Here is a 72,089-nt window from a genome sequence, read left to right as displayed (position 1 = left end):
TCCTTCTCCTTTCCTAGGGGCTGGACAGCACACTTGGCAGAATTCACTAGGAAGAGGAGTGGAGGCTGCTTGCAAATTAAACCAGAGACTAAAGTGCCCAACAATCCATTAAAAGGGCCCTTGAATCTCTCACCTGAGATGTCTGTTATACCCTACTTCTCCAGCTTTGCTCAAGGCTAGTGTTTTAAGCAGTGCTTCCTCCTAAAGAAGTTATCTGTTTAGGTTTAAATTACCTCTTGGGAGGTAAATTCTCAACCAGAGGAAACCCTGAGTCATTGTAACATATCAGGGTCTGACAGTCAAACAAGTATCAGTGAAATGACAGGAAACATTGTTTTTTTTAACAACAAAATTGAAATTCAGAGCAAGAGACACAAAACACCAGGAAAAGACTAAAGAAACCTGGTTTAGTTTCTGCTTTTCTGAGAAAGTGACTGCTTTTCTGAGAAACTGTTTTTCCTGCCTAATCACACTGACTGATTCAGTCATTTATCTGGCCACGTGTTCAACGGTGCTCCTAATTCACTGTAGGGAACGTTTTGTATTTAACTCAAGTCAAAAATGTAGAGATAGAGTAGGATTTTCTTATTTTCCATATTTGGGGATGAAATATTATCTTAGATAAGGTTAATCATTTTATCAGTTTGGGGGTGTGTGGGAGCAGAGGCAACCAACAGAATGTAATGGAGCTCCCAGAATTTTGTTTTCCAGACAACATTACAAGAATCTTCTTCACCTAACTTGTCACTGATTGAGAGGAAAGTGAACATGTGCTCAGATTTCTTCAGGTATGCCTAACAGTTGAGCAACCTGATTCCACAACAGTCCCTTTAACTTTAAATATGTAAATATTCTATACATGCATATAATACACATATAAATGGGATAGAAGCAGAGTTTGGAAATGTTCAGTTCTTTTAATGAGAAAGAAAACCTCTAATTTATAGTCTCACTTGTCAGACCCAGGTAGGATGGATAGTTCGTTATTCTCAATCTAAAAATATTTTCTTTGTAAAATAATATGGAAAATACAGGAATATATAAATAAGCTATGGTCTTAAGGATACTTATTTTCATATGACATTTGGTCTCTCATGATTATAATACGGATATGATGAATAGGAGATTGAGGTGAGCTATTGAAAGTGCAGGGATACATCTCATTTGTATCACTGTAAATTACAACCACAAAGAGAACCCGGATCATACTGGCTTGGAAAGAACAATTGTCCTCTATCCTTTAGTTTCCTCTTCTTTGCAGCCTCAGATTGTTTCCTGTACCAAGAGTCATGCACTGGGAATCATACCATTTCTGCCTTTAACAAGGGAAAAACCAGACTGTGAAGTGGTTCAAAAGGACATAGACAGGAGGAGCTGGCTGTTAGTTTCTTACTTGATATGAGTTCAAACAGGGCAATACGGTTTCCAGGGGAGATGTAATTCACCAGCTTCTGGTAAATCATGGACTTCTGAAAACTCCACTACCCAAAACCCATGTCTGTGAAGCCTTAGAAGGTAGAGGAATTATCAATTGATTTTAGAATTTTTAGTTGCCTCCAATCCCTCTGAAAAGGCACTTTTGCAGTTTAACATTACCTTTCTTCCTTCATTGCCACTATATGATGCCTCAGCCAGCTAATTTTCAGACAACAGAGGGAGGCTGCGAAACTTGTCTAATCTTAGGCATCTAGGGGTGGGGATTCCCAGGATGGTGAGAACTCTAACTTCTTACCAACTAAGGAATCCATGGGGACTCTGGGGCCCAATTCTGCACAGATGTGGTAACAGCACATCATTGCATATAAAGAAGACAAAAGCCAAAATATCTACCAAAAATCCAAATTAATTCTCTTTAAATTGACCCTTACCCCTATGAACATAGCTATCTATGGCTGGTTTAACAGGGCTCTTCCTTCCCATAACCTCATGACTTATTGAAGACTTCCCTTCATCCTCTTTCTAGGAGGTCTTCACCAAGACCTCCTCGCTTCCCACGTCTCTTTGCACAGTAAGGCTTTGAGCCCTCTTATTGTCTCAGGGAAGTCCGCTGTGCTGCATCATCCGGCCGTCGTCCTCCTGCCTTAGAACTTGTTTTAGACTCATGTTTTGCTCAGAAATGCCCTAGTCTACAAGTCACTACCTCTTTTTCTTTCTGCACATGGTTACAGTTGCAGAACTCCTTCCTTGTCTGTAAAGCTTTCCCTAACTGATTGGAATATAAGTCACCTGGGTCCATCCCATGTACAGCTGCAACAAACTCAGGACTCCTTCATTCTGAGTGCAGTAGGATAGAGTGGAAAGAACATGGACTTGAGAATTGAGCAATCCTTGATGTGGAAAGAGAGAACTGAATGTTGGTTGTCACATTAATTGTGTAAAATTATTTTTCACCTCAGTCCCTTAGACCATCATCTAGAGCTAATACCGCCTACCACACTTGATTAATGTGAGTGTTAAATGCATGAATAACATCTGCTAGTTGGCAGTGCATAAACGTAGTCCCTACTCCATTCTACAGACATACATCCAATGTTATGTTCAATTTGTTTTAGTTTATCGTAGCAGTCAGCTAGGACTAAGTTTTGTTTACAAAACACACAAGCCCAACATCTCAGTGTCTAAGCTACAAAGGTTTGTTTCTTATTGATGTGCCATATCCCTGCAGCCTGCACTATTTCATTTTCATCCTGAGACCTAGGCAGAAGGAACAATCCCCTATATAGGACATTTCAGAGGAGAAAGAGAACATACCATGGCTGTTAAAGCTTCTGATTGAAAAGGATCTATATCACTTCTTGCATTTAATTGGCTAAAGCAAAGTCACATGATCAAGCTTAATACCAACTGGGCAGGAGGGAAGGTGGATATTTTGAATAATAATACAATCTACTACGTTTGTGTTCTTCTTAAATGTTTAATTTATGACCACATATTATACATGCTTACAATGTTGATTATTCCTTTAAACTTTCCGAAGAAATATCACAATGTGATATTTGATACCATAAAGTATACTTTATACCATAGTCTTCAGAAGAGTAGGAACTATGCCTGTTCCCATTACTTTGAACAGTACCTGTGCCACATGCTCTTGGTGACATTTGGGAGAATGGTCAACTTCCAAATTTACAGGCAGGTAGGAGGGCATCTGAAGACACCATGAGCAACGATCATCAGGCCACAGTGTTTAACCGCTTAGTGTGAGGTTATTCCTATGGAGACTCTTCTGCCATGACTCATCTGTAGGTGATAAAAAACCTCTGCAAGGACCAATTGCATTCTCATTTACTTTATTACTGATTATTCCAGGAAGTCCACTTATGTGGATATCAGAATAATGGAAGGACAAACAACAGTTATTTGAAGTGTCAGATTATAAGTTTCTCAGTCCAACTTCCAGATAAATCCACAGCATAGCCTCACATATTACCTGACAGGTAAACACACAATCACACAAAACCTGTTTTTAACTTAGGACCATAATTTATTTAACCAATTCTCAATATTTATATAATTGTATTACACATAGTATAATTTTTACTGTTATGTAAAATACTGAAATGAACATTCTTTCAGGCATTGTGCATCTACCTCAGTATTTCTCAAGGGTAAATTCCTAATATGGATCATTTACCGAAGTGGTATGCACATCTTTAAGGCTTTTTATTCCAAGCCATTGGTCCTACCACCCTTCACTATCGCCCAGTTCCTTGATGCCCTCACTTCCCTCCTTACCCTACCATGAACAATCATTATAATCATTCCTTTGAACATACCCTCAACCCCTTGACCTTCTCTCATTTCATTGTACACGAGGCAAAACTATAACTCTTGTTAAATCTAACTCTCCTTCTAGTCTGCACCTGTACCCAGGCAGCACAGTATGGCTGTAGGAAAACACACAACCACATTGACTGGTCTGACTTTAAATTTATGACCATTAACCTCAAATGAGCCCTTAATGTTGCCAGGCCATCATGCTAGATGTCTCTAGACCATTCATCCTCCCATTATCCTCCTTGACTGTTTCATATCATTTTGTTTCTCTTCAACTTCCCACCTCCTCCCTCGTCCTTACGCTCAGGTTCCTGCTTCACTGTGAAAATTGAAGTATCCAGAAGAGAGATCATCCATAGATGTCTGCCACGACATCATTGCCTTGAAAGCAAGTGCTCTCTTATGCTTTGTCTTCCCTACTGTTACCATAGATGAGCGGCCCCTGCTTTGATCTTCTCAAGAATATCACGCCAGTGATTTTGCTCTCTTGCTTCTACATTATCAATTTTTTTCTCTCTCCTGCATCATTCCCATCAGCATACAAACATACTGCTATCTCCCCCATGTTAACAATGAAAGTATTTTCTCTTGACCCTCCTTCCCTTGCCAACTATTATCCGTTTTAGCAAAACTCTTAGGATACTTGCCTAGACTCACAATCTTCAGTTTCTCTCCTTCCATTCTCTCTTGTTATAATCATCATTGAGATAGAATTTGCATACAATAACATTTATCTATTTGACATCAAGTTTTGACAAATGTAAACAGTCATGTAACAACCACCACAATTAAGACAGAGAACATTTCCATCACTCCAAAAGTGTTCTCCCTGCCTCTCTGTAGTCAGTTCCCCACCCTCACCTCCAACCTCTGGGAACCACGGATCAGCTTTCTGTAATGATTATTTTGCTTTTCTATAATTTTATATAAATGTAATCCTAACGTATGCAGCCTTTTTGTAAGACTTCATTCAATTAGCATAATACTTTGTGATTGATCTATGTATTTTTTTTCTTTCAATTGCTTAGTATTATTCCACTGTATTGATATATCACACTATTTGTTTACCAATTTATCAGTTGATGGGCATATGATTTGCTACCAAGTTTTTACTATTATGAATAAAACTGTTATGACCATTCATGAACAAGTCCTTTTAAGGCTCTATTCATTTTAAAAATGGCTTCTTTTTTAATATATTTTATTGAAGTATAGTTGATTTACAATGTTATGTTAATTTCTGCTGTACAGCGAAGTGATTCAGTTATACATGTATGTATTCTCTTTCATATTCTTTTCCATTATGGTTTATCACAGGATATTGACTATAGTTCCCTGTGCTACACAGTAGGACCTTGTAGTTCAGGAACAAGTCTTTGATTTTACATTTACAAGTCTTCATTTCCCTTGGGAAAATACTTACAAATTCAATTGTTGAGTCATATAAAAGTATATATTGAACCGTAAAAGAAACTGCCAAACTATTTTCCAAATGGGCTGTAGCACTTTTCATTCTCAATAACAACTAGAATGAGGGTTCTAATTGCTCCACATGTTCAACAGCACCAGGTTTGTCAGTCTTTTTACATTTTAGTCATTCTAGTGAGTTGTGGAGGTATCTCATGATGCTTTTATTTGCATTCACTTAAGGACTCGTGGTGTTGAACATCTTTTCATGTGCTTATTTGCCATCATAAATATCTTCTTTGGTGAAGTGCCTCTTCAAATTCTTTGCCCACTTAAAAAAATAAACCAGGTTGTTTGTCTTTTTGTTGTGTTATAAGAGTTCTTTATGTATTCTGGACAGAAGTCTCTATTCTATCAGATGTGGGTTTTGCAAATGTTTTCTTTCGGTCAGTGACTTGCACTTTTATTTTTTAATGATATTTTTTGAAGAATGAAAGTTTAGACTTGATGAAGTCCAATCTATTGATTCTTTTTTTTGATTCAAGCTTATTTGCTCTAAGAAATCTTTATTAACCCAAGGTCATGAAGATTTTTTTTCTAGAAGCTTTTCTTCTAGAAGCTTCATACTTTTAGCCTTAAGTTTAAGTCTGTGATTCATTTAAAGTTAGTTTTTGTTGACAGGTAAGCGTCAAGGTTCATTTTTTTCCATCTAGATGTTTAGTTGCTTTATCAGTATGTTTCCTTATACTCTGTATTCCCAACTGTTACCATAGATGAATGGTCCCAGCACCATTGTTAAAGACTATCCTTTCCTTTTGAATTACTTTGATACCTTTGTTAAACATCAATTGATTTATATCTATACTTAGATCAATACCACACTCTTTTGATTACTGTAGTTTTATAGTAAGTCATGAAGTCTGGTAGTGTGAATCCTAAAACTTTGCTTTTGTTTTTGTTTGCTTAAAATTGTTTTGGCTATTCTAGGTAATTTGCATTTTCAAGTACATTTTAGAATCAGCTTATCAACTTGTATTTTTTTTTCAAAAGCCTGCTAGGATTTTGTTTGGGATTACTTTGAACTTATAGATCACCTTTTTGTTTGGAAGATATTTTCACTGGATCTAGGGTTCTGGGTTCAAGGTTTTTTTCTTTCAGCACTTTAAAGATGTTGTTATGTTGTCTTCTGGCCTGTGTGGTTTCTGATATTAAGTCTGCTGTCATTCTTTATCTTTATTCCTCTTTATGTAATGTCTCTTTCCCTTGGCTGCTTTAAAGATTTTTCTCCTTATCACTGGATTTCAACAATTTGATTATGATGTGCCTACAGTGGTTTAAATATGTTTATTCTTTTGGGGTTTCTTGATCTTTTTTGGTTATATGGGTTTATAATTTTCAACAAATTTGGATTTTTTTGGTTCTTATTTCTTCAATTATATTTTATGTCCCCTTCTCTTCCCTAAGTCTCCTCTCCTGGGACTTCAGTTACAGATATATTAGATCCTTTGATTAGTCCCACAGCTCATTAAGATTGTGTTTCTCTTTTTTCCAATGTTCTTTTTTTTTTCTCTCTGTGCTTCATGTTGGTTTGTTTCTTTTGCAGTGTCTTCAAATTCACTTATCTTTCCTAGTATTATATTTTTTAATCTCTAGAAGTTTTATTTGGGTCTTTAAAACATATATATATCTTCCTTCTTTCCTCATCAAGTTTATATTTCTCTTGAAATCCTTGAGCATATTTGTAAGATTTATAATCCTTGTTTATGAATTCCATGATCTCTGTCATTTTTGGTTCCATCTCTATTAATTGCTTTTTATTCTGCTTATGGGTCATATTTATTTGCTTCTTTGAAGTCCTGGTAATTTTTAATTGGATTCAGAATTGTGAATTTGTTTTATTTGCTACTGGATTTTGTTGTATTCATTTAAAGATTATTGATTTTTTTCCTGCCATCCATTTAAGGTACTTGTTTTGATCCTTTTGAGGCTTGATTTTAAGCTTTGTTAGGTTGAGTCCAGAACAGCCTTTTTTTGGTGGAGGGGACTAATTTAGTTCCATCACTAAGGCATGATCCTTCTGAGAACTCTAACCAATGTGTTATGGGATCTCTCCATTTTGGTTCAGGACAAGAACTCCTTCTAGCATTGTGTGATCTCTGGGAATTGTTCTCGCTACTCTTCCCAGCCTTGGGGAATTTTCTCTCATTTATGTGCAAATCAGTACTCAGCCAAAGACTCAAGAGGACTCCTCTAATGATCTTCAGAGCTTTTTCTCTGTGAAGCACTCTTCTTTTCAGTACTTTGCCTTATAAATTCTAGCCATCTTGGTATCCTCAAACTTTGATTTTATTCTCTTCAACTCAGTAGGAGTGTTAGGTTCTTTGGGCTCCCCTCCCCTGCAGTGTGGCCGGACACTGGCTCTAAACGGTGAGCTAGGAAATCCTAAAGCTCATCTCATTTGTTTCCCTTCTCTCAGTGAACACAGTCCTACGCTGCCTACTGTCCAATGTCTGAAAACTATTGTTTCATCTATTTTATCAAGTTTATAGTTGTTTACAGTTGAAAGGTAATTCCTATTGCCGCTAATTCTTCATGGCCAAAGGAGAAATCCTCCAGTCTCCTGTAAACTTAATCTAATAAGCTTTTGCTGCACCATTCTGCTGAAACTCTTTGCATTAAGGCCTCCAATGATTTCCAGGTTGCTAAATCTAATATTACTTGTATTTAAGATTCACAAAAGACTGTTAACTCTCCTCCAGAACTTACAAAACTACCATAGATGACATAAGTAGGGTGACATGTAAGAACACTAAGTAAAACTAAGTATAGCACTTTAGGTCTAAAGAAAATTAGTCATAGATTCTTAAGACTTTCTTAGCAATGGGCTCACCTAGGTGAAATGCAACTTGTTTTAAAATGTACCTGGGATTTTGTTTTTATTCAGGTTTGGTGAGGACAACAGAACAGGAGACAATTGCTATTGAAAATATAGTTTGTTAATTACTGTTTCCAAGGAGGCGGGGCATGCCACACCACACAGGGCCACATGGGGAAGCACCAGGGTTAGTCAGGAGGCAGAAGGAGTGAGGGGAAAGCATGAGAAAAGGCCTTTATTTTTTACTTTTTTTTTTTGTGGGAAGAAATGAGCAAGGCAGGGTAGGCAGCTGATCATAGGGCTGCACAGTTTGAATAATTTCAGTGGGCTCTGGGCTATAGGGGTGGTCCCTAGTCATCCAGTACCTGGCTGTGGGGTGATTAGAGCAGAGGAATATTGCCTCCTAGAGTGTAAAAGTCAGATAGGGAAGGTGGCTTGGAGTATGGGCACTGGATTGGTTAGTTTGCATATGGAAGGCATGCTCATAGGCAAGTTGCTTGCTATCTCTAGGAATTCACTAACCCTGGGAGGGACTGTCCTTCCTCTGTCCACAAGGCCCCAAGATATCAAAGCATCATAAAATACAAAGGTTATTAATATTAACGTTATTAATACACAACAATAACAAACCAACCCGCCTCACAGTGATTTTTCTTCATCAGGGAATGAGAAAGGGGAGATAGAGTGATTCACGGAGACTCTGATCCAGTCCTGGGTCCAGGGGCCAGGCAGCAGAGCCATTGCAATGTATGGACCACCGTCTTCTCTCACCTGAGTTCCTGCAGTCTCCTCCTTGCATCTTGCTTTACATTTTTTTCTCCACACTGTATTCACAGGGATGTTTATGTGCTGCATGTGTGATCATGTTTGCTCATCTGCTTAACACCCTGCAGTGGCTACGCACCACTTGTGGAATCAAGCCTGAACTTCTTAACATGGGATATAAGCTGTTATTAAGTCTCACTTCTTGCTGTGAACCACTCCCGCCTTCTAATGCCCTATACTCGCTCACCAAATCCTCCCACCTCACCTCACCCCACACACAGTATAGGCAATTATACTTAATTCATCCAGTTCTTTAAAGACATCAAGCTCTTCTTTCTTGTTCTTCACACTTATTCCTTCTTGTTCTGTCATCAGAGGACCCTTCCGACTTTGATTCAAGCATATCCTCCTCAGAGAGGTTTTTCCTGTCTGTCCTCCAATATAGGTCAGCTTCAGGGACCTGCTCCGTCTTCACATGGCACTCTCTACTTCCCCATCACAGCCCTGACCACACTTCTATAACTGCCTACTTACTTCTTCACTTGGCATGAAGACGGGGACCATATAAATTGTGTTCACCTCTGTAGTACCAGCACTTAGTATGGTGCTTGGTACATGATAGTCTTTCAGGAAATCCATGTAAATGTATATGGATGAATGAATCAGCAGCGCTCTAGGACCAGGCCTGGGTGGGGCAAGGAGGAACTCTAAGTATTGAGCTCCTCCTCAGTTGAGGGGTCTGAGCTGAGACATTGGTTTGAGAAGTGCCCCAGGCTTCTAACACTTTTTCTGCTGAGATGACTGGTTGGGGAGATCGGAAACCTTCATTCCTTACCCTGAATTGGAACCAAACTGGTCTCCAGGGGAAGAGGGAAGAGGAAGTACAGCATTTTCTTGGGAAATTTCTTCTCAGTAAGTTCACTCTGGGTCATTTAGTTCTTTTTGCCCAAACAAGTTAATCCATCCATCAGTAACAGTGAGTGCTGTGGTCTTAAGCTGGTTTAAAATGAGGACAGGGGTGACTATACTTGACAGAAGAAGGTGAGTCATAAGCAACCCATTATTGTTAAGAAACAATAAAAATGTTAAACTTTGTGATAGTCCTCTTTAATTTCAGCATTAGAGAGAGGTGATGAATATTACATCTCTGTTTTTCTGAACCTATAACTTAAGCCACATTTTCCAGAGAAAGATAATTAAGCTCATGAAAGATTTGAGAAAGAAATCCCCAAAGGCTAAAGAAATCTCTCTATAGAAAAAGAAGTTACTCAAATGCCTACAAAGGAAAAAGCGATGAGGAGGAGGGTGGGGTGGGGAGGTGTTGAGTAGCTGTGGTCCATTTGATTGAGGTCTGGACCACAGGAGCTGGCTGCAATTGTAGCAGGAAGCATTAAGTTAGACAGCAGGGAAAGTGAGCAATTGAGTCTCTCTCTTTCTCTACACACACACACACACACTAGCAGATCAATTTATACCTAGTTTGTTTAAAAGAAGCTCCTTTTAAAAAAGAAAAGGTTATGCCAGACTGCTTTCTAAGGCAACTTCAAGCATTAATTAACAGATTTTTTCCCCTCCCTCTGTAGTAGTTCCTTTTGTGAAAGAAGAGGACCCTATACAGTTTGATTTCTTTTGTTTAGAGCCTTGTCAGCGTTGATTTTTTCCACTTCAAGGAGTCATTTTCAGAAGTTATGAAAAAAGAGTGAAATTCACTGATAACATCAACACCATCATTAGAAAAGCAACCACGCTGGTATGTATGCGCTCTGTACAATATATTAGGAATAGATGGTGGGAATGGGGCAGGGTGTGGTCACCAAGAGTGGGAGTGGGGTGGGGTTCTTCCTTGCTATTATGTATATTGAGACAGAACTTTGGAAAGATGTAACTGACATCTTTCCAAAAATAGTAAATATTTGCTATGAAATCCACCAGCACCACCAGAGCTAGGACTAGTGGATTTCAAGATAAAGGCAGATTTAAATGAATGTAATTTAAAAGGACCTGCTAAAACTTAGAGGATTAGCAGGGAAGCTCAGATGAGGATTTGTGCATTTTAGGTAATTGGGTTAGAAAACCAATTGGTAAAGTCCTTTTCAAATTTATGATGTGATGCTATTATTTATTCGTGTGTGTGTGTGTGTGTGTGTGTATACAGGGCATACTGTGTGTAAAGTGCCATCTGCAGCTGTTTATAACTCTGAGAATTACCCTTCTCTGTGCTGTGGCTTTCCACTCCACAAACTCCCCCTCCGCTAACACAGAATCTGTAGCAGCAAGAACGGTTTTACAGCCTGCCCTGACCTTTTTGTTGTTGGTGGTGTTTAGTTTGGGAGGGGTGGTGAGGCAGGGGAAAGGGAGAGAAGTGTCCAGTTGGGAGCAACCCCCAGGGAGGGAGCGCATATCCCACCAGGAAAGGCCTGTGATTCTCTGAGTGGTCCTCCTGTGATGTATGAAGCACCCCAGCTATAGGAGGTCAGAATTCTACTGTTTAACTATTTTATGCCATTTTTCTTATCATTTACCCTGTGCCTCTAGTTTTGTTTTCTATTGTTATTTTAAGTTTTTCTGGCCCACTCCCTAAGTCTTTAGGACCTGCCTTTCTCTCTGGCCCCTGGCCTATACCACAATACTAATTTTCATATTTGGTTTTCTTTCTAGGCTATGTTAGCAACACTGAGGTTTTGGATGAATGTATTGCCAAATGATAAAATGTATGGTTGTCACATATTTACTCACCTATCTGTAAATCCTTTCATTTAAAACGAAAGCCATGATTATTGTACAAGATCAGAGAAGCATAAAAAGAAAAGTGTCAAATTACACAAGTTGTTTAAAAGTTAAGCAATAGCCAGGTGTATTTTTTCTGGTGGCAAAATGAGAAATGCACTGATTTTGGAATAAGAAAACTTGGGTTCAAATAGAGGTTCTGCTGTTTCTTGACTTCTGGCCATTAACAACTCAGTAAAATTGAAGTCTGAGTTTAATGTGGCTGCATGTGGAAGGCCCTACTGAGAGGAGCCACCTATAAAAGCTAAGAGACTTTTGCACTGACTAATCAGGAATTAGAGTATTATAGTTTCAAAATGCCTATTTGTCCCCACGTACCCCACATCATGGCAAATACCGACTCTTGAAAAAAGAGAAAGTACTATATTGAATCTAATACTGCTTTATTTAGAATAGCCTTTAGGATAGGTGATACTTTCTGTGAAATAAAATATTTCTAGAGGTTAAATACAATTGGATGAAAAGGGTGAATCATTTTTTATCAAAATTCTAGGAAAGCACATCATTCCCTCAAACAAATAAGGCTCTTAAAACTCTGAAATCCTCCTCTATGTCAAGTGCTTCAACCCCTAGAGGGCAGCATGCACTCAAAGAAACTCACCCAGGGCCCAATTAGAAGCCCTGGAAATGGCCAGTTGCCTTCTTGAATTGTTTCTTATCAACCTTTAAAGAGACCCTTGAAAGACCCTATCAAGAATTTAGGAGAGTATTATCAATTTCCAATAACTACCATAGAAATATGTTCCATTGACACCATCACAATACAGACCCTGGGAAATTAAGAAATGTGCTTGAATCCCCGCCACATTTACTGAAGGAACTCTGCTCCGGAGGAAGCACCTCCGGTTTCTAAGATGGGGTTGCTTCTTCGGAAGTGATTTCCTGTAATAACCTCTCCGCTGCATTCTCTCTTCAAAGTGTCTCAGAGGGACAAGGGGAGAGTAAGAGGTCTCTGCTCTTCCTCATCCCACCCACCTACCCTCTTTGCTTTCCTTCATTCTTGGCCCATGCAGCGTTAAGGGCGCTTCAAGCACTTGAGACGCGGTTCTTAGCCGCCCTTCCGAGGATTCTAGGGTTAACTTTCGCCTTGCCTCACTGATGGCTTCATCACTGCCTCAGACACAGTGGGAAGACGCAGGCCCCGCCCACACCCAGACCACAACCCCCCAGCGATACAACCGGGCCCACGGCCCACACCCTTCAGACGCCCCCGGCGGCTCCGCCACGGCTAATGGAACTGGGGCTCTGCATCTTGGGCTGCACGCGGCCTCCTCGGGCGCGCCTTTTTCAGAAGACCTGGCTTGTAATCCAGGCCCAACCTCTAATCAGGGTCCTCAGGCTTCCAATGTGCAGAGTGGTGATTGATGCCAAGCACCTTCACCTGCATTCTGGAGAGGCAGATGGGGATTACCAGCCATTTTGATGCCAAAATCATCTTGGATAACAGGTAACGCAATTTCTCCTATTCATAAAGACACATCAGTGAGGTTTCTGTACTGATTCTGGTTTGATTTTGGATTTTGGGTGACTCTTTCCGTTTTTTCCTCAATGTCTGTTTTTGGGTGGATAAAACAGTTTTCATCTGTGTATGGGATGTTGTCAAAACAGGACACTAGAATTGTTTTTTTTTTTAAATTAAAAGTAACCCTTCCAGTATTAAAAGACAGTACCCATTAATTCAATCGACCATTATTTTCATAAGCAAATATGTTTGAAAAAATTAGCAAGTAAATGCATAAATAAATTACCTACATTGAAAGCTGTTACTGGCAGGTATGATAACATGTTTCTTGTTAACTAGTTTACATTTCTTTTGAAGTGAGTTTCTGGCTGACAGTGTTTATGTCACAGATGGTATCCTCACCTGCTTCATTAAGGCCTGTTTAGAATACAGTTCTAATGTAGGTTTTATTCCATGTAAAGCCACCTAGAGATAATTTTAAATGATCATATCGACTAACAAACACGTAATCAAGAAGCTCTTAAAATTTTATTAAAATTCAGGTCTTTCACCGTTAGCAAACCTGCTTCATTAACATATTAATAGATAATGTTCCTGCTCATAATTAGCGTGTATTTTCTTTGCATCATTGTAGTTGAAAGAATTCAGGTGGAGTTTGATAGAAAAGTTTTTTTTTTTTTTTTTTTTTTAATTTCTGGCAACTAAGCACCTGGAGAAAACAACTGAAGCTCCTGACCACCATTTCCATTTTAATCACTGCTCCCTCCTGCCCACAATTTTCTCTCCTTAAACTCCATTTTATCACTGATTTTCCCCATATTCAACCCACTATGAATTATAGACATGATAAGCAATGAACTACATACAAATGGGTGAGGGTTTGGCCCACGCACTGAAGGATGAATGCTACCTGCAAGAGAAACTCCAGGTACAAACATATTTTCATCTCGAGTTTGAGAGAAGTGGCAGCATTAAACCTGAAAAGAAACTCATGTTTTTCCTTAAAATAAAAAAATTTTTAAACCACTTGTTCAAAATGTGAGTGTATAGAACAAAGAATAGAGCCCGTGTATATGTTTCTATTAAAAGAGTGATATCTCTTTATCTATTAAAAGAGTGGCATCTTACAGAGAGGAGTAATTCAGGGAGCCACCTAGGAAGGATTATTTCTTTAATGACCACAACATTAGATTAAGTCTATCATTGAGACCCTTGGAATAAAGTACATCATTATTTTGAAATACTGTATTCTCACTGACTAGCGATGTACTCGTGATACATTCACAATAAAGAATGGAATAAGCGTTATCTCTTGAGGTCACAGTTATCCTAAAGTCACAGTCTCATCTTAAATAAAAGGAAAAATGATATTTGTACTAAAAGTAACAGTTATCTTTCAATGGTCTAAGCATTTAGCTAATGTTATTTACCAAAACGGTTCTGAAGCAACACCATTCTGTGACTTTAAAACTCATCTGTGACATGTGGCAGAAGCTGCTCACATAGTCTAAGCATATTGGAATCTCTTGCATGGGCCAGAGATTAGTTTTACACATTATAATGCTGCTGCACTTGAGTGTCTTAGGTCTTAGAGAACATCTGGTCGCCCCACTCATTTTATGCAGGAGCATATGCAGGCCCAGAGAAGTTCAGCAACTCTGTTTCCTCAGCTGTTAAGGGCAGAGGTGGGGACTCTCTTACAATTTGCTGACCCTGATATTCTCCATAAGAGAAAAAAATGGAGTGATATCTATGAATTATTAAAGAGATAGAATATGCTGGCTGTGCGGGGAGAGTAAGTTGAATGTGATCATGAAGAATGGTTTCATCGTCCACCCAGGACCCCACTTGGATAAAGGGACGATTCAAACACCATACCGAAGACTTAGTTGGGGCGGTCAGGAGAGGTGCTGCCTCTTTGTCCTTTTAACAGTGTGATCCTGAACTTTTATTTCTACATTGATGAATTATACGTACAGGATTTCGTACAGTAGTGTCCACTAGAACTTTCTGCAGTGTTAGCTATCTGTATTGTCCCATATGGAAATCACTAGCCACGTGTGGATATTGAGCACTAAAAATGTCGTTAGTGCAACTGAGGAGCTGAATTTAAATTTTATATTTTATTTATTCATTATTTATTCTTGGCTATAGTATTGGACAGCACGGGTTTAGTATTGTAGTATTGTACATCCCAAAGAAGAGTTAGATTCAGATAATGTCAGTGAGCTAGAGACCCCTGGTGGACGGGACTGTTATCTGCAGGACACAGAGCACAACTTATTAGTAAGGTGGGTGCTTTTTCTTTTTTTCCCGAAGGTGTAGCTATTTCAGGATTCTACACATATTTTGATGCTAACACGACCACTTAAAGTAACATGAAAATTGTCTAGGTGTTACAGGATGGAATAACGTAGAATTCAGGGACTAATTATTATATTGATTGATGTTCACAGTTCACCGATATCAAGTGTTATGTTATTTAGCAGGACACTGACAGGATGGTGAAAGTGGTTTAAAACACTACACTTTTGTTGTCTGACATGAGTAATGGAATATCCTAGGTCCCTAGGCAGGCCAGGAGGCATGCTTCAGGAAGGATGATGGTCTCAAGTTGTATTATATCAATTAAGAGATGATATAGCTTGGCTGAAATCTGCACTAAAGTCAAGACAAGTCTTTTCTTGACTAGGAGAGAAATGCTGATTTTCCCTCCGCCCCTTTGCTGACACACAACCACACACAGCTGCCTCCATAAAGTTTAGGTAACCTGGCATCCTTATATTAGATTAAAAAGGAGAGATGTTGGTCTTTTTAACCTCTCTTAAATCGTGCTCCCTAAAATGTAGTTTCTTGATATATTTGGTTCCTTTCTGATCCCACTGCCCTTATACTGCTTGTTTTCCTCTTTAGCCATCAAAGACCGTAATTACCCAAACCACGGTCCTTATCTGTTCACTCTGCAGGGAATTGAGGGCTCCCTTTCCTTTTTCTGGCCATTCTTACCTCTTCCCACATTCCATCTTTGCTTGGCTTCAATCCTAAGACTCCTGCTTTCTTGAATGAAAACAGTATGATAATGGTGCATAGCTAGAATAGGCAAAGAACTCATTAGAAAGTTAACCATGGATCCAAGTTCATATGATAAATGTGTCATTTCAATTCAGTGAGAAAAGAGTAGTTTAATATATGGTCCCAGCAAAAATCATCTCCCATGTAGAAGAAAATGAAGTTAGGTCTTTATCACACACCCTGCAAAAATTTTTCAAATTTGTCTAGGGTTATTTTTATTAATTCTCAATAATCACTGGGAATCCCCAGTTTCAGTGTTTCACTTTTTAATGTATAGATTTTATCAAGAGAGGTCAGGGCTAGGAGAATCCTCGGTATAAGGTTGCTAGTTGAAACCTCTCTTTCCCTTAAAAAATATATGTTTATATCTTATAAAAAAAGATATAAAAGATAGACACTAATATTCTCACTTTTTAGGTGAAATGTTAAATTATCTTATTCTAAATAACATGGATAATTGGGGACAAAAATGAGTTTAGAGCCCCAGATTTTAAAAAATCAATATTCAATTATGCAACACTTCACTGTTTTAAAATTTCCTCCTGTCTGATTTTAGCACTGGAAGTCCTGAATGTCAGGGAAACCCTTAGTCCTGGGCAACTGGACAGTTGGTCATCCTACAAAAGATCTTCTCTTTTATAAGCTATGACAGACTATAGCAGTAATAGTAAAAAAAAAAAGGTGAAATTATTGAGCCATAACTTTGAAGAGGCCTTTAATGTGAAGAAGCATTATCATCTTGAGGAATTTCTAATACTTTTAATTATAGGCAGCACTGTGTGAAATATTGAGTCTGGCTCCCTGTAGAGAAAAATCAGTAAAGTATATGCATGAAATTGCCATCTTAACTGACAGGGATATGTGACAGGCGAAGATATAAAACAAATGATAATTATCTGATCAATAACCAAGTTTAGTATATTTGTTCATTGATTTTCCCATCTCTGTGCACATTAGCTGTCAACTAGCTAGAAGCTAACTACCTAACTAGCTAGTTGAGTGATAGATCAATCTATGCCAAATCTTTACCTTGAGTTTAAAAAAAAAATTCCATTTTCTGTCTCTACTGTTTTTATCTACTTAATTTTTGATAACGTATATTAAATAGTATTCATGTAAGTAAAAAATTATGAGAAGGTTTGTTCTTAAAAATCTGAAAACTTCATATACATTATCATAGACTTTAAAACAGATTCCTTCTCCCTTTGAATCATCAAATTTTAAGCCAGCTCAGTATTGAAGCCCAGCTGTGGTGGAGTAAAAAGAGTTTGCACTTTGGAGTCAGACAGATTTACTGGTTGTGTGATCTTGGGTAAATTACTTAGCTTTTCTGATTCTAGTTTCTTCCTTTATAAAATGTGTATAAAACCAACCATCTGAACGAATTGCCTGAGAATCAAATGACATCGTAGACAAACCACCTGGCAAGTGGAAGATTTTCAGGAACTAATAATGTTACACATCATGATTAACAGTGGCAAACAAAATGGATGGTGCTAAGAGGCAGTTAGAAATACCACTGAATCAGGCATCAGTATTTGGATTAAGACCAAACTTATCACTTTCTAACCTTGATCTTGAAATACATACTTAATAACTGTGACTTTCAGTTTCCTCATCTGTAAAATGGGAATAATTTATCCTTGTGTACCTTTGTTAACTTTTTTCTTTATCTTTTAGTTGCAAAAAGTAAAGTGAAATAAAATACACCCTCAAAGTAAAGAAAGGACTCCCCACCCATGTGATGCTGGGTTCCCAGGAATATTAACCCTCCTGTAAGTTCATGTCCACACATCAGCTCACCTCCCACAAGTTTTGCTTCCTACATCCATCATTTAGGCATCATGACCTCCAAGCTTGGCCTTTATTTAGCTTTTTGTTCCCTTCCAACCAAGGTATGGCTCCTAGCCACCAGCCCAGTTCCTTGCCCCTTAAGTGAGTTCCTGGCAGGGCAGCTACGTAATTTTCAGGGCCCAGTGCAAAAATGCTGGACACTTCATTCCAAAAGCAGGAAAACAGCACAACTAAAGGTACTAAATGTAAAACATGACAAAATTAAATCGTTTTACCATATGATTCAGCAATCAAGCTTCTTGGTGTTTACCCAAAGGAGTTGAAAACTTATGTTCACACAAAACCTGCATGTAGATGTTGATAGCAGCTTTATTCATAATTGCCAAAACTTGGAAGCAATCAAGATGTCTGTCCTTCAGTAGGTCAGTGGATAAACTGTGGTATACCCAGACAATGGAATAAAATTCAGTGTTAAAAAGAAATGAGCTATCAAGCCATGAAAAGATATGGAGAAAACTTAAGTGCATATTACAAAGTGAAAGAAGCCGATATGAAAAGGCTACCTACTGTATGGTTCCAACTCTATGACCTTCTGGAAAAGGTAAAACTATGGAGATACTAAAAAGATTAGTGGTTGCCAGATGTTGGGGGGAGGTAAGGATGAATAGGCAGAGTACAGATGAATTTGGGGGCAATGAGACTACTGTGTATGATAGAATAATGGTAGATATATGTCATAATAAATTTGTTCAAACACATAGAATGTGTGGGCACCAACTGTGAACCCTAATTAAACTATGGACTCTGGGTGCTAATGATGTGCCAGTGTAGGTTTATCAATTGTAACAAATGTACCACTCATATGGGGGATGTTGATAATGGGGAAGGCTAAGCACTAAGTGTAGAGGCAGAGTATATATGGGAAATCTCTGGATCTTCCCCTCAATTTTGCTGTGAATCTAAAACTGCTCTAAAAGGTAAAGTTTATTTTTTTTTAAAGGAACATGGGGTTGTCCCCTTGACAAATTTGCCCATCATTCTTCCTTGGGTAGATTGTAGCTACATCTTATATTAGTTGTTGATTCATCATATTTCTTTCAAGAGTCCTTGGAAACTCTCAGCATTGATTTCACTATGTAGCACCCACAAGGAGGACTTTGTTTCCCTAAGCTCTGTTTTAACTGTCCAATGAAAGATTCTCTGTCCTCTACCTTTTCTGATTCCTCTCTCTAGGGTATTTTTTCTCAGCTAATGTTAGTGCCAAACAACCCTATTTACCCTTTAATGGTCAATTCTACTGTCTGTTTGAAACTATTTCTCCTTTTTATACAAGTCACTAGGACTTGATTGAAATGCACTAGTGTGCAGATTTTATAAGTTATTCTTTTATAAGTAACTGTATCTTATGTCTTACATTTCTCAGCAGAGACTAAAATCAGAAGTTTCACCTGAAAATGAAATAAAATTATAAACTGTTCTTTTAAAAAATCAATGATACATGTTCCAACATAGGCAAGGGTCAAAAACATTATGATAAGTGAAATAAGCTAGATACAAACAAACACATATTGTATGATTTGATTCATATGAAATGTCCAGAATAGACAAATCTATAGAGACAGAAAGTAGATTAATGATTGATGAGGATGAGGAGCGGGGTGTTACTACTAATGGGCAGGAGGAGGTTTCTTTCTGAGCTGATGAAAATGTTCTAAATTGCATTGTTGTGATGGTTGTACAACTCTGTAAATATTCTAAAATTATTGAGTTATAATTTATAATGAGAAATTTATGGTATGAAAATTATATCTCAAGTGGTTTTACAAAATAAAATCAATGGATATGATCCTCTGTTGAACATATACATCTAATTCCAGTTTCCTGTCTTTTTCACATCTCTTTTTGTCACTTTCTATTTTTTTAATTTTAATTTTTTATTACTCACTTTCTATTTTTATTCATTCTAGAGTAGGCTTCTAAAACATATCCTGTTACTTTAGAACCAAGAACATCTCAAATTTTCTTTTAAAAGAAATGCATTAAATACATAAAAAATCTGAGCAGAGACAATTATTAAAGTATAAAATTTTGATTTGTTTTATGAAATCTTCCCTAGTTTCTTTAAATTGGCAAATTTGCCTAATAAATTTTAAATATGCCTATATGTATGAAATGTTTATTTAAGCTCTTATGAAAGTTTACTTGTTTTATGAAAAATACTCAGGCAGGGTTAGAGAAGGAGCTGTCCCAAAATAGGGCTGCTGTTGTGGACTGAATGTGTCCTCCCTAAATTCATATGTTGAACCCTAATCCCTAACGTGATAGTATTAGGAGGTAATTAGGTCATGAGGGTGGAGCATTCATGAATGGGATTAGTGCCCTTATAAGATGAGTCACAAGAGAGCTTGCTTCCTCTCTCTCTGCCATGTGAGGATATGATACTAAGATGGCTATCTGCAGACCAGGAAGCAGACCTCACTGGACACCAGATCTGTCAGCACTTTGATGTTGGACACTGCAGCCTCCAGAACTGAGGCTGAGAAATGAATACTTGTTGTTTAAGCCACCTAGCCTATGGTGTATTGGTTATAGCAGCCTGAACTCAGACAGCTGCTGAGTGGGAGTACTAGGGTCAGCAGAACCAGAGTCCCCCAGGGTTCACAGCCACTGGGAGAAAGTTGCTGCCAATATCAAAATTTTGGCTACATAAGCAATCCCTAAACATATATTATTTTTCTGGCTGCAGGATCTGAAGTGAAGCAGAAGCAGTAGAGAAAAGGTAAATGTAAATTAATAATAATAACTGCCGTTATTGGCCATCACTAAGCACCAGGCACTGTGCTAAATGCTTTACACACATTCAATTAATCCACACAATAATCCTATTTCTAAAATACAAATAGAGAAACTGAGACTCAGAGAAGTTAAATAACCTGCCCAAGGTCTCAGAGCTATAAACTAAATCTCCGTATACATAATGTTAAGAAGATATCAGACCTTTCATGGAGTAAAGAACCCCAGAAAATTACTTGTCCATTTTGGAAGCCACTACTTGTATGGTATAGAATTGAGACTGGTTTTATCATCAAAGAGGTAGTTGTTTTCTTCATATTTGCCTGTTCTGTTCCAAATTGCTGAGTCTCTTCCCCAAAGTATAAAAATGCACATTAGAGGTTTAACCCATAACAAAGGGAAGTGTGCCATATTACAACTTAGTTTAAACTAACCCCTGGAGTGCTGTGATGTGTCCATGTTGGATCAAAGGTTCTTCCCAAGCAGTCTGATTTTATGAATTTTCCTGAGCTGTGTTAAATAGCATCCCATTAGCATCATCATGAATGAGGAGTGAGGGGTGGGCTCAGCACAAAAGCATGACCTCTTATTAGTTGCTATTCTGATACTTTATTTGTCAGCACTGATTCAATGGCAGGGAGAGAAGCCTCATAGGAGATTATGTAGAAAGACTATGCTACACTTTTCAGCCTTTCTCAAGCCATCAGGGTAAAGAATTGACTGCTACTTATATCCATAATTATATGTGGCAGTTTGGCTCTGTAATTAAATTCAAAATAAATCACATGCAGCAATTTGTTAAATTTAAATAATGTTACAAAAAAATAAAAAGATCAGTGAATGAAATGAGCTTCTGAACTTAGGGATATGATTTGAGGAAAGACTGTCATTCAAACTAACAGGGTTTTTGGCTGCAAAAATAAACTCAGTAACACTTAACTGCTCAATCTAGGATGTGATGAGGCCATTAAAATCTGTGCCATTGGACTGGATTATAAAGGAAACGACTGCAATAAACGTTCATGTACAGGAAATTCAAAATAAGTAATGTTCATAGACTGGTTTCAATTTATTTTCCAAATGATTAAGAATTACACATAATATTAAAATCTAGTCGGATTTTCCCAGTGCTTCAGAAGAGGCTGAGGTACAAAGAAGAGATTTATCCAAATCGGTATCAGAAGTAGGATAAATTAAAATAACTATTTATAACAACAACAACAGCACTACGTGCTTGCTGAATTTTTTTTTTTTAATTAAAAAGCACTCTCATATACATTAAATAGGTACAAGTATCCCAACAGAGTCCAGAAAAAGACTTGATCTGTGGTCACTTTAAGCTGCTCACTGTCAGCTGGGGGAGACAGACAGGGTGGGACAGGGTGAATGGGGTAGCCTAGGGCTAGATTTGCCCAACAGACTTGATGGACAGAAGAACAAGGATTAATAAGGGGATTTATCCCAGTGTCCTCGTAAAAAGAACTTCAAGGCCTGGAACCTAGACATTAGGCACGGAGGATGTAGCTGAGCTATCACTCTATGTGGTGGAAAACAGTGTGCTGGTGTGGCTGGAGGTGTAAAGGTCCTCGCTTCTCCAGCGGGGGTGGGGGTGTGTGGGGGGGGTGGAATACCTGACCGTGGGCAGGCTGAAAAGAGGCATTACGCTTTAGCGTCCCCCCCGCCGAGATGTGAGGGGGACAGTGGGAAGCCACATCTATCTACTTGCATCTCTATCACGTGCGTAAACTTCATATGCTTATCGACTGCTTTAGGAGTAAATTAAAGTAGAAGCAAACCTGAGCCAAGTCTAAGTTACCGTTCTTGCCCATCCTTGAACCTGAACCAAACTTCGTGGTCTGATGAATACCGTGTAGTCAGACTTCCATGGCTAAAACCAGGCCTCCAATTATTTGAATTATGAGTTAGTCAGTCTATTTTAAATTTTTACTTAGAACACAAGCAAATAATTCTCCAGCTTGTCAAGGGAGCAATCCACCAAAGGTAGGCAGCTTCTGCAGTCAGACTTTTTTTTTTTAATTTTCTTTTTATTTATTTATTTATTTGGTTGCTTTGGGTCTTGAGTTGTTGCTGCGCATGGGCTTTCTCTAGTTGCGGCGAGCGGAAGGCCACTCTTCGTTGCAGAGCACAGGCTCTAGGCGCTCAGGCTTCAGTAGTTGTGGCTCTTGGGCTCAGTAGTTGTGGCTCGCAGGCTTAGTTGCTCCGCGACATGTGGGATCTTCCCGGACCAGGGCTCGAACCCATGTCCCCTGCATTGGCAGGCGGATTCTCAACCACTGTGCCACCAGGGAAGTCCCTGCAGTCAGACTTTTAAAAAACTTACAGTTTTATCTAAGAAAATTTGGTAAAAATTTTAATTTATATATATTTTGTTACAAAAGGGCTGATTCTAATTTTCCTGAACTGAAAGAAGCCTGTTCTTTGGTAGATATCTACCGCATCATATCTGCCATATTCTCTCATTAGACTAAGTAAGTCAGTAAGTCCAGCCAACTCTCGTGAGGAGGAGCTTATACAAGGGAATGAGTACTATCAGAAGGTGGAGATCATTGGGGACCACCTTACAGGCTGCCTACCACAATATCCAACCTCACTAATAATCAAAGAAACACAAATTAAAATAAAAAAGTATCATTTAAATTGTTTATATTATTAAAGTTTTAAAATTATAACATCCAGCAATTGCCAAGGTATGATGAAATATGCTTTATTGGGAGCAAACGTAAATTGATACGTTTTGGAAAGCAATCTATAAATATGCATTAGAATCCACTAAAATATTAAAAATCCTTTAAAGCCAGTAATCCTGCCTCTAAGAATCTATCCTAAGGAAAAAAATTATAAAAAACAAAACCCAAAATCTGTAGGCATGGATGTGATTATTACAACACTTTATATAATAGTAAAAAATTGAGGGGAATGGGAAAATAATATCCAGAAAGGAGTGGTTAAATAGAGGTTTATTTACTTTACAGAATATTATACAGTCATTGCTTTTATTTTTTATTTTTTTAATTAATTAATTTTTTGCTGTGTCGGGTCTTCGTTGCTGCGCTCAGGCTTTCTCTAGTTGCAGCGAGCGGGGGCTACTCTTCATTGTTGTGTGAGGGCTTCTCATTGCGGCGGCTTCTCTTGTTGCGGAGCACGGGCTCTAGGTGCACGGGGTTCAGTAGTTGTGGCGCGTGGGCTCTAGAGCACAGGCTCAGTAGTTGTGGCGCACGGGCTTAGTTGCTCCATGGCATGTGGGATCTTCCTGGACCAGGACTCGAACCCGTGTCCCCTGCATTGACAGGCAGATTCTTAACCAGTGTGCCACCAGGGAAGTCCCAGTCATTGTTTTTAATATCATGAAATAACATTGTGAAATGCTTATGATTTAATGTAAATTGGAAAGATAAAGGCATAAAATTCTTTGTCAATTATAGTTACTATCAAGTAAAAATATTTATAAGAATAAAAGACTAAAAAATTTACTCTCAGGTGCTATCAATAATTGAATTTGAGTGATGGAATTATAGATGATTTTTATCTTCTACTGACTACTTTTAACCTTTTTTTGGATTGTAATTATTAAAATTAAAAAATTATGTAGGAATTGATTCATATATGTATATATTCATCCAATTACTTACCTTAAAAATATCACCATACATCTATACATATTTATATAGTGCTTTATTTTTTGATTGGGGTATAGTTGTTTTACAACGTTGTGTTAGTTTCTACTGTACAGCGAAGTAGAGTTCTCTGTGTTATACAGCAGGTTCTTATTAGTTATCTATTTTATAAATATTACTGTATATATGTCAATCCCAATCTCCCAATTCATCCCACACTCGCCCCTCTTCTCCCTTTGGTGTCCATACGTTTGTTCTCTACATCTGTGTCTCTATTTCTGCCTTGCAAACCAGTTCATCTGTACCATTTTTCTAGATTCCACATATATAGTGCTTTTATAAGTTTCAAAACATTTTACCACTACTCTTCACCTTTTTAAAATAAATTTATTTATTTTATTTATTTATTTTTGGCTGCATTGGGTCTTCATTGCTGCACGTGGGCTTTCTCTAGTTGTGGCGAGCAGGGGCTACTGTTTGTTGTGGTGTGAGGGCTTCTCACTGTGGTGGCTTCTCTTGTTGCAGATCACAGGCTCTAGGCATGCGGGCTTCAGTAGTGACACACGGGCTCAGTAGTTGTGGCTCGCAGGCTCTAGAGCGCAAGCTCAGTAGTTGTGGGGCACAGGCTTAGTTGCTCTGTGGCATGTGGAATCTTCCTGGACTAGGGCTCGAACCCTTGTCCCCTGCATCGGCAGGTGGATTCTTAACCGCTGTGCCACCAGGGAAGTCCCACTACTCTTCACTTTTATTGTCACTATATTCTTTTATTTATTCTTCCCATTGCAAAGATTAGAAACTGAGGTTTGAAGAGTTGCTGGCAAGGTTACAGAGCAAATGGAACTCTCACATGCTGATGGTGGGAATCCAAGATGGTACAGGCGTTCTGGAAAACAACTTGGCAATTTCTTATGGGGTTAAACATAAACCTATCATACGATTCAGCATGCAATCCCACACCTAGAGATTTACCTAAGAGAAATGAACACATGTTCATACACAAAAAAATCTATTTGCATGCGTTTAGTAGCTTTATTCCTAATTGCAAAAACAAAAACAAAAGCCCCCAGATGTGGAACAACATGCTCTTCAACTGGTGAATGAATAAACAAATCATGATACATCCATACAATGGACTGCTCCTCAACAATAGAAGGAGCTACTGATACATGCAACAAAATTGATAAATTTCAAACACACTATGCTAAGTAAATGAAGCCACACTCAAAAGGCTATATATTATATGATTCCATTTATATGGAATTCTGGAAAAGGTAAAGTTATAGGGACAGAAAACAGATCCTTTGTTGCCAGAGGCCAGGGGTGACAAGGGTTGACTGCAAAAGAGCAGCACAAGGGAGTCTTTGAGACAACAAAACTGTACCACATCTTGGTTGTAGTGGTGGTTACATGACTATACATACTTTGTCAAAACTTACAGAACTGTGTGCCGAAAAGAGTGGGTTTTACTCTACATAAAAGAAAAGAATAAGTGACTTGCTCAAGGTCATTAGACTAGTCTGGCATTGTTTCCAATATTGAGTAGTTCTATCTCTACATCTTTCTACCTTCACCCTGCTATTCATAAAACAAATATCTCTTGTTAAAGATATTTCAGGCAATAGCAAACCAACTGGATACATTTTGTTGAGTCATGGTTCCCACAAGGATGACCCTGAAAAACAACCACTTTAAGGGGTTTAGAGTGCCTGGAGGAATCGGTTTGGAGGTCATTTAAGTGGTGTCTCCTCCCTCATAAGGATCTCTTGCATTCCTAAAGACAATGGGCCCAGCTGCTGCAGCATTAGCATTAAGGCTTCTCCTCTGGGAAAGGAAGAAAGGAAAAACTAACATTTTATTGAATTCTTACCATGGTGCCTGAAGGATATGAAGATAAGAAGTTTCACACATATTATCTCATTTTATCATCACAGCAGCTTTCCAAACCAAGATATTATTATTCCCGTTTTACACATACGGAAACTGAGGCTCAAAGTGATTAAGTAATCCACTGAGAATGAACTCAGACAACTCTGTGCTTAACTGTATTCCACCTTATTTGAACACAGAGAGTTGACTCATAGACTTATTAACCCTTCCTTTCCCATTGCAGAGTCACAAGAATTTTCTATACCTTGAATATGAAGCTACATCTATTCTGGAAGAAGGAGGAAGTAAGTGTCTTTTTCCAATTTGTACAAAAGTGCTATACAGGCAGATAGTGGACCTGGAGTCTTTTATTGGCCCTGACTGCCCTCCCATGTAAGCAGTCATGGTGCCTCTCTCTACAGACCACCCTCATCCCCTGTAACCTACTTTCCTTCTGGCTTCACGAATGAGAGTTTTAGCTGGTATATCTGGGAGAGGGAGAAATTCTCTGGAGTCTGGGGAGGCAGGATGGCAGAAGCAAAGGATAAAAAACTTAAGGAAGAGAGAAGGATAAGGGCAATGAAATAAAACAATGAACCACCAGGAAACTCTCATTGCTTTGTCTTATGCATTCATTGTGTTAAGCTTTCAGAGTCTGCTTACCATCGAAAAGCTAGGTCTCTGGTTAATCAATCTGGTGAATTAACATCCAGGCCAAAGTCTTTAAAGCTCATCCTCTATAGCCTTAAGTTTTATCCTCATTTTTATTCCAGGAGAAAAGTAGGAGTCAAAGTGATGAGTAAGCTTTGTGACTGAATGTTTTGTCTGCCATGTACAGATCTGAGTTGCTTTTTGCTACAGTCTTCCAGGCAACTCTGTTGGGGTTCCGCAGTCTCTACTATTCATCTGCCCCTGATGGAGTAGAACTGGGACTGAATGAAATAAGAGCTGTGTTTCAGTTGAAGTTCTATCCCAAGCCTACAGGAAAGAATGTCTGTTGTAGTCGTTAATGCTGTTCATCAGATATTTCCACACTTCTTGAAATATGTTAGGAATGTCCATCCTGGCTCCTTTCTGGTTTGGTGTGGTCATGTGTCTGGTTCTGGCCTGTGAAATGTGAGCTGAAATGAATTGTGATACTTCTCAGCCCAGTACTTAATTGTCCTCTGGCATGGAGATGGGCTGTGTCAGGGACATGCCTGCTCATAGCCTGGATCCCTGAGAGCCTACAATGAGCAGAGCCCCCTGCTGATCATGGGGGGCATGCTGTTTTAAGCCCCTGAGATATGGGGGTTGCTTGTTACCACTGCATAATCTATTTTGACTGATACAATGCCTTTATGGTTTTGTATAATGTTTTCAGTTTTTGATACTTTTGCAGGCTATTAATAACTGATGGGCTATATTTCTGGTTCAAACAAGGAATGTTCTCACAGAGCTATGTACCAGTATGATACAAAATTTCTCAAAACAAAAATATGGCACCGTGTTTGAGACTGTCTAAAAATAAACTGTCAAGAATTACCTTAATAAAATACTATTAAAGTAGGAAGATAATAAAATTAATTGTTTATCTCAAAACCATCAGGTTAATTAAGCTTTTATTTATTTATTTATTTATTTATTTTAAAGATTTATTTTTATTGATTGATTGCTATGTTGGGTCTTCGTTTCTGTGCTAGGGCTTTCTCTAGTCGCGGCAAGCAGGGGCCACTCTTCATCGCGGTGCGCGGGCCTCTCACTATCGCGGCCTCTCTTGTTGCGGAGCACAGGCTCCAGACGCGCAGGCTCAGCAGTTGTGGCTCACGGGTCTAGTTGCTCCGCGGCATGTGGGATCTTCCCAGACCAGGGCGCGAACCCGTGTCCCCTGCATTGGCAGACAGATTCTCAACCACTGCGCCACCAGGGAAGCCCTTAAGCTTTTATTATATGTCTCTAATACAATGTTCCTTTAAGAAAAACTCAGTGGGTGTACAAATAAACCTTTTTATATTGACTAAAACAAGTTTTCTTAACTTTATTAATCTTGATATTAACTATTACTTTATCACTTATAATCTGTTTGATGTGTTGGAAGCATTTAAAAAATGAAAACAGAAACATTCTTAAATGTCCAAAAAAGAAAAGCAAAATATTAAAACCATTAGAACTGTTAGATTTCGTTGCCATCTTTTAAAAATATCACTAGCTTTTAGAATATTATATACTGTATAGAGCATGTAGGAAGAATATATTCACAATGAAACTTCCTTTTTTATTTTCTTTAACTTCAAATCTTGCCAGCATGCACAATACTGCTTTGAAGCTGTTCATCATCCTTAAAGAATACATTTTTATTTTTTATCTTATATGTCCCTAAGTTAACAAGGGCATGTATGTTTCTCTTAGACAACAAGAATATCCTGATATTCAAATTACAAGACCTCAGAGAGAAAGTCCTTAAACATTTACTTCTTATATTCTCAGAGCTGAGTGGATCCTCCTTTCCACAGACTTGCTGTATTTCATTGATTCTAAGATACATTCTTAAAATTTTTTACATTTTATATTTTAACATTTACTATTTTCCACTAAATTGTGGAGCTGTCACTCTGATATTTTATATCTGGGAATAACATTATTTTTATTTCTTTAAAGACAACTTAATTCTTCTATCTAGATACTTCTAGAATTTTTACTTATGTTTTATATTTAGCAAATACTTTATATTTAGCAAAACACCCCAAAATATAGTAGCTTAAAGATGCAACCAATTATTATTTGTCATGATTCTATAAGGGGAGCTAGGCAGTTTCTCTGCTGGTTTCATGTGGCACTGTTGTACAACTGCATTCATCTGGATGGTCAGCTGGACTGAAAGATGCACAATGACATTACTCCTGTGTCTGGCAGTTGGTCTTGGCTGTCAGTTGTGGAGTCTCAGTTTTCCTCCATGTGGCCTCTCATTCCCCCATTAGATTAGACTGGATTCTTTTCATGGCTGGGTTCCCTCTTAAGGCCTAGGCTCCAGAACTCACAGAACATCACTTCCATCATGTTCTCTTGGTCATTATAAGACACACCCAGATTGAAGGGGTAGGGAAATAGACTACACTTCTTGATGGAAGATGCTTCCAAGAATTTGTGTCTATATTTACCCTCTAGCCACATAATTATTTACATTCCTCCCCCATGCATAAGACACTTATCTCCTCCTAAGACCTCCGAAAATTTGATAGAACTATATCATCAGATGCAATATTTCATTATCTGTATCTAGTTCAGATATGGATAAGGTTCCTCCCATATGGCGACCCATGATCTAAAGATTAGTGAACTAAAACAGAAATCCAAAAACGATTTCTGTAAAGATCCCCTTAGTAAATATTTTTGGCTTTGTGGGCCATTTAGCCTCTGTTGTAACTATTCAATTCTGTCGTTGTAGTGTGAAAGCAGCCGTAGATAACATGTATGCGATGAGTGTGGCTGTGTTCCAATAAGTGTGGTATTTACAAAAACAGGCTATGGAATGGCTTTAGCCCATGGGTCACAGTTTGCCCACCCCTGAATAGAGGATGAGAGGCCCCACAGAGGAAAACTGAGGTACCCCAGCCAACAGTCTAAACCAACTGTCTGACATAAGAGTGAGATGATTTGTGCCCTTTCAGTCCAGCCAGCCCTCTTACTGACTTAGCCCATGTGAAACCAGCGAGGAACTTCCCAGCCAACCCACAAAATCATGATAAATAATTAATTGCTGTTTTTTTAATCCATTAAGTTTTGGGCATTTCATTACACAGCAGTATTTTTTTTTACATTCCAATAAAGCTGGAATATATATATATATATATATATATACTTTTTCAGATTCTTTGCTATTATAGGTTATTACAAGGTATTGAATATAGTGCCCTGTGATCTGCAGTAGGTCCTTGTTGTTTATCTATTTTATATATAATAGTGTGTATGTGTTAATTCCAAATCCCTAATTTATCCCTCCCCCTCCTTTACCCTTTGGTAACTATAAGTTTGTTTTCTACGTCTGTGAGTCTATGTCTGTTTTGTAAATAAGTTCCTTTGTATCATTTTTTTAGATTCCACATATAAATGATATCATATGATATTTTTCTTTCTCTGTCTGACTTACTTCATGTAGTATGATAATCTCTAGGTCCATTCGTGTTGCTGCAAATGGCATTATTTCATTCTTTTTTATGGCTGAGTAATATTCATATATATATATATCACATCTTCTTTATTTATTCATATGTTGATGGGCATTTGCTTCCATATCTTGGCTATTGTAAATAGTGCTGCTATGAATATTGGGGTGCATGTATCCTTTTGAATTATAGTTTTTGTCTTTTCTGGTTATATGCCCAGGAGTGGGATTGCTGGGTCATATGGTAGTTCTATTTTTAGTTTTGTAAGTAACCTCCATACTGTCTCCATAGTGGCTGCACCAATTTACATTCCCACCAACAGGGTAAGAGGGTTCCTTTTTCTCCACCTCCTCTCCAGCATTTGTTATTTGTAGACTAGACTTTTTGATGATGGCCATTCTGGTTGGTATGTAGTGATACCTCCTTGTAGTTTTGGTTTGCATTTCTCTAATAATTCACGATGTTGAGCATCTTTTCATGTGCCTGTTGGCCATCTGGATGTCTTCCTTGGAGAAATGTCTATTTAGGTCTTCTGCCCATTTTTTGATTGGGTTGTTTGGTTTTTTGATATTGAGCTGTATAAGCTGTTTGTATATTTTGGGAAATTAATCCCTGGTATGTCACATCGTTTGCAAATATTTTCTCCCATTCTGTAGGTTGTCTTTTTGTTTTGTTTATGGTTTCCTTTGCTGTGCAAAAGCTTTTAAGTTTAATTAGGTCCCATTTGTTTCTTTTTGCTTTTGTTTGCATTACTTTAGGAGACAGATCCAAGAAAATATTGCTGTGATTTATGTCAAAGAGTGTTTTGCCTAAGTTTTCCTCTAGGAGTTTTATAGTATCCAGTCTTACTATTTAGATCTTTAATCCATTTTGAATTTAGTTTTGTATATGGTGTTAGAGAATGTTCTAATTTCATTTGTTTACATGTAGCTGTCCAGTTTTCCCAGTACCACTTATTGAAGAGACTGTCTTTTCTCCATTGTATATTCTTGCCTCCTTTGTTGTAGTTTAATTGACCATAAGTGCATAGGTTTATTTCTGGACTTTCTATCCTGTTCCATTGATCTATGTGTCTGTTTTTGTGCCAGTACCATTCTGTTTTTGTTTTTCTGTTTTTTTAAATATTTATTTATTTACTTATTTTATTTATGGCTGTGTTGGGTCTTCGTTTCTGTGCGAGGGCTTTCTCTAGTTGTGGCAAGTGGGGACCACTCTTCATCACGGTGCGCGGGCCTCTCATTATCGTGGCCTGTCTTGTTGTGGAGCACAGGCTCCAGACGCGCAGGCTCAATAATTGTGGCTCACGGGCCCAGTTGCTCCGCGGCATGTGGGATCCTCCCAGACCAGGGCTCGAACCCGTGTCCCCTGCATTGGCAGGCATATTCTCAACCACTGCGCCACCAGGGAAGCCCCCCATTCTGTTTTAATTACTGTAGGTTTGTAGTATAGTCTGAGATCAGGGAGCGTGATTCCTCCAGCTCCATTCTTCTTTCTCAAGATTGTTTTGGCTATTCAGGGTCTTTTGTGTTTCCATAAAAATCTTAAAAAATTTTGTTCAGTTCTTATACAGTAATATTTAACTAAAAGAAAAATTGATACCTGGAAGTGGGGTGCTGTTGTAACAAAATCATATGGCATTTGGTAAATAGTAAATATATGTACAGTTTCCTGGGGAGAGAATGAATAATTTTAATTAAATCCTTATAAGGATATAAGGCCTACAAAAAAGATTAAGAACCCCTGATCTTAATATATCCCAATAAAATTTTTAGTGTTAAGATGTGGTAGATTAAATATGATCACACATTTTTTTGCTCTAATTTAAAAATTTCATTAACAACCAGAAACTCATCCATGGAGAATGTCAAGTTAAGAATCCCTGGCTTGAGTATTGGTATATTTTCATTAATTTTCAGTTTACCCTCTCTATCTGCAGATACAGTTCTTTATTTAGCTTATTAAAATTATTTTTCATTGTTATAGCTTTATTGCCTCCATTCCAAGTGCACCATCCATATGTAGGCTCTCTCTGCTCTGTCTTCCACTATTACTAGCTTCTTGCTTGTCATTTTCATCTCTAAATCCTTTTCTTTGTAATTTTAGCAAGCTTCGCAAATATTTTCTCCATATTACTAATTTGGTTTCCTTTTGGGTTGGTTCAGTTCATTATGGACATATTACTTAAAGGCAATGTGTGGATCTGGTTTGGTTTCTGATTAGATAAGACAAGTACTTGAAGAAATAATTATTGAGACAGTTGAGGAAATCTGAATATGGTCTGGGTGTTAGATGTACTGAGGAGGTATTAGTCTTATTAGGTGTGATGATGGAATTGTGGTCACCTTTTTTAAACAAAGGAAAAAAAAGACTATGTATCAGATAAACTCACTCAAGTAGGAGACTTCTCATTAAAATTAATGCAAGGCAAAAGACAATGGAATAACATCTTTTAAATGCTGAAAGGAAAGAAATTGTCTCATTAAATGATATACATTAAATATGTACAGTTTTTTTGTAATGACAATTATAACTCAATAAAATGGTTTAAAAAGAGATTATCAACCTATAATTCCATATCAAAAAATTCTTCAAAAAAGAAAGCAAAATAAAACATTTTCAGACCAATAAAAAATGACAGACTCATTGCCAGCAGACTTACACTACAAAAAAATGTTAAAGGAAGTTCTTCACATTGAAGGAAAATAATACTAGCTGGAAAATAGGAGCTACACAAAAGAATAGAGAGTTCCAGAAATGGTAATCATATGAGTATATATAAAAGATAATTTCCCTGGTTTTAAATTTTATATTTTAAATAATAGACTGTTTACAATATATGGAAGTAAAATGTATGACAATAGCAGAAATAACATAAAGAAAAAATTAATTATGTTGCTGTAAGTTCTTTACACTCTGTATGACGTGTTGTAATATTTGAAAGTAAACTATGGTAAATTAAAGATGCATTATAACATTTATAAGTTATGAACTCTAGGGAAACCATTTTTTAAAGAATTAAAATAGATAAAACAATTGTGATTTTAAAATGAAATACTAAAACATACTCAACTACCAAAAGAAGGCTGAAAAAAGAGGGGGGAAAAAGAACAAAGAATAGAGAGAACAAGTATTAGACTAATAGCAGTATGGTAAAATTAAACCAAACATATTAAAAATTACTTCAGCTAGATATGGTCTAAACATCCCAATAAAAAGGCAGAAGTCATCAGTCTGGATAAAAAAGCAAGATCCAACTACATGCTGTCTACAAGAAAAAGAATTATATAAAGTCAGAAATAGATCAAAAGTAAAAAAAATGGGGCTCTGCTTCTTGTAATGGCAACGTAGCTTCTATTTAACCGAATGTTCAACAGATAACTATAAATTCTAGACAAAATATAAAAACAACTACCTAAAAGTCCCAGAGAGTAACAAAAGCAGGCAGAATCTAGAAGGGAGTCAACATTTGGATGAAGAGGACATCATTGGAGGAGTTTCAGACTTTTATGGCTTTTTTCTTAGAGAGAGGCCACAGTGGAAAATAAAACTCAGTTAGAAGCCCACAGAGCCTCTACAATGAATCATTCACAGTGGATGAAATCCAACATTACTATGAAGAAAAAAGAAAATGAGACTCATACACAAAAGATAATCAGTGGATACCAGCCCTAGGATGACCCAAATGTTGAAATTAGCAGGCAAGGATTTTAAAGCAACTATTATAGCTATACTCAAGGACATATGCTTGTAATAAATGAATATGCTAATAACAAATGAACAAATAGAAACTATAAATAAGAGCCAAATGACAAGGCAGCAGCTTGAGCACATGGTAAGGTTGCAGGCTCATGGACAAAGTGAGCTGGAAAGCACTGGAGCAGAGAGAGTCCAGGCCAAGTATTAAGTTTGGCTTCTGATGCTTATAATTAGAATCAATAATTTGCAATTGCAAGTTCACCTGATGCAGTCCTGTCCTCTTCATCCAATTTCTTAAGGTCCCTCTCAGTTTATGAACCTCTTAAAAGTATTACTATTCTAAGATCTGATAATTAAACCCTGTGGGATAAATCAAATCATTATTACAGAATTGTCAAGTTAACGTTGCTGCTGTTTCAAGGTCCAACAATGGGTCTCTTTTTCACTAAAAGGTGTAATGATGACTAGAATACCAAGATCTGCTATAGCCTACACTGTGCTTCTAAAGCTTGGGCCTTTAACCCTTACATGTAGTCACACTGATTGTGACAAAAGAAAGATCTATGAGCTTGGCTATAAAATGTATGAGAGGTATTTTCTACTGCTACATGCACCATGATGATAAAGTTCAGCAGTTTAAACAAGACTCAACCCATGCCTAGTGAAGTTAAGCAACTTCTGTTGGATGTTTTGCAGCCTCAACAGCATGGAAGACATTGACTAAGCAGGCATCAGATCAATGAGTCTTTGAATAGAACTTCAACTGGGTTCTCTGACCAAGCATTGCAGACCCTGCAAAAAACACTGAATGGTATCATTGCACCTAAGAGGCATTTACCATAGCAACCAATCTGTCAGACATGATCATGTATGAGAGGAATTTCTTTCTCCTTCTTGAAGACATATTGGAAAAGAGCAACTAGCCGAAGAACAGAGAGATCATTGTGGAGTTATTAATGGCTGTACCCATCGTACTCGAAAGAAATCTTCAGCCAGACTTTCAAGACAAAAAGTAGATCTAGACAAACTAGTAAAAGAAGCATTTCATTAATTTCAAAAATATGAGATTGAACTAAAGGAAGTTGAAAAAAAAGATGATATGGTTTTCTTTTACAACACTCTCTCCAATCCCCTGGAAAAAAGAGGAACATACAGCTATTTAACAAAGGCTCTGATAAATATTCTGCTGGAGGGAGAAGTCAAGCCAAGTAATAATGACCTGTGTTTGGTTAGCTGGTGAGGCAGGTAGAAGAAACTCTGTTGAGACACTTTGTTCAGAAGTGTGTTGTTTTTTGAAGCTTAATCAAGGCATCCATAAATTAATGGACTGATTATGCTGGTGAGGTACTTGCCACACTGTTGGCAGAGTTATTGGACCTCTTGAATGCTATAACCAATCTAATGGTAAGAAATATCTTTATTCAAGAGTAAAAAATTTGATGATCATGCCAATAGCAATAATAATCTTCACTGAATGATAGAATACTTTTAAAATGGAAAATTGACCTCTGCTTGTTTAATGATCTAATAGAGCATGAAAATGAATCTGTGCTTTATGTTTTTTGATCACTTGATATTGTCTCACAGGTCACTGAAGCTCTGCTTTTTTAAAAAATCTTTTTTCCTCTGCTTTTCAGATTGGATAATTTCTATCAATCTGTGTTCAAGTTCTTTGTCCCTTTCTTCTTCTGTCTCCAAACTTCTCTTCAGCTCTGCTTTTTTAAAAAATCTTTTTTCCTCTGCTTTTCAGATTGGATAATTTCTATCAATCTGTGTTCAAGTTCTTTGTCCCTTTCTTCTTCTGTCTCCAATCTTCTCTTCAGCTCATCCAGTGACTGTTTTTCCCATTTCACATGTTGTAGCTCTTTAGTTTCAGAATTTCCATTTGATTTATAAAATAGCATTTATTTCCCTAAAGTTCCCCATTTTGTTTAGCTATTATCAATATAATATTTTAATTTGTCTTTGAATATATACATATATATTATTATATATATTTACCTCTTTAAATGTACTTTTCTGCTAATTCCAACATTTTGGTCATGTAGAATTCTGTTTCTATTAACTGCTTTCTCTTTTGACCTTGGGAACTATCTCCTGTGTCTTCACATGCCTAGCAATTTTTTATTATAATCTGGCCATTATGAATAATACATTTTAGGGTCTTGGGATTCTGGATTCCTTTATCTTCTGCTAATCTTCTTTGAAGAGTACTCGTTTTTGTTCTACCAGGAAGTTAAATTACTAGCTGATCCCCCTTGAACTTGCAGAGCATTGGTTTTACACATTACTAGGCATATTTATTGAAATATTTGCCCCTTACCTTGGAGGCCAATCTTTTAGTCCTGTGACATTGCCTGTTTTTCCAAGGCAAACTTTCTTTTGATGGAAAGCCAGAGGTGTTCACTGAATCCATTTAACTTGGTGAGAATCAAACTCCAAACTCTCCTGCTTTTACATTCTTCCAGGTACTGTTTTCTGCTGAGCTCCTTGGAATCTCTCCTGTGCATAAGCATTTTGAGAGTTGGATTGTGATTTGAATAGCATTTAAATGCAAATTTGGGGTCTTCCCTCTCTCCACCCCAAACCCTCTACAGGGTTCCTCTGTTCTGGGATTTCCCTAACGTAATTTTTCAGATATTTTTGCAGCCTCTAACTTCATGCTCTGATACCTCCAGCTGAAAACACTAGTCTTTTCTGTTCATCTTCTATCTGACCTTTGTGTGGTCTGAGTAGTGCCCTCAGTGAAATAGCCCGGTAAACTTGCTTCTCACCCAGTGAATGGTTCCATTAAAGACTAGAACCCCCTTCAGTTTCTGCCTGTTTTTGATCATTTTCCAAAGCCTTCAAATAATTGTGTGTGTGTGTGTGTCTGTGTGTGTGTGCATTGTCCAGAGTTTACTGTTGTCTGAGAAAGACTTAGTCTGATATGAGCTACTTTCCATTACCAGAATCAGAACTCCCATTCAAGAATACACACTTAAACAAGCTTTTAAGGTGATTCTTTTATGCTCTAAAGTTTAGGAGCTGCTGTCTTAGATAAACTGTTGTTCTTAACTTTATCCTTTAAAAGTCATCTTCACTGCAAAAAAGAATTTAAACTCTTTAGGTACATTAGTCACACTCCTTTTAACCGTGAAAGTAAAGTCCTGCAAAACATGATAACTATACTCTTCCCCACAATGTGTTCCTTGTTACTACAGTTTCCTAAAGGGACTGGAACCTCTTTGTTAAAAATCAGAGAACATTGTAGTAGAGTGGAAAGAATACAGTGTGGTACTCGGTTGTTAGGTTTTAAATGTGATAATGCCTAAAGTAAAGATCCAATAATATCAAAATTACCCTAGAAAATCTTATAAAATGGTGACAAAAATTTGTGTATATAATATGATACAGTAATTTTTATGTGCGTTAAAATTTGAGAACTACTGAACTAGACAAAAATGGTAATACAAAGAAACTCTCTAAGCAGTGAGTGGACATTCAAACTATTCTGCTGTCAAAATAACTACAAAATTAGAAGGTGTGAATGGGGAGCAGGTAGAGAATTCTTAAAACTCCCTGTTTGTCAACCCAATCCAAAAATGGGCAGAAGACCTAAATAGACCTTTCTGCAAAGAAGATATACAGATTGCCAACAAACACATGAAAGGATGCTCAACATCACTAATCATTAGAGAAATGCAAATCAACACTACAGTGAGATATCACCTCACACCGGTCAGAATGGCCATCATCAAAACGTCTACAAACAATAAATGCTGGAGAGGGTGTGGAGAAAAGGGAACCCTCTTGCACTGTTGGTGGGAATGTAAGTTGATACAGCCACTATGGAGAACATTATGGAGGTTCCTTAAAAAGCTAAAGATAGAACTACCATACGACCCAGCAATCCCACTACTGGGCGTATACCCTGAGAAAACCATAATTCAAAGAGTCATGTACCAAAATGTTCATTGCAGCTCTATTTACAATAGCCAGGACATGGAAGCAACCTAAGTGTCCATCGACAGATGAATGGATAAAGAAGATGTGGCACATATATACAATGGAATATTACTCAGCCATAAAAAGGAATGAAATTGAGTTATTTGTAGTGAGGTGGATGGACCTAGAGTCTGTCATACAGAGTGAAGTAAGTCAGAAAGAGAAAAACAAATACCATATGCTAACACATGTATATGGAATCTAAAAAAAAAAAAAAAATGGTTCTGATGAACTTAGGGGCAGGACAGGAATAAAGACGCAAACATAGAGAATGGACTTGAGGACATGGGGAGGGGGAAGGGTAAGCTGGGACGAAGTGAGAGAGTGGCATGGACATATATACACTACCAAATGTAAAATAGATAGCTAGTGGGAAGCAGCCACATAACACAGGGAGAACAGCTCAGTGCTTTGTGACCAGAGGGGTGGGATAGCGAGGGTGGGAGGGAGACGCAAGAGGGAGGAGATATGGGGATATATATATATATTTGTATAGCTGATTCACTTTGTTATAAAGCAGAAACTAACACACCATTGTAAAGCAATTATACTCCAATAAAGGTGTTAAAAAAAAAAAAAAACCTCCCTGTTTGTCTAGGCTATGACTTCTCTTGTGTTTTGGAATATGACATGCTGACAATCAAAACTTAGCTCTACTACTTACTAGCTATGTAATCTTCAGCAATTTGCTTAACCTTTCTGAATCTTGGTTTCCTCATCTATAAAAATTGGGAACCCTTCTTTTGTAATATGAATGCCAAAATGCCTGGAACATTTCCTAGGACATGTCAGAAGGGAGGGTCCCGGACTTTCCCTTTATCTAAGAGTATTCCCCGAGCTTTGTTCTCAAAAGACCCAGGCAAATTCATTTCTGATGATTGGTTTGGATTCAATCTATATTCTCCCAATACCTTGTTTTTAAAGGGGGCAAGGTTTCAATGAACAACTTCAACTTAAACACAAGGGAACCTTTTGAAAACTTATAGTTTCCTGCTCATTTTCCCAAATGAATGCAACTTGATGGATAATTTGTAAGAGGCTTAGTCAAGAGAAGAATAACCATGATAATGACAATTACATCCCAGAAAGGGCTTAAACTAATGATTATAGAATGTCTAACTCTGATATCTCCATTTATAAATATACTGCCTGCTGTTATGGGAGCAATCACTGGTAGTTCTATAATTTTCATATAGGATACAGTGAGAGGTGACAATCTTGTGTGCCTTCAGGCAGATGGTAGGCAGGGCCATGAAACTGTACTTACACAAGGTAATAAAAATAAACTTTCCATATCGGAGGCTGGAGGGAATTTTTAGAGTTTGTTGGGGAAGAGGTGAAATCCTCCCAATGCTTCTCACTTTGTGCTGTCCCTGGAAACGATGTAAGCCAGAAGACAGTGGAACAACATCTTTAAAATATTGCAAGAAAAAAAAATACTGAACACTTATAATTCTGTACCCAATGAAACTATCTTTGGAAAATGGAGATTAAAATAAAGACACTTTCAGATATGCAAAAGCTGAAAGAATTTATCACCATCAGATCTGCACTACAAAAAAATATTTAAAATAAATTCTTTAGGCAGAAGGAAAGTAATACCAGGTAGAAATATGGATCTACTGAAGAGCACTGGAAATAGTAACTATGTGTGAAATAGAAAAGTCTTTTTCCCTTAGTATTTAAATCTCATTTAAAGATAACTGATTGTAATAAACATTTACTGTGGAGGTTATAATATATTTAGAAATAAAATGTATGACAACAATAGCACAAAGGACAGAAGGCAAAGAGTTGGAAGTATGCATTTGTGAGGTTCTTATACTACATATAAAGTGGTACATCATTTGAAGGTAAACTGCAATAAGTTAAATTAAATCTTAAAGCAGCTACTGAAATAACACAACAAAACAATATAGCTAATAAGCCAAAAGAAGGAGATAAAATGGAATCATAGAGAATACTCATTTAATAAAAAAGAAGACCAAAAAAGAGGGAAAGGGGAACAAAGGAACAGTCTCAAATAGAATACAAATAGTAAGATGGTCAATTTAGCCCTAACAATAGCAATAATCACATTAAATGCAACTGCTCTAAATATCCCAATTAAAGGCAAAAATTGTAGAGTTGGACTAAAAGCAAGACCCAACTATATGCTGCTTACAAGAAACCACATTAACTATAAAGACACAAATAGGCTAAAAGTAAAAGAAAGAAAATAGACATATGATGCTAATACTAATCAAAGTAAAGCCATATTAATATCAGAAAAAGAAGAGATCAGAACATGGAATAATACCAGAAATAAAAGGAGTCATTTCATAAGGGTAAAGTGTTGAATTCAAGAGGACATAACAATCCAAAATGTTTATGAACCTAGTAACAGGGCTTCAAAATACATGAAGCAAAAGCTGATAGACCTGTAAGAAGAAATAGAGAAACCTACAATTATAGTTGAAGATTTCAATATCTCTCTCTTAACAATTGATAGAACAAGTAGACAGAATAACAATAAGAGCACAGAAGACTTGAATAACACTATGAAGAAAGTTGCCCTAATTGACATTTATAGAACACTCCACTCAGTTTTAGCAGAGTAAAAATTCTTTTCAAATGTACTCATAGATTTACCAAGAGAAACCATATTCTGAGCTATTAAACAAGTCTCAATAAAAATATTTGAGTCACACAAAGTAAGTACAGTAAGTACTCTGATCACAGTAGAATCAAGAGTACAACAGAATCACAATAGATCACAAGAGAAATCAATAACAGCAAGATGTCTGGGAAATCCCCAAACTTTTAGAAATTAAAAAACATAAATCTATGTAACCCAAGAGTCAAAGAAGAATTCAAAACAAATTAGAAAATATTTTAACTGATTTGCAAATGAAAGTGAAAACACAACCTATCAAAATGTATAGGATACAGCTAAAGCAGTGCTTATAAGGAAAATTTGTAGCACTAAATGCCTATTTAGAACAGAAGTTCTCTATAGTGGGCTGAATTGTGACTTTCAAAAACATATGTCCGCATCCTAGTCCTGAGAACCTGTGAATGTTACCTTATTTGGAAAAAGAGTCTTTGCAGAAATAATTAAGGATCTTGAGATGAGGAGATTGTCATTATCCAGATAGGCTGTACATGCCATCACAAGCATCTTTATAAGAGAGTGGCAAAGAGAAACACACACAGAAGGAAAGACCATGTGAAACGGAGACAGAGATTGGAGTAATGTATTCACAAGCCAAGGAATGCCAACAGCTGTCAGAAGCTGGAAAAGGCAAGGAACGGAATCTCCCCTAGAGACCCGGAAAGAATGCAAACCTGCTGACACCTTGATTTCCGACTTCAGGCCTCTAGAACTGTGAGAGTATAAATTTCTGTGTTAAGCCTCCAAGTTTATGGTGATTTGTTACAGCAACCACAGGAAACTCATATAGTCTCAAATCAGTGACCTAATTTTCCATGTTAAGAAACTAGAAAAAGAAGTGCAAATTAAGCACACTGTTAGCAGAATAAAAGAAATAATAAAGATGGGAACAGAAATCATTGAAGTGGAAAACATAAAATCAATACAAGAAAATCAATGAAACCAAAAGTGGAGTCTTTGAAGAGATCAATAAAATTGATAAATCTCTAGCTAGACTTCTCAAAAGAGACAGAGGGAAGACACAAGTTATTTTTTTTAAAATTTATTTATTTTTATTTATTTATGGCTGTGTTGGGTCGTTTCTGTGCGAGGGCTTTCTCTGGTTGCGGCGAGCGGGGGCCACTCTTCATTGCGGTGCGTGGGCCTCTCATCATCGCGGCCTGTCTTGTTGCGGAGCACAGGCTCCAGACGCGCAGGCTCAGTAGTTGTGGCTCACGGGCCCAGTTGCTCCGCGGCATGTGGGATCCTCCCAGACCAGGGCTGGAACCCGTGTCCCCTGCATTGGCTGGCAGATTCTCAACCACTGCACCACCATGGAAGCCCGACACAAGTTATTGATATCAACAATAGAAGAGGTGATGACATAACTCTAGACCCTACAGGTATTAAAAGGATAATAAGGAAATAGCTTATATGAATAATTTTATTTCAACAACTTAGATGAAATGGATGAATTCATTGAAAGACACAAACTACCAAAGCTCACTCAGGAAGAAATAGGTAATCTGAATATCTGTTTTCATAATATACATATATAACCTTTCCACAAACAAAACTCCAGGCCAGATGGCTTCACTGGCAAAGTCTACCAGACATTCAAGCATTTGCCGAAGACATACAAATTTTTCACAAACTCTTCCAGAAAACTGAAGAGGTAGGAATATTTCTCAACTCATTCTGTATAGCCAGCCTCTGATACCAGAAACAGACAAAGCCATTACAAGAAAAGAAAATTACAGATTAACATGCTCATGAACATAGACGCAAAAGTTCTTAAGTAACCTTTAACCAATTAAATACAACAATGTATATATAAAATGAGTAACAAATGATGACCAAGTAGAGTTTATCTCAGAAAGGCCAGATTGGTTTAACATTCAAAAATCAATTAATGTAATTCAACAAATTAACAGACCAAAACTGAAAAATCAAGTGGTCATATCTCAAGAGATGCAGTAAAAGCACTGGACAAAATCCAACATCCATTCCTGACATAAGCTCTCCAGTAAACAGGTACAGAAGGGAACTCCTTCAGACTGTTAAATGGCCATCTACATAAAGCCTATGGCTAACGTCATGCTTAAGACAAAAGACTGAATGCTTTGATAGCCATACACGTAACATCTCACCCAGCTATTCTGCTCCTAGGTATTTACCCAAGACAAATGAAAGCATTATGTATAACGTAAATGGTTATAGCATCTTTATATGTAATAGCCCCAAACTGGAAATAACCCAAATGTTCATCCACAGGTGAATGGATAAAGCACATTTGGTATATCCATACGATTGAGTACTATTCAGCAATGATAACAACAACAATAATAATAAACCAACCTATACATGCATGTGACAACATTGATGAATCTCAAAATAATTATGCTAAGTACAAAAAGCCAGATAAAATAGAGTGCATACTGTTTGATTCCATTTATGTGTAATTCTAGAGAATGATAACTAATCTATAGGGACTGAAAGCCACTAGTCTGATTGCCTAGTAATCAGGATGAGTACAGAGAGGAATAAGAGAGAGGGCTTACTCTAAGCGTCATGAGAAACTTTTGGGGTGTTATACATGTTTATTATCTTGATAGTGATTATGGTTTCATGGGTGTATACATACATCAGAACATCTAATTTAATGCTGAATACATGTGCAGTTTATTGTATGTCAGTTATACTTCAATGAATCTATATAAAATGAATAAAATTGTGAGAAGTTTAGGGAGACTAGAGTGTGAAGGGGTAGGTAGGAAGGCAGGGAGAAATTAGTTTGAAGAGATAGGTGGTAATCTGTCCTGTGGACAGGATCATGGACTAGACTAGAGAAAGCCTAATGGTAGAAACAAGAACTAAGTGATTAGGCAATAGATGATATACCGCATTGACGAAGGCAGTGAAAGGAGAGAAGAACTGGTTATGAAGAAGTGGGGCTGGATCTGGGAGACATCTAAGATGTGGAATTGATATAGCTTTATGACCAGTTGGTCTTATCAGATATCTGATACTCAGATATCTGGGTTGGAAGCTGCTTTAGACTGAATTTTGCTCCCCCAAATTCATATGTTGAACCCCTAACCTTCAATGTGACTGTATCTGGAGATAGGGTATTTAGGAGGTAATTAATGTTAAATATGTTAATGAGATTGTACAGGTGGGCCGTAACCCAATAGGACTGTAGCCTTATGAGATGAGGAAGAAATAGAAATCTGTCTTTATCATGTGAAGACATGGTGAGAAGGAACTGTGTGCAAGCCAGAAAGCATCTTCCCCTGAAACTGAACCCTGTAGGACCTTGATCTTGGACTTTCCAGCTTCCAGAACTGTGAGAAAATTAATTTCTATTGTTTAAGCCACTCAGTCTATGGTATTTGTTATGGCAGCCTAAGAAGACTAACACAAGCTTTTGGGGGGTAGTTGGGTTGGGGGGGTGCAGATATGTTCATGCCGCTCACCTAGATCAAGAACACAGAGGTGAAGCAAGTTGCAGCAGTGTTATGAGTTCAAGACTGTGATATGTTATGTTTGGTGGACATTCACATGAGGACGTAAACAATTGAAAACATAGGTCTGAAGCTCTGGAGAGAGATTGGCTGGAGGCACATATTTGGGAACCATCAGCAATCAGTGGCAGTTGAAACCATGGAGATGGGTATACAGTTGGGGAGGAAAGTCCAGCAATGGAGAAGAAATGGCCAGAGACAGAGGAGAAGAACCATTACTGAGTGGTGATTCTGAAGCCAATGAGAGAATTTTGAAAAGAGTTGATTAACAGTATCAAATGCTGCAGCACACGGGGACATGTTTCTAGGGACATGTTAAGTGTTTGGCATCAAGGACGCTACAATCTAGCTGAAAAGAGAATACATATGCATATGAAACAATTACAAAATCATTCAAGTAGGGTAAATTGTCTTATTAGTGTGACAGAGAAGTGCAGTAAAGATTTGTCCATTTATTCTACAAATGTGTTGAGCTCCTACTGTGTGTCTGATGTTTAGTTGTTGGATGAGGCACTTGGGCTTTTAAAAAAGAAGGGTATGACTGAATTACGGGGATGCGAATAATGATATTCTGGTGAAGTGGAAAAGAACAAAAGCAGAGTAATTTAGGTATATGGGACGAGATGGAGAGGATCCAGTCTTGACAGGAGTCCAAGGAGGGGAGAATAATTGGGGAGAAAGCCTGGATGGGTGAGTTGGTGCCAGAGATTAGAAGACTGTGGGGTGCCCACCCTAGTATAGCTAGTCTTGGACGTATTCTTGCTCCAGTATTTTCTAGGCACTAAGCACCTACAGCTTCAACAGCAAGTAGAGCCTTCTCATGTCGAGCAAGTAGGGCCACTGCTTTCTGCAGGTTTCGGATATGCAGAAAGTACAAGCTGCTTCACTGGCTACCAAATACATGTACAATTGCCGTCATGCATGGAGGGAGAACTTTCATAACGAGATTCCAAGGCAAAGCATAATTAGGTCTTTAGGTATCACAGCACCTTCCGTGGCTCTTTCAAATAGTGGGTGCGTGAGGCTGGGTGATCCCAAGAGTCCATTGTAACCTGTATATTGCAATGGGTTTGGCAAGTAGATATGTGGCCGGATGGATAATACGGTGAATAGTTAGATGGACAAATTCGTGGCGGACGAACCACTACCAGGGAACTAATTAACAAAGCTTCTCCAGGACCGCCCTGAGGTTGCAGTTCTCCTTATGGCCGGAAGAGGGCGCTGCGGATAGTCTCGATCTGCAGCTGTCAGCGACAGAGTCCTGGGCCGCGAAGGGGAAGCTAGCCGTGGTCACGTCCCGGAAAACCCAGAGCTGCAGACATCTCCCAGAGAGCTGCTGGGGTTGGTACTGCGGCTACCTGAAACTGCCCGGGCCAAGTGTTGGGGGAGGGGGAATGGTGGGAGGTTGGAGAGGAGAAAGGAGCAGAGGAAGAAAGCCCAGCGCTGTTGCTGACTCCGCGGGAAACGCGAACGCTGAAAACCCATGGGAGCACACCGCTGGGGCTGTGGTTTGATGAGAGACAGAAGGTAGAAAGAGCAGCGGGTTTCGGCGGTCTAAAGCTGAATGCGGCCGCATACGGACCCTGGGGCGAAATAGCGGTGCTGCCACAAGGATCCTTCCCGAATCTGTCTTTTAGGCCTCAGGTCTCAGCAGCAGCTACAAAACTTTCCTTCGAGCTGCCCGCGCCCCAGAGCGCCTCCGCGGGTGCCCCTGCGCCTTAGCATGGGGGCTTCCCGTATCTGTCCTGGGTATGGTGGAATCACCACTATCCACTCTCTCGCCTGTTTAGAGGCTCTTAATTTTAACAGTAATGAAGAACTGGGAAGAAACAGAAGCCGATTCGCTGTGAAGCTCAGGCTCCGATCCCGCATCTGTCTCCTGCGTCGCCCCACATCGGCCTTGCTGAGTCTCCGAGCAGCTGCAGGCCCGCGTCTCCCGCTTCCCACCCACCAAATCTCGGTTTTCCCCATTTCAAAGGCTGCTGCTAGCGCTGAGTGCCCCTTCTCTCTGCTCTGTAACCCAGTCCCCAAATTCTCCCCGTACCCCAAACCCCTTCCTGCCAGGGGGCGCCTCTGGAGTTAGTGGAGAGGGTAAGGGCTCTGACTATAACTTGGGATGAGTTGAATCTAGGCTTGAACTATGTGACATGAAAATAGGAGGGTTTCAAGACCACAGGTATCGACTTCTGGAGGGCTTGACCTGACAAGACACGTTTCTTTGACACCAAAGAGCTGAGGGTGGGAGTCTCCTCTTTTCCTGGAGGATGCTGGTCTTCACATGCGCAATCTCGCCTCTCATTCCAACCCCCGAGTCCCGAGTGAAGTGCAGGGAGAGGGCTGCACAGGAGCCGCGCTGGGACGTCCCAGTGTCATCGCCCTCCTCGGTCCTGCTCTCAGGACCTGCCCAGAGGCCACGGTTTGAGGAGAGCATCCCCCAAAGAAAGGCCACCCTCAAAGACCCTAGATGGTCAAGGTGAGATGGAGAGCAGTTAGAGGAATCTCCAAATCTCTTCTTCGCCCCGCTTCTGCGAAATCCTCCTCCGGAAAGCTGCCAGACTGTACTCCCTGGGGCTTCGCTTCTCGAGAGGTTCTCAATTTTGGTGCCTGGGAAAAGGGCACAGGGGGTTCCTGTGAGATCCTTCAGGGAGAGGAAGACGCCCTCCAGAGGGGGCTCCGGATACTCTCTCAGCTCCTTGCATCTCGGGATTGGAGACCAGCGACCCCCAGCGCCCAGCTGCGTTCCTGCTTTCTGCTCCCTGGGCGGGGTTGCCTCGAAGGCACCCGGAAACCCAGCTCAGCCTGGCTCTGGAGTCTGCGCCTGGCTGAGGAAGACTCGCCTGCCTCTGGCCTGGGCGCGGGAGCAGCCGAGGGGGCAGAGAGGTTCATGCAGAGTAAGAGGCCTGGATTCACACTTTCTATAAACCCAAGATACAGAACCAGAAGTAATAACCCCTTCCATGTGATAGCAAATTTTATGATTTACAAACTCATGTACATCCCTAGCACAACCTGGGAGGTACACCGGACAGGTTAGGATCATTTTTGCAGCTCAGGAAACAGGTGCTAAGAGACTTTGTTTCCTTCATTCAACATTTCTTGAGGCAATGGAGGATTCGAGGATAAATAAAGCAAGGACTAGCTCTTGGAGCAGGGGATGGGGGGGGGGGCTGAAAATAACACCCTAGTTTACTCTGGCCGTAAGGGTAGTGGCTCTAGGCTGTGACAGGCGTCCACAAGAGCTATACCACATGGCTGAAAAGTGGCAAAGCTGGGGCTGGAACCGGGACTTCTGACTTATATTCAAGAGACTTGCCCACAGCCCCTGACCGCTTGAAGATCAGGAAATGGTGCATAAACACACACACACACACACCTTCATCACGACCCTCTCTATCTCGGTTGAAGCCTGAAGTTAACATTTGTCACAAGCTACATATTATTTGAGGGATTTGTTGTTGATTTGTAAGCTCCATGTAGGTAGGAGCCTCATCTATCTTATTTAAGGCTGAATTTTCAAACCTAGCTTGGAGCCTGGCACAGATCCCACACTTAATAAATATTTGTTGAATGAATCACAAATTGCAATAACTCAGAGCAAAATAACACCACCAGGAAACAGGTCGCTCCCTTCCCTAGGGAGTGTGAAGGACCATAAAGGGAATTAGAAGAATGGGTGAGGGGAGAAGATAGGCTTTCCCAGCTCATCCTCCCCCACCTGGTCCGAGCTATAGCCGCGAATTAGCCTTCTGTATGAGCCTTCTAAGTTCTCAAAGAAGTGGTCCAGAAGGGAAAGAAGGGCATTTCCCTTTGGCCAGGAGGGTGGTGAGCAAAGGCTGATGGCAGCTCCGCGTGTCTCGGACTCGGCCTGGGCCTGCACCTCCCGGACTCCTAGATTCCGTGCCAAGCTGCAGCCAGCGAAGCAGAGCGTGGCCGAGATTGAGGAGGGTGTGGGAGACCGCGCCCGGGAAAACTCCCTGAGAGGCCTGAGCTGGGCCTCGCTCTGCGTCCGCCCCACCGGGCCACCTCGCCCGGGAGCGAGCTGGCTGAAGGCTAAGGGAAGATGTGCGGGCTCTATAAGGTGAACTCGGGCTTCCCAAGTATCCCCTGCAATCATGGAGAAACTACTGGTTTAACTGGGGTCCGCCCCATTCAAGATGAGTCGGTGGGTGGGGAGGGGGGGCTAGAAGAAAGGACACTCTGGTCAGGAAGAGGTGTTGGGGCCAGGAGAGGGACTCTCAAGGCCCTTGCTTGGACCAGCCCGGAGATATGGGTAGCCACCTTTTCCCCACAAGGCGCCTTGGTCCTCGGGCTTATTCTTGGCAGGGCAGCGCATCTGGGAAAAGGTGCGGAGCGGTGCGTGTGTGAAGGGACAGAAGCAGAAGAGGCGCAGAGGCAGGTGCCTCAAGGTGCAACAGTGGCCCAGACGAGGTCCAGAGGAGAGCAGGTGCTGGCGCGTGCCGTGCTGGGGGAGCATGGAGCACAGTCTCGGTTGCGGAGGGGAGGGGGCGTGGAGCAGGAGCCCTTGCCCTCCACCCCCCTACTTGGAGCTCCCGCTCCTGCTTAGGGCCCCAACCCAACGCCTGCCAGCTGCCTGCGTGGCTCCGGGTCCTGGTCCCGTTCGCAAGCCTGGGCTGGGGGCGGGGAGCTGCCAGCCACGTGCCTGCTTCGGAGCTGAAAGCATCCGAGGGACCAAGGCCGAGGAGGCATGGCTCAAGGACTGCGAGGGACCAAGGCCGAGGAGGCATGGCTCAAGGACTGCGGAAGATTCACCCAACTCTTCCCTTCACTCAGATTCAGGGCTTTAACGCGAGGAAGAGGGGTATGCTAATAATAACAATACAGAAATCTCGAGCGCTGGCACCGAACTTTAAGTATTTCCAAAGCTTTCAAAGCACTTTCACGTGCCCGATTTTATTTGCATCTTACAAAAACCTTGTGAAGAATTACCTCTATTTCTAAATGGCACTGAGACTGGGAGAGACATACAACGTTCTACACTGAGTGTTTCTTACGTTTACTGATATATAAAATAATGGAGAGGGAGAGAGAGAAAGAAGACGGGAGACTGGGAGACCCATCCCGCCTTGGCATTAAGACCCCAGATGAGACGCAGGCCCAGGGCTGGGGCCCCAACTGCAAATAAGATCTGTATTCAGTTTTGTCCGCTCTCCTCACTTTTGTCCTTTGTCCGTTCACTTGAGCCCAGCGTCGTCCTCTTCCCTCCTCGCTCCAGGACTTAGGCATCGCATTGACCAAGGCGCAGTTGATGGGGGTCTGAGTCCTTCCTGAGAGCGCCCCCAAGAGAAGTCCCTTGGAAGGAAGGGCAATGAGCGACCTGGCGCCCGTCTTTCGAAGCACAACTCGACGCGTGCGTCTCGGCGCCCATACACAGGTTTGCCTGCCCCAAAGCCAACAAGCGGGCCCAGAAACACGGGCCCTTGCGGTAGGCAGGAGATGGGCGTGCCCTGAGCTTTCTCTCCCCTCTTAAGGGGCATAGGTGGTGAGGAAACTGAATGTAGTATGTAAGTTGGCTTTGTATTGAGGGAGTGCAGAGCACTCCTCAAGGGGAGGATTGAAATCTTGAAATAAAAAGCCAATAAACAAAACAACTTTCCCTACAACGGTTGCTATTAATGGAAAAGGCGTCTAACCTGCTGAATTAAATCGTTCAAAAGAGCCTGTTCATCATCGGGAGCTCCTCTACAAGGAGGGGAAGGAAAATGTGAAAACAAAACCAAAATCGAGAAGCCTCCTTAACCGGCCCCCGCAGTGTCTTGGAGGCCCCTGCGCGACCTAAGAGCCCTCCGCCCTCCCAGCCCCCGGCGCGGAGAGGAGGCTAAAACAGCCAAAGAGAAAACAGAACAACAACAAAACGTTTAATATCCAAGGGGAAAAGTCGGAGTGGGTCTCCGGATCTGCACCGCACAGGGCTCGGCTCCGTAGTCCACTCTGCTGGAGGCCCGGGCCTGGCCGGAGCGGCGCGGCGGATGCCTCCGGCCGGGCTGGGGAGAGCAGCCCACAGTTTCTCCTCTCCAGGCGCCCAAGGACCCTCAAGGCGCGGGGCTCACACTTGAAGCCTGGGAACGCGCAGACAGGAAACCCACTTCCTCCTAAGCAGTTTCTTGCTAGCCGGATGAGAGGCGCCCAATTGAAGAAGAATGATCCTCATCTACTAATATCCAGAGTGGCCACAAAGCGACTGGCCATTTATGCCGGCACTTTAAACAAAGATATTTGGTTACTGCCGGGGAAGCAAGTGCACTTTTGCATGGCTGAGCTCCGGGTGGAGGAGGCAAGCCTCAACCCAGCCTCCCGCCCGCTCGGCTGCTCACGCCCGGGGATTCGCCCCCTCCCGGCCAGCTTGTCCCGCCGGGGTTCAGGCTCAGTTCCACCCGGCAACAGGCGGGCGGACACTCACGACGCTCCCTGCCCGAGCCCTCCCTGAAGCATCAGGGGGGAAAACAGCATGACCCTGGGCTCGGGTGCTGGGGCTGTGATGTCCTCGGAAAGTCAGCTCCAGTCCCAGAACCCCGCGTGTCCGGGCGATGGGCGAGGGTCGGGGACACCAGGTTTGTTCGAGGTGGAGCAACTTCAGCGATGGCCCTTCGCGTTAATCCCCCCAGCTTCTCAGCTCGGGCGGCCAGTGGTGTCCTTGCCTTAGCAGGGGATGGGGGTGGGGAAGGGTAGCCGAGTGTGGGTTGTGGGGGGGCGGCGTGAAGCAGGGGGCCCTAGCCCTCTGGGAAGACCCTGAGCTGGGGGGAGGGCGGCGCGGGGATCTGGGACAGCCTCTCTCGGCGGCAGCCGATCCCCTGCTCAGCGCCTCCTCCGCCCGCTGGGATTCTCTCTCGGGTAGGGGGAAAGGGGGCGGGGAGCAGAGGTGTCCTTCTGACGGCGGCAGAAGAGGCAGACAGACTGACAGACACGCAGACCAACAGTGGAGCCCCAGGGTTCGTCCCCTGACTCCCGAGCTCCTTTGGTGGCGACTGGGGCTCGGCGCTGCGAAGCCAGATGTGGTCCGGAGGCGGTGGGAAGGCGCGGGGCTGGGAGGCCGCGGCGGGAGGGAGGAGCAGCCTCGGCAGGCTCAGGTGAAAACCCACCCGCCCCTCGGCCCACTCCCCGTCCCCGCCCGGGGAACCCCGAGCGAACTGGAAAGTGGTTCACTTTGTAACTCCGCAAGTTGGTTGCAAAGCGGCGTTCACCTTCCTTCCTCCCCAACAGCCCTCCTCCTCGGCTACTCCCCATCCCACCTCTTGCCCTCCCCTCTCTCGGTTCCCTCCTCCTTTCCCTCCCCCCCGCCTCCCCCAGCCCGCGCGCCACCGCACCCCAACAAAAATGGGGGTAGGGGTTCCGGGGGAGGGGGAAAGAAATGCTTTGGGTCGCGTCTCTGCCTCTCTCTCTGTCTCTCTCTCTCTCCCTCTTTGAGACCTAAAAATCCTGACAAGTGAAACTTAAAGGTGTTTACCTTGTCATCAGCATGTAAGCTAATTATCTCGGGCAAGATGTAGGCTTCTATTGTCTTGTTGCTTTAGCGCTTACGCCCCGCCTCTGGTGGCTGCCTAAAACCTGGCGCCGGGCTAAAACAAACGCGAGGCAGCCCCCGAGCCTCCACTCAAGCCAATTAAGGCGGACTCGGTCCACTCGGTTACGTGTACATCCAACAAGATCGGCGTTAAGGTAACACCAGAATATTTGGCAAAGGGAGAAAAAAAAAAGCAGCGAGGCTTCGCCTTCCCCCTCTCCCTTTTTTTTCCTCCTCTTCCTTCCTCCTCCAGCCGCCGCCGAATCATGTCGATGAGTCCAAAGCACACGACTCCGTTCTCAGTGTCTGACATCTTGAGTCCCCTGGAGGAAAGCTACAAGAAAGTGGGCATGGAGGGCGGCGGCCTCGGGGCTCCGCTGGCGGCTTACAGGCAGGGCCAGGCGGCACCGCCGGCCGCCGCCATGCAGCAGCACGCCGTGGGGCACCACGGCGCCGTCACCGCCGCCTACCACATGACGGCTGCGGGGGTGCCCCAGCTCTCGCACTCCGCCGTGGGGGGCTACTGCAACGGCAACCTGGGCAACATGAGCGAGCTGCCGCCGTACCAGGACACCATGCGGAACAGCACCTCGGGCCCCGGATGGTACGGCGCCAACCCGGACCCGCGCTTCCCCGCCAGTAAGTGAGGCCGCCCCACTGCAGGGCCGCGGGTTGAGCGCAGGAGGCGCGAGGAGAGCCGCCGGGAAGGCGCGGCGCCTGCCGGCTGCGCGCTGGGCATCAGGGTGGGCGGCCGGGCAGTGGCGCCAACGAGTCGGGCGCAGGAGCTGGGGAGTCTTCCCTTGTTGAGCTGAGGGGTCCAAGAAGAGGCACTTGGTAGCTCTGGGGTCCTGAGGGCAGGAGCTGGTATTTGGCGTCTGCCAGATGCGGCCAAGTGGCCGCTCTGCTCCGCGCGGGAGACCTCGGAATGCGGAGGGAGGTGGCCCCCTAACTAAGAGAGCCGGGACGAGCAGGGCGCGGAGAGGCGCGGCCTGGCCGGGAGGGAGGTTGCCCTGCTGGGATGATGCGCTCAGGCCCCTGGCCTGGCCCACTCTCCAGTCTAGGCTGGTGGGAGGGCTTGTGGCTCCAGAGGGGGTTCTAAATGGGCCGAACAAGTGCCCTCATTGGGGCTGACAGGAGAGAGCGGCCAAGAGGCAAAGAGTCTGGGGTCTCGGGGTCTCTAGGTTTTCGAAAGCGCACACCTCCCTCTCCTAAGCTCCCAAAGCTGGAGCCTAGAGCTAGACCCCAGTTCCTGGCCTGGGCCCAGTTTGCTGCCCGTGGCCCACTAACCGCACGAATCCGGTGGGCTGGGCACGAAAGGAACAGGAGGAGCAGTCTTTCTCCACTCTGCTTTTTGGGTGAAGCACCGAGACTGAGGGAGGTAGCCGGGGTTGAGGCGGGGAGCTCTGCAGTAAACCCCTCGACGGCACGGCCTGGGGCAGGCGCTGGCGATCCCCGCGGCTGGGCCTCTCAGGGTGGAGGCGGCCTAGGTGAGGAGTGCGCCGTCGGGGCAGGGGCAGGGGCCGGGCCGGCCAAGCGCGCAGAAGGCAGAGGTGGTCTGGCCCGGCCCGGCCCCTGCCGACGCTGTGCGTTTGTCGCTTACAGTCTCCCGCTTCATGGGCCCGGCGAGCGGCATGAACATGAGCGGCATGGGCGGCCTGGGCTCTCTGGGGGACGTGAGCAAGAACATGGCCCCACTACCAAGCGCACCGCGCCGGAAGCGCCGGGTGCTCTTCTCCCAGGCGCAGGTGTACGAGCTGGAGCGACGCTTCAAACAACAGAAGTACCTGTCCGCGCCCGAGCGCGAGCACCTCGCCAGCATGATCCACCTGACACCCACGCAGGTCAAGATCTGGTTCCAGAACCACCGCTACAAGATGAAGCGCCAAGCCAAGGACAAGGCAGCACAGCAGCAACTGCAGCAGGATAGCGGCGGCGGGGGCGCCGGGTGCCAGCAGCAGCAAGCGCAGCAGCAGTCACCGCGCCGCGTGGCTGTGCCGGTCCTGGTGAAAGACGGCAAACCCTGCCAGGCGGGCGCCCCTGCGCCGGGCGCCGCCAGCCTGCAAGGCCACGCGCAGCAGCAGGCGCAGCAGCAGGCGCAGGCCGCTCAGGCGGCGGCAGCAGCTATCTCAGTGGGCAGCGGCGGCCCCGGCCTCGGCGCGCACCCGGGCCACCAGCCGGGCAGCGCGGGCCAGTCTCCGGACCTGGCGCACCACGCCACCAGCCCCGCGGCGCTGCAGGGCCAGGTCTCCAGCCTGTCCCACCTGAACTCCTCGGGCTCGGACTACGGCACCATGTCCTGCTCCACCTTGCTATATGGTCGGACCTGGTGAGAGGACGCCGGGCCGGGCCTAGCCCAGCGCTCTGCCTCATCGCTTCCCCTACTGCCCGCCACACACCACCAACCACCCACTACACCGTGCGCTTCGACTTTTCTAAAGAACCTGTCCCCATAAGACCAAGGGAGAAAACACAACGACCAAACTGCTGGACGTATTTCTTTTTTCTTTTCTTTTCTTTTCTTTTTCTAAAACGTGCAGGATTTTTTTTTTAAAAAAAGAAAATAAAACAACCAAGTGATCCAATTCTTTAAGGAGTCTTAAACAGAGAAGGACATAACAAGAACCGCTTTGGGGGTGTCTTTTGGGTGATTCCGATGGGTTTCCCACACTCGGGTGGGGTGCAGTTTGGAGAGGGCTCTACGCTGACATGCCTCTGGACTCTAGAGATCGAAAACTTCACTCTGGGTACACCGTGCCAGCAAAGTGGACTTGCCTGTAAATACCAGGATTTCTTTGAAGGGGCGACGGGGGCTGGGGAGAGGAAAAGACTCCTCGACAGATCCCGCTTGCCACTGACACAAAGGAAATGCCCCCTCCTGGCCCCCTCTGGCCACCCAGGCTCAGCTGAGACCGGCCCTGGTTAAAATTGTTTTATGTTTGATGTGAACTTGTAGCTGTAAAACGCTGTCAAAAGTTGGACTAAATGCTTAGTCTTAGTAATCTGTACATTTTGTTGTAAAAAACAAAAACAAAAAACCAGTCCCCGTCCCCAGCCCATCATATTTTTTATGGGCCTTGACAAATCTGTGTATATTATTTGGCAGTTTGGTATTTGCAGCGTCAGTCTTTTTCTGTTGTAACTTATGTAGATATCTGGCTTAAGTATAGTTCCTAAGAAGCTTCTAATAAATTATACAAATTAAAAAGATTCTTTTTCTGATTAAAAAACCCATCTTTTGTTTGGTTTTGATTTGGCTTTTTTGGTGGTAGGGGGTGTGGCTCAACATTGGCCTGATGAGATTCGAATTGTTTGGGGGCTCAAAGGATCCTGAACCAGCTAAGGAGGCCGGGCCCAGAGTCTTTGCCCCACGGGAAGAGGGAGTTTTGTTCTGCCTCTGAATTAAGTAGAACCAAACCTTGAGCAGTCCTGGGACTTGGCAATAGAGAGTAGAAAAGCTAAACTCCTTCCACCAGGAGGAAAAGGGAGAAACGAAGAGAAAGAGACCAAAGGACTAGTTTTCAAAGCCAGGCTTCTGTTTCTTTAAACCTCAGAAGTATCTACCGTGATCTTGTACAGCTGAGCCAGTGTTTTAAAGCAGCCGGCCTCGGACATTCGTTTTAAATAACCCTGAATGAACGATTATTTTTACTAGACGGATCATGCCTGTAGATTTCAACATTAATTCTTTATTTCGAATCTTTGGCGGAGCCTCCTTGGGACTAGAATTCGGTGTGAGGCTGTTTTCGAAAGCGAGGAAGTTGTTAGGGGTTTCGTTTCTGCTCTAAAACAGTTATCCCCGCACAGGCTGGCCGACGGCTTCTCGTGGCTTCTCCGGCCTTGGGCGGTGTCCGACTGGGCTGCTGGCCTTGGGGACACCCCTGGCAGGACTTTGGGAGCTGGCCTTTCTGCTCTTTGTTCCAAGGTTTCCGTCTCTGGGCTCCTGGTCTCCTAAATCTTTGTAGTAAGGAATCTTTCTCCTGTCTCCAACTCTCCACCTCTCCCCGCGCTCCCCCGCCCCCATCCCAGCAAAAACAGAAAACAAAACAAACAAACAAACAAAAAACTGACCTCTCTCGCTACCTCTAATTTCTTGGTCTCTTTGGTACCCAAATATAGCTGTTGGGGAAGTCTTAATTGCCCCGGGGAGGCGAGGAAGAAGGAGTGGTTGTGGACAGAGAGAAATACGTAGTCCCTAGATGGGCTGTTGCCCCTTCCATGTCACTTCTGACAAACCTACAGGAAAAGTGGCCGGGTGGGCTGTGGACAGATGCCCCTCCCAGAACTTTTCTCTAGGCCTGAAAGTGTTTGATTGTGGAGGATTGATTCATATTTGGCATGTACTCATTTATCGCCTGGAATTTCAACTTTCTTTTTTCCATTCTTGCCTGTCACCACCTTTTCTTCCTCTTCTTTGCAGCTCATTCTGACTCCATCTCTCTCTTCCCAGACCTCCACCCTCACCCCCCAGAAATGTGTAAGGAAAATTAGGGGGGCAGAGGGGGGGTATGCTGGCACCAGCAGTCCTCTCTGTTGACTTCCTTGGGGCTCTTCTCCGTGGCGCCCTGACTGGGGACTAGGACGGACTTCCTCCCTCGGGTCTGGCTGCTGAGATACTGTTTTCAGTATCTAGAAGAGACTCGGAGATTTCGAGAGGGCGGTTGGTTGGATCTAGAGAGTGTGCTAGTTGGGGGAAGTCTCAGCAGGCCTCACGTTTTGGAAAACAAGGAAAAACCCGGGAAGTCTGAATACTTGTATTGGAGCGGGCAGCAGTGGTCCTGGGACAGTGTGTGTAGGTAGTTAAGTCACCCAGCTCAGGCCCGGCTTGGCAGGGGAGATGTTAACGTTAAGGTCTGAATTCTGTGGGGTGGGAGCTTCCGCTCCACCTGCCCCCGTGCCCAACTCAAGGGAGGGGCTGGGCGGGCGGTGCCCGACAATGGCCAGGGGGTCTGTCCCCCCAACCCTTCTTGCCCGGAGCGGCCCCGGCCCCGGAGAGTAACAATTTTAGTGAGCTGTGGTACCCTCAGTCTTATCACCCTTGCACTGGTTGGAGTTTCTACGAAATACATTCTTCTCCCCGCCGTCTAGAGTTGGCTTAATTTTGAAGTCTGTTTACTGGTCCCGAGAAAAGGTGAATTCAGCCAGGTCTGCAGATGGGGCCGAGACAAACAGGGCCTTGGCCCCTTCTCTCCATCCATCACACGGGGTCCACCAGCTCCGGTCCCTGGCCGTGCATCGCTGTAGCTGCAGGAAGCGGCCCTGGAAGGCAATCTGAAGCGTCCTGGTAGGGAAAAGGGTGCGCTCTGGGTGCAGCGAAAGACCAAAGACGGAGACACACTTCATCCCCACATCCCAGTCAGCCTCTGTGATCTTTGCCTTCTCCAGCAGTGGACCTCCCCTAAGTCTCCAGCATCTCTGGCCCGGGGAGGTTCTGGTCTCCTCTGGTGGAGAAAGACTTCTGGTGATGTCCCTGACGCTGAAGTGCCTGGAAGAGCCAGAAGCTTCTCCACGCGTGGGGGCAGCACAGTTCGCCCCGAGGTCCAGGAGAAGCTGAACGCCGCCACCTAAGCACCCCATCCATCCCTAGGCCCCGATGGCTTCGGGAAGTGGGGGAGATTTTGCAGACAGCATCCCCCCCCCCTTCCTCCTCTTCCCCACCCCCAACCCCGCCATGTAAACACGAGGACTTTCTCGAGAGCCTTGGAGAGCGGCTCTAGTGGCTTCAGGGCCTGAAACCCCAGGCTTGGCTTGTTTGATGTTTAGCATCCCAAAGCGGCTCTCCACCCCCGCCCCAGCCTGGGAACCCGGAGCTGTGGGTCGGAGAGGCAGGAAAGCTGCCCTCTCAGCTGGCCGGGCCAGGGACTGGGCCGGGCTTAGGGGAGGCGACAAGATCGGGAAAGAGATGCTCCGAGCCGGAAAGAAGGGAGCCCGGGCTGCCGCCGCCCCCAACAGGAACAGAAGCGGGTACAGCTGGAGTCCTCAAGCCCAGGAGGTGGGTGGGGGCAGGGGATGCGTCACCAGCCAGGGCACCGGCTCTGGGACCGGGCCGGCACGGTGGGAAGTAGCTCGGGGCCCACGAGTGAAATCAGAGGCAGGCCGGAGCCGGCTCGGCGAGAAACGCTCAGGGCACTTACTCCTGGAGGCGGGGGCGGCCCGGCGCGCTCCAGTCCAAGGGCCTCGAAGGAGGCAGCTCTTCTTCCCACTGCTTAGGGCTTGGCCTTTCTAAGGGCAAGACTGGCTCGGGAGGCTTCCAGGGCATTTTAATCGTCCTGGGGCAGGGGTAGGCCTAGGTCTGGCCTTGAGGTCCCCGATTTTGAGACCTCAGGGAAGAATTCTCATACTTTAGAGGCCGCACACTCTCCGAGCGCGCTCGCGGGCGTTTGGGCGCCGGTGAGGGGCTTTCTCCGGGCGCGAGTGCACAAAAGGTAGCGCGAGTCTCTTCTCAGGCGACCCGGGATAAGAGGACAGGAGAGCGGGGTTTTCTGACTTCCAACTCATTAGGGACCAGGTAAGGTCAATGCTTTCTCTATTATGGCTTTATCTTAAAAGCGGGTCAATTTAAGATAAGGGGGGGGGGGGCGGAATCCAGGATCTGTGTGAACCGTGCTGATAAAGACTGACCCCTTTCCTGAACTAAAAGAAAGCCAGGCAGACATTCATTTTCTTTAAACAAGAGAGCTGTGAGAAGCTGCCTTGAATTCTGATCTAATGTCCCCAGTCTCTCTAGGCATCGCTCTCCCCTCCCCCCAATTATTGGTGTGTATGTGGAGTGGGGAGCCAAGTGATCGAGGATATTGTTTGCGGAGAACTAGAAAGCCTGTTGGGAAATGTGAATCTAAGATGATATGGCTCTTAGGCATGGTTTGCTGGCTTGTTTGTTTCAAATGCTGCTGTCTTTTAGAATGGATGGAAAGCAACAGACTTGAGTATTGGGAGGGATGAGCCTGAATGGGTTCCTTGATCGGTTCCCTATTAGGAGATGCTGGGTACCACCTTCCTCTGGCCCTCCCTGCCTTCCTGACTGGTGTGCTTGTGGTTGTGCAATTGTGTTCTGTGACTTCAGGCCACCCTCTGTGGGGCCCAGTTTGGGCTTCTGCCTCAACTGGGAGCACAGAAAGTTTCCTGGTGCCTCTTTGGCCAGTAGCTTCAGGAAAAAGCGTCCTATCCCCCAATCACCCTCTGTGGCAAGCTTGTCCATCCAAGTGGCGGAAGGAATTGGGTGTTGATGGGAGTAGAGGAAAGAATGTTTTCATTGAAGGGCAGAGCCAAGGTCTGAATGCCATCTCCCCTCCATGTAGTTGTATTTCTAAACTTTCCTTGATGATCCTCAAAGAAACAGAGGAGGGACAGGTTCAGCATCTCGAGAGTGCAGCTTCTGCCTCATCTGAAGCCACAGCTGAAGTGGCTGGCTGTACTTCTCTCTGATAGTGACCTAATGCCCTACTTGGAGGGCATCTAGGCACAGCCCCAGGATCCTCATTTGATAATGTTTCCCATTTTGTCTCTGCTTCCTAAACACGTATTGTGTTTGTTAGTAGTTGAGTTGTAACAAAGTTTTGGAAAGGGTGAGATTTAAATTGACTTTCCTGTTTTCTTTCTTTTTTAGTTATTTGCAGGACACTGCAATGTAAATTGATCACCGTTAATGTTCTGCTTGAAATGAGAACAAACATAAAAAAAAATCACAGGCAATAACAGGCTTTGTTAAAGAGGGCCCTTTTTTCCAATACAATATTCACATCTGATTCTGCCCACTCTGTATGTAGGTGTAAGTGGTTGCATACAGACACCTGTCTGTGTGTGTATTGTAGAAATATATACACGTATGTATCTAATATATCTATTTTATTAAGATATTCAAAAAGAAAAAATTAATATAGGATTCTCTTAGTAGGGGATCTTACAGAACCTGTTAGATGCAAGAAAGTTCAATGCACTTACTACCTCAAGTAAGATGTCACATGAAACTGAGTTTTCCTTAAGAAAATCAAGTGAACGAAAACCTTCTTTAGTTTTTCCCACGTTAAATTGGAATATTAATTTATTTTCATATGAAACTCTAGAGAACTAATTATGTTTGGGGAAAATATTAAAATTTGTCCTTAAAGAAAATGAACTTGTTGCCTGAGACACACAGCTGTAGATGAGACTTCTTGAAGCAATCTACAACAAAAATTGTTGTCATGTGCTGCACCTACATTACCCACTAGTAGTAATCGTTAGTATGAACACTGTTTCCAGCTAACAAAAACAAATGGAAGTGTTGCCGCCCCTTGTTTGTAGCAAGTGTCCCCCCATTCTGGCCTTCACAGAGTAGTGGAAATAAAAGGGCAGGTCTGAGTGTAGTCTGACAACAAGAAAAAGACAAACTTTCCTTCTTCTTTCCCCCCAGTTTGTACATTTCCCGGAATCCTCTCTTTGATTGCTACATGAAACTGTCAGTAACACCAAGCTGTTGGTGGAGTGTTAAACATTGCATTTCTAGGGTTTCTGGTGATTGTTGACAATGTCATTTCTACAAAAGATGTCGGGGCCTGAAAAGTGTACTTGGATACCCTTTTCCAGTTGCTACGTCCTGGAGCAATTCTGTGGAAAATCACCCAGAACGGCCTGGCCTCCACCTTACCTAGCATTCTCCCTCCCAAGGTTGCTGTGTGAAGGTGTCCAAAGCTCTAGGAAAACAAGGGTTTATTTGGTCTGAGCGTGACCGATTTACCTGATCTCCCAGGCACACACAAGGCTGAGTGCGGGCCTCGCAGATGTAAACCTGGGAATTACCTTAATGACGCGAAGAGGACTAAGCTGGCTCCTCTAACCTAGGAGGCCAGGTCAACTGTTTAACAAATCTGGCAATGTGTATAGAGGGAACACCGCAAGTTAGGGTCCCTTCAGGTGCCCGCAGAGCACCAGGTTTCTAAACAGACTTTTTCAGACAGGCTTTTTCAGAGGAGACTCTGAAGCCTAGAGGATTAAACCTCTCTCTCCCCTCCTGGCCACTCAGTGGTGCCTTGAGGTCTGCAAGGCACTCTTTTCTGGGTGGAGTCTAAGGGGATCGGTGGTTCTGGCCAGTGATGGCGTCTTCCTTCCCTTGTGGGTGTGCTTCAGATAGAATTGCAACTCTTGCACCACGGGTGTGCACAGAGCATACATCCCTGCCTCTGGCCAGGGCAAACAGAAGTTGTAGCCAGTTCATTACTACTCACCAACCTGCAATAGTCACCGAAAGGTTGGTTACTGCTCCCTGGCAGGACTGCTGAGGCTGGCGCCAGAGTGTAGTAAATTTTGGAAGTGCTGCAGTGTATCACACCTACAACTCACGCAGCTGGTAAAACTCAGATAGCTGTGTGCATGTCACTTTGGCTTCATGTTGAAATCAAATGGGAGAGATGTTGGAAATATTTAACAAAAGCCAGCTTACCCACAGCCATAATCTAGCACAGGGTGGGGGGTAAAGGGAAAATCTTTGACAAAGTTGGTGCCATACAAGGACCATCATGCATCCGTAACAGTTGACATTAACCTTCCGGTGTGAACTGTTTTCTAACAACTACAATGCCACGCCAACCCAAAATTAGTTGTTGAAAATTCTCGACATGGCTAAATACTTAGATTCTGTTGGTTGGGTGTCTGGGGAAGCTGGGGGTTTGTGTGTTTGTGGTTCTGTTCACTGGTAAGACGAGAGAGGGAAAGAGAGGAGAGTGGAAAGGAGGAGAGGGGAGGGGAGAGGAACAACTGTGCCCAGTGAAAGTGTGCGAGGTTCTGTTGTTATTTGTGACAGCTGAGTCTCCCGGGTTAGAGCGTTGGGGCAGGGTGGATGAGTGAGTGTATGGTGTCTGGTGTTTAGGGGTGACGCTAGTAAGGAGGGCTGGGGGGGCAGAATGGGAGGAAGCGTGTGTACCATGTCTTTGCGTTGGGCCAGTAACACAGTGGCAACGTAATTATCCCGCTTAAACATGCTCAAATGGCAAAAAGTTGCAAAATAGATGACCTCCCTGAGAAGAGAGGGAGCTGGTTACAGAGGTCTGCAGCCATCATCCTTTTTTCAATACATTTTAAACAAGAGGATCTAGCAAGTGATTCCGATTCAATACACATAATCAGTTTGCAAGTCTTATTTCCATTTGAAAACAGGGCCATTTGCAATCATAAAAGCTGGACACGCTGAAAGATTCAGAGCGCTTTCCGAGCAGATGATGGGTGACAGAATCTGCAGGCAAGCACTAAATATTTTCTTCTAGCCTCAGACCTTATGCATCAGCCTTCGGTCCCGATGTATTTTAAATCGAATATTCCTGTTGAATATATAACTTAATTGCTTAGAAAATCGAGACTCAATGATTGGAGGGGGAAAAAGCCGGCAAGAAAGGTGAGAGAAACCACGTTAGTTCTTTTCCCAGGTGCTGGTTAACAGTTATTTAGTGAAGAGTACACGGATAAAAGATTTGATGAAAAATTCAAGCTTGTTTTGAAAGGAAGGGTCGCCAGAAGAGGTTGTCTGGGGCTAAAATTCGAGGGTTAGAGCCGCGAAGCCCTGCGCGGGTGCGGCGGGGGCCACAGGGCGTCTGCGGGGCGGGGGCGGTGAGCTGCCACCGAAGCCCAGGGGGCTGCTCCGCGGCCTCCAGCCTCACCGCCAGAGGCCTGAGACCCCCCTCCCGGCCTCGCGGTTTCATATTGGTTGCCAGGGGTCTCAGCTAGAAGTGTGGGCACTTAAAATCTCGATCTATTTTAAGGTCTCTCGTAGAAAGTTTTGGTTTCCAGGATCAAGAGAAGCAACTGTCCGCGACCTCCCCATTCCCGCCGGCGGCCTCAGCTCTCCCCACCCCCTCGGCCTCCCCTCCAACCCGGGTCCGAGGCCTCCCACCGCCCACCTGCGGCCTCCCCACCCCCCGGCGGCCAGCCCGAGGCCTCAGTTTCTCCTCCCACCCAGCCTCGCCCCCCCACCCCCAAACCAGCGGTGACTCTCCAGCCGGTTCCTAGCTGGGGACAGGAGCAACTCCGCTCCGCGCTGCCTGCCCACCCGGCCCCCAGCCCCTTCTGGAAACCTCCCCAAGAAGTCTGGTGTGCGGCTGAGTAGAAATTTCCCGTGAATTTTGACCCCAGATTATATAGTGAATATATTAGTTCACTGGGTCACCACGATGATCCAAACTCTAATCTGAAGGGATTTTTAAAACGATCTTAAAACACAACCTTTCTTTGAACGAATAAAATCAAACAAAGCCAGCGAACTGCTGCTGTTTTCCCTGATGAGTGTTCCTAAGGAAAAGAGAGATTCCGTCTCTGCCCAGATACCAACATCTAACGAACTTTCTAGTAGGCTGAAACTCAATCTAATAATAGCATGTGCTTAATGTCGATTCCATTTTTATTTCGAAAGGAGATAATTTATTAACCTCCTCAAGTTGGTGCCTCTTAGGCAGGTGTTGTGTTTTTAGATGTCCTTGCAAAGCATTTTCGCCTCTGGGAAGATCTCAGGAGAACCAATAGACGGAGCGGGGGCAAGTGGGGGAGATTCTGCACAGCTCCTGCTGGCTTACTCAGTTTCCTGCAAAACTCATCCTAAAAGCCCTGGTGTTCTTTTTAACAGATGTCAAATTACAGGGACCACAAAGATCTAAAGACATCCTTCACACATACACACACCAGCTGTAAACTCTCTAGTTTGTTTGTTTTCCTCTCTAGGACCCATTTTGTGGATAAGCAAGAGTGGTCCTGAGGCACAGGTCCACCCTGAGCCAAGGGGTGGGAGCAGGTCAGGCCTCCTACAACGGGGAGCCTCCACACTCCCTATTTCTGCAAAGCGGGAGGACAGAACTCCAACAGCTGACAGGAGGTGAGGGTGAGGCTGGACCAGTAGGACCCAATCTGCTAGGGTGCAGGGGAGCTAGCTCGTCCACCTGAGGGCAGGGCCCCAGCCTAGGCTGGTCTGGGTAGTCAGAGGGGGTGCACAGGAATGTGTCCCGCAAAGAATCAGAGAGCCAGAGCAGGCTCCCAGGCAGGAAGTTTCAGCCACCTGACAGCCCCATAGCGATATGGTGACTACATAACCATTTCTAGGAGTGCCGGTTGAATTGTGCTGATTCCTTCCCACCCTCGTGGACCTCCCTGGGGACCAAGCATACACAGGTTTAGGATTGCTGGCCCGTCTTCAGCAGCAATCCTAGTCTGGGGGAAGAAACTTCAACCTGCCTTACTCAGGAAGTTCTGTCCCTGACTCCCAAGGCTGATGTGGGAGACCCTCATTAGGACCCAAAGATCACCTGCAGAAGCATCATATTCTTGTATTTATAGCCCGAAGTGACTTCATTATCTACTTTTCGTTTGTTTCCTCATCCTCCTCGTTTTCTATTTTTTCATTTCAATGCCTACATTTTACTTGCTTACTTGTCCAATTCCAGCCTCATAGCTGCAGTATTACTTCGTAGGCAATTCGGTATCATTTTCCTAATGTCAGTACTAAAAGGAAAAGGAGATAAAGTGGATGCGCTAAGCCATAGAGAATGAAAGCCAGCAAGGCCCATATGGGAGGCCAGTTGGGGGGTAAGAAGACCAGAGAACCGCCAAGGTCAGCCTATCAGAGGACTAGCGAGAAAAATGAGGAAAGCAAAGAGAAGCAGCAGTGCAGAGAAATTCAATTAATGTCAGTAGACGGGAAGGAAGGAAAACAGCCCCGACCTAAGGCGTACGCCTGGCCTGGGCAGGCCGAGAACCGGCTGAAGAGGAAACATGTCTGTGTATGGTGGTCCGTCTTTGAGCTGAGGGGCGAATCTAGCAACCCCTTCCTTCCCTCCTGCCAGACCTTAAGAATAGGGACTTTATGCCAGAGCCAATTAAAGGGCTATGGAGCTGAAGGACTAGGGACTGGAGTTCGCCTCCCAAATTCCAGCCTGGCCAGCTCCGGGCTCTTTACCCCAGGGAGGAGCGAATTCCTGGCAACCTGATGGCAGCGGGTGGGGGCGGGGGAAGAGGATGGTGGTCGAGGGCGGAACCATCCGGTGAGGAAATAGTGGCTTCTGGAAACTTCCGTGGAAACATACAAAAACCCTTTCCTTCACACAAGTGCCCCAACCCTCCTCTCTGCAATTGGAGAAGGGACTTTAGAAAAATTGGTCTTTGCCGACCCTGACTGTTGGACAGCGCCCCCTTTCGTCCCGGTCGGCGCGGCCTCGAAGGAGGCGCCACGTGGAGGGAGTCCCAGCCGCCTGCGAACAAGGCAGGGCGATTCCGCTGGGACTCGGAGCCGAGCCCGCCCCGCAGCCCTCACCTTCGGGTCCTGAGCCGCTTCCTCCGGTGGAAGGCGGGTCCCCAGGGGGCGACCGGTTCCCCGCGACCCTGGAGGGCGCGCTGCGGGCAGAACCGCGTCGGTGCTGGAGATCCCTCCCCAGAGCCGGGCGCGCTCCCCACGCCCTCCCCGGGCCCGCCCGGCTCTGTGGGGCGCTCGCAGCCTCTGAGCCGCGGCCCGCGAGGAGGCCAGGGCTTGCCCCGCCGCCGGGGTCTCTACCCCTGGGAGGAGGGGGAGGAAATCCCCACCCCCCAACTTTCAACGACCGACCAGTGATCCCCTCCTACCCTCGCCCAGCCTGCTTGCAGCCTTCTCCCAGGGGTCTGAATCCCCGGGGCCCTTCCTTTTTTAAGGGTCTCGCGCACGCTGTGATATGTTTTAGCTGCAACATATTAACCCTTTTAATACCCTAGCATGACACTGTTAGTGAGGACCTCATGTGGTTGGTGACCGCGGAAGGGCACATTTGAGCCTCTTCCCCGCCGTTGAGGCATAGGCTCCCCTCCCCACCCGTGAGGCCGAGGAGAGGGACCCAGGCCGAAAGGCGGCCCGTCGGGGCGGAGGGCGGCCGCCCAGCCTTCCCGCCGTCGGCGCCCACCGCTCGGCCCCAGCGGCCAGAGGCGTCCCGCATCTCGGTCCCCGGCCCCTCGGCGACTCCGCCGTCGGGGCTTTTTCCGGGAAGGATGAGGCACCGCAGAGCAAAGGCAGGCAAGCCGGCTCCAGACTCCCAGGTCCTCCCTCCTGGACCCGCGCGCTCGGCCTCCCTCCCCCGTTAATATTCTTCATTAATTTCGGAGGCAAAGATGTCCAACTTTGGGGGGAATTTGTTTCATCTCTCCTAAATTCAGAAACGGAGTCTTCAAAAGTCTTAATGTATGTGTTTAGTTTTTATCTAGCATTCAAATGAATGCGAAGCCACGGATCGAATCCCGTCACTCATTTGGGGTTAGCTTCTCCCGATATTTCACACGGAAAACAAAACTGGGTCCCTCTTATTTGTACTTGTCCTTAACCTTTGCAGCAACTGCTGTAGATGCGGCTCTATCCATTCTCTAATAGATTTTTACCAGGGGCTGGTGACAGAGAACTGATTTCTTTTCTATTAGGGTTTAGCACATCTTTGTTGAAGGCCTGTAGAATGACCAGGGATTAGATTTGCATCTCTTAGACGCCCTGTGTGGTCTTTGTGCGAAGCTTGTAACTGTTAAAAATGACTTGTTAGGAAGCGTGTGGGCTCTCATCGCTCTCCTTTTGACAGAATGATTGTGAAATTCAGATTGGCCCTGTAGGATTTAGCCCGCAGATTCCACCTGAACTCTAAGCAATTAGACCCTAATCTCACTGCAATCATATTTGAGTTAGGATTTGTTGCACATTGTTTACTTCAGTTAAAAGCAGTGGAATATATATATATTTTTTCTCCAGCTTTTAAAGTGAAATCTCCAGGCGTAAAACCTCAGGACTTCTTAGAAACGGTTTTGGTGGTGATGGGGATTTCTTTTCGGTACGGTTTCCTCCTAGTCCTCCCGCCCGCCCCTCCCCCATTTAAATAACTCTTCTTTCTTCCCCTGTGGCCACGCTAATGCCCGGAGCATCTTCTCAGGGGCTGAATTCAGGTCGCCTGGGAAGAACCGCTTGGAGATGACTCCCTGCTTCCAGGGGCGCCCAAACTCCGGCGTCCCCAAGTCCCCGACTGGGCTCCTCCGTCCCGCTGGAGCGCGGAGCTTGCCCGCCCTCGCTGGCTGGCGGGCTGGTCCCCGCGTGAGCTCCGTGCAGCGGGCGCTGGTCGGGTCGGGGGTCCGGCTTCCCGCGGCGGAGCAGACGCTTCTAAGGCGCCCGGCGCCCGCTCGGCCGCACGGCGACTGCGAGGCGGCGCGGTTACTGCGAGCGCCGCGTGGGTCCGGAGCTGCCCCCGGGACCCACGGCGGCCCCTCGGCGCCAGGACGTGGGGGGAGGGAGGGTGGTCTCCTCCGCGCCTCTACCGGCCCGGCGGGCGTGGGGCCTCGCGTCCTGGCTGCGGCCACCGTCTAGGCCCGAAGCGCCCGGGGCGGCCTCCAGCCTCTCCTCGCCGGGCCCCGGCCCAGAGCGCGGGGCTCCGGGCGTCCCCGCGCCGGGCCGTCAGGCTCTCAGCGATTCTCAGGGCATTTCACCCCGCCGCGGTTCCCAAAGGGTCACCTACGGTTACTAACTGTCAAATCAGGTCACCTTCGTAGCATTATCTTGATCTGTGGTGACTTTATCGCCTTCGTTTATTTATCCAATGCGACTTTGTCACTTTATTTCCTCAGAACATCTCATTTGGGAGACACATGACAATGACTCCGGGTTATCGGGATTTTTCTACTTTGATTCACAACCACTTATTTGCTCCCAGTGAGTTTGATTCGGTTCCCTAACTGACTGCTTCACCTTTCTTAGCACTATCGAGCGAGCCAACGATGTAAACAAAAATTTTCTAGCATGGAGGACCTCAATGCCATATATTTGCGGGGGGAAGAGGGAGATACCACTTTTGAAACTTCCCAATAAACTTTTTAATAGCAAGTGCTCTCATTGTCACTTGTCTCAGGCAGGAAAAAAAAAAAAATTACAATGTTCTTTGTACTTGATTCCACAGGAAGGAAGGAAAGCCAGCCTACAACCTAATTCTGCCTTTGTAACGAAAACATTTTAAATGAGGAGAAAGTACTTTGCTGACACTACTTATATAAATGTGAGCAGTGCTAGCTGCTTTAAGCAAGGGTGTTCTCTTCCAGCATTTTCTGCAGTGGAGTCTATTTTAAAGAGGCTCATCTCTTTGGATAATTCTTATAGCTAATTGTTCTTAACTTTATTAAGCATTCTTAAGGGTTCAAAGGAATAAAGGAGATTCTGTCTTGCCGTTGGATGAGGGGAGGTGGGAATGTGGTCTTGGGGGTGGGGAGGAAGGGGGGAACCAAGACTGTGATAATCTCTTTGAGATCTACCAGGAGAAGTCTTGATCTATTGATTGAGGATCGCTGCTCTAAATGAGTCCTGTGTGCAGTTTAGTGCAGTTTTTCATTTGTGAATAGGGACTGTATCAAAATCCTAGTGCAACCATGACAATTGGGTAATCACACACAAGGCATCTTTGCTAATGGAGAGATTCTGTAAATATGTTTCTAGTGAATACACAGATAACAGTCACAGTGGAAGGGTCAGGTGCCACAAATCATAGATTACTCTGCCAAGGGTTGCCCGCCATCTGAGGCTTAGGAAGGACATTAACTGCCTTTGCACTCTCAGAATACTCTCCTCAGTTTGTGATTTCACTTACTTGACCCTACTTCTGTTATTAAAAAGCTGGCAGGCGCAATCAAGGGCAAGCAGGTTGGCTACCTACCCTTCTGGCAGCTCTCCAATATTCCCATTTAGCTGCCAGGAGACAAGGAGAGGGGTGAATCAGTCCTGTAAGCCTGCAGTAGCTAGAAGGTACCAGGAAAACTTTAGTGGCAGCAGGCAGATCCACCAATCAGCCCTGTTTCTAAATTCTTCACTTCATATATGTAATAAATTACTCTGGGGACTTCACTCATAGGAAGGTCAGGGAGGGGAATGATAAGAAGTGACTTAGGTACGGGAACTCTCAAGCAGTTTCTTTGGAAAGTAAGTTGTAAGTGCATTACTTGACAGCTCTGGTTTTGAAAACTGCCACAAACAGAAATACGATTTTCATTGCTAACAGGGAGCAACAATCAGGAAAAGTGTCCCTTATCAGATAGGAGTAGGGAAAAATCAAGAGCTTTTAATGAAATTTGGAGGATTATCACTTCCTGTCCATAGAACAAACCTCTGGCTTTTCACATTTGCTTTAATAGAGAAATAGGTGCTAATTTGATAAGATTCAGGTGCTCAACTTTCAGGGGAATGTGGAATTGAAATATATAAAAATAAGTTTTTCCTATCTTAAACTGAAACAAGCAGGTATTTGGCATACAAGAACATTGCAAAAGCAAAATACATCTCTCGCTAGTATTAGCATTCTTTCCTTGAAGATGTAAAATCTAGGAGTATATAACATGAAAGAATCATAAGTGTGAAACAAGGCTTTCTAAGCTCCCTTTGTCGGCAGGATAGGCCCTTTTCTCATGCTCTTACATTGGAAGTGGCTCTGGGATCTAGAATGAACTATCATGACTGACGATAAAGCCATCACTTTTACTAGTGGGTACCATGAGAAGTAAACTGACTTCATTAATGAAGTCTTCTCCAGGGGATTTGTTTGTGTGAGAGGACTTATAGCACTTTTTGAACAGGAAAGAAAAGTACAATTCACTGAAGTATGAGTGTTCAGGATGGCTAGAAAAGTGTATTTTTGGAAGAATATTATATTTCTAATATGTCAGGTGGTCTCTAGATGTAAGATATTAAAAAAACTAATTTTTTTCAAAATTAGACTATCATTACATTAGCGTATTCTTAAAGAATGGAGATAGACATTACTCATCTACATTACCAAAGGGGAAAAATATTTAAAAACCAGATGACAGACCAGCCTTATAATTTAAACAATACTGAATGGTGAACAATCTTCCAAGTTCATTTAAGCAGGAATAGGGAGAGAATCTCTATAAAAGTGAATAAAAAAGATCTTATTGTACCGATATGCCTAATCCCCCATTTTATTCGCTTATAATGCAAATCATTACTTGCTCTTGCTACTAAGAGCCATTTTAATGTAATGGATTCATTTCAGACCCTCAAGAAAACCAAAGACTATGTCTTTTTATAAGTTTATGAGGAACCTTCAACTGGTCCCACCCAAGTTGGAGACGTAGATATATTTTTTTCTTGCTTTTTAAGTTAAAAGTTGGAATTTATGCTGATGAACATTTTCCATCTTGACTAACACTTCCTGCCAGAGAAGTTTTTCTCTCAAGAAAACAGATAGCAAGTGGACAAAAGGAGATTTCTAGCCTCTGTGATTTGATAGTAGTCACATTTCCCATTCTTAAATTTAGAGCTGTAAACAACCATATTTTTTTTTCCTTTTGTATATCTGCTGTTAGTCAATACCTGTGTAGTGACTGGCACATAATAGTTGTTTAGTAAGTTTGCTGAATGAATAAATTTATGAAACTCACTATTTCCCTGACTGTAATTTTTTTCTGATATATGCAAATGTAAAGATAAAGGAGTATTATTAACCTTTTTCTTTTCTTTTAAAAAATGTGAAAAAAAATTGTTAAAACTCTATGTGGGTTTGACTCAGAATGACAGAAAAGTGTCCGCATTCTATGTCAGTTAGCAAGAGGGGAATCTGACTCACATTTCTCTGCCTATTCACATGAAAACTGTTTTAGGTAATGCTGTAATGTTTAAAACAAACAAAAACCCCCAAAGCTTAGGTGTAACGCAAAATGAACCCTAAAAATTAATGACTTGGAAAATCCACAGAGTTAATCTCTTTTTTACATTCCAGATTTAAACTTTCTATGGCACACCCACCATTCAAGACCTTTAAAATTCTAAAGGGTAGCCATCTTCTGAAGTGGTGAGGGGAACAGAAGGTCACAAATCCTATCATTTGTTAAAGGGTGGGGATAGGAAATGACCAGTGTGGTCTCACCTACTAGAAATCGTGTTGATTGTTAATAATAATGCCGCAGAGGGCTGCTCTATGGAAGGTGGTTGATGGCCAAGAGGAATCCATGATGCAGGTGCAATGGCTACTATTGCTGTATTCCCCACTTCTTTCTTTAGTGAGCACCCCTCACATTTGTGTAGGAACTGTAGCTTTGGGGCAAAATGGAACCTTGGAGTGATGTCATTGGAGGAGAGATAATCAAAAGATTGGAAGTAGCTTCAGAGTTGGGATGCCCTGTGCCTTTTATTGGCCCGAACAGCTACTAGAGCTTCTCTTCATTGATTTGGGGCCTGCTCAAGATGATATACATGTTAAGGGAAGACTGTACTGGCAAATTCTTCTCTATTTTGAATATGGAGCCTTTCATCAATGACTGTGGGGGTATTATTTCAAGAGGAAAATGTGTGTTTATGTACCAAGGACATCCCCCGCTTCAGCTGAGCTGTCCTAGAAGACATTTGCATGTGGGCAGCATTTTCTCAGCAAGATGAGGAAAACTGGAAGGAGTTAAACCATAATAGAACCCCAAATAAGCTGAGCCTTAAATCTAAATTCCATTTGTTTCAGACTAAAAATCCTCTTTTAAAGCACTCACTTGGCACGAAGATACTGATATTACTTCCAGTTTATATCCAAACAAGCATTTACATTTTTAGTGGGTTACAGGTTATCCTTCAACTTGTGTTTCTAATAAGAAATGGAGTCACAAAAGGAACCGTTCTTTACCAACTGTTCTATACCATGTCTGGAATAATGGTGACCCACTCTTTACCCAAGAATTCTCCTCTTGATTCCCAGTTAGATAGGAGTTGGAATTTCGTCACCACCTTCATGCCAAAGTCAACTTTCTACGGTGAAAGGGTGATTATAAAATTGTGCTTAGAGCAAACAGTTGAGAGAAACCAAAAACAGAGGTTGACACAAATATCCTGTTGTCAGTGTACATCCAGTTTAGACATTATATAGAAGAACTAGGGGATATCACCCTAAGACTTAAAGATTTTGTGATAAGAGAAAAATATGGTGGTCTATTGATTTTTTTCATTCAGTCAGTAAACATTCACTGAGCGCTTACACCAGGCAAAGTACTAGGCATGGAGAAAAAGCTGTGCCTCTGACCTCAAAAACAATGTGTTTGGGGAAACAGTCATGTATATAGGCAGAGTTCAATGCAATGAGTGGAGTAATGTGAGCTCTGTGCAAAATGCAGCGGAATCCCATGGGAAGAAGCATGTATATTTGGCAGGAGGAGAAAAAGTAATGCGTTGACTTTTGAAGGAAGAGCAGAGTTTGTCAGGCATTCCAGGTGGAGGAAACAGCATGTGCAAAGGTCTGGAGGCAATGAGGAGCATACTGTGTTTAGGGAGTCATACCCAGTTTGTATTCTCGAAGCAGAAAGTGTAAAGAGAGGGTTAGGAGTAAAACTTAAGGGGTGGTACTGGCTAAATGTTTTGAAGACCCTTGAAGGC

General features: G+C 43.1%; 1 protein-coding gene and 1 pseudogene across 1 annotated transcript; both read left to right on the top strand.

The window, feature by feature from the left end:
* Positions 1-34,686: 34,686 nt before the first annotated feature.
* On the top strand, positions 34,687-35,311 carry LOC132360141 (phosphorylase b kinase regulatory subunit beta-like; annotated as a pseudogene).
* Positions 35,312-51,222: 15,911 nt separating this feature from the next.
* On the top strand, positions 51,223-54,063 carry NKX2-1 (NK2 homeobox 1). Its single transcript, XM_059915671.1, has 3 exons — positions 51,223-51,299; positions 51,987-52,372; positions 53,336-54,063. Exons 1-3 carry the CDS (start codon positions 51,223-51,225, stop codon positions 54,061-54,063), a joined length of 1,191 nt encoding a protein of 396 aa, XP_059771654.1.
* The last annotated feature ends 18,026 nt before the right edge of the window (positions 54,064-72,089 follow it).

Source organism: Balaenoptera ricei, chromosome 2 (genome assembly GCF_028023285.1).
Source record: "Balaenoptera ricei isolate mBalRic1 chromosome 2, mBalRic1.hap2, whole genome shotgun sequence".
In the NCBI taxonomy this organism is placed as follows: domain Eukaryota; kingdom Metazoa; phylum Chordata; class Mammalia; order Artiodactyla; family Balaenopteridae; genus Balaenoptera; species Balaenoptera ricei.
Note: the sequence above shows the minus strand (reverse complement) of the source record. Positions and strands in the feature narration are given on the sequence as shown.

Bases quoted from the DNA above. Each gene is read 5' to 3' on its own strand.
- NKX2-1 (XM_059915671.1), top strand. From the start codon at position 51,223: ATGTGGTCCGGAGGCGGTGGGAAGGCGCGGGGCTGGGAGGCCGCGGCG. The intron at 51,300-51,986 runs GTGAAAACCCAC...TTCCTCCTCCAG, and splicing joins AGCAGCCTCGGCAGGCTCAG to CCGCCGCCGAATCATGTCGA. The intron at 52,373-53,335 runs GTAAGTGAGGCC...TGTCGCTTACAG, and splicing joins GGACCCGCGCTTCCCCGCCA to TCTCCCGCTTCATGGGCCCG.